Source organism: Melopsittacus undulatus, chromosome Z (genome assembly GCF_012275295.1).
Source record: "Melopsittacus undulatus isolate bMelUnd1 chromosome Z, bMelUnd1.mat.Z, whole genome shotgun sequence".
In the NCBI taxonomy this organism is placed as follows: domain Eukaryota; kingdom Metazoa; phylum Chordata; class Aves; order Psittaciformes; family Psittaculidae; genus Melopsittacus; species Melopsittacus undulatus.
The window spans coordinates 44,203,677-44,275,765 of record NC_047557.1 but is presented as its reverse complement, the minus strand read 5'-3'; the positions used below and the strand labels follow the sequence as shown (position 1 = coordinate 44,275,765).

General features: G+C 38.9%; 1 long non-coding RNA gene across 1 annotated transcript; it reads right to left on the bottom strand.

The window, feature by feature from the left end:
* Window positions 1-64,188: 64,188 nt before the first annotated feature.
* Window positions 64,189-70,729, bottom strand: LOC115947449 (uncharacterized). Its single transcript, XR_004081377.2, has 2 exons — window positions 70,469-70,729; window positions 64,189-68,813 (listed from the first exon to the last, which is right to left on the bottom strand). It is a non-coding gene; the product is annotated as an uncharacterized lncRNA (long non-coding RNA).
* Between the last annotated feature and the right edge of the window lie 1,360 nt (window positions 70,730-72,089).

The following is a 72,089-nucleotide window of genomic DNA, read 5'->3' as shown; positions in this document are numbered from 1 at the left end:
AGACTCCAAAGAGCTGCAAACACAAGCATTACAAGATGACAGCCAAACACAAAATATCAAGGCTGCAACTCCTCCTACTCCCCCACATAATTTTGAAGTGAAAATCAACAATAGAATTGAATTTACAAGTAGATATACACAAAAATAAATATGTCAGGTTTTGCAACTCATTCTTTCAACCTTTCCAGGGTCTTCTATTCCTGACATATTGTTCTAATTGACGGGTAAGATTAAACTAAATTCTTAGAGATCTATAAGGCTTTATTTGAGCATTTTTAGGGGGGAAAAATCCCCAAGCCAACAGACAAAATGGTAAGTAATTAGCAATGCTCAAAGATCTATTTTTCAGCCAAGTACCTGTCATCACATAGTTTGTGGTACAGGTTAAATATTTGTCTCCTGATTTTGCATCTTATTTACTTAAGACTGCTTTTCTCAAATAATTACCCTTTTCTGTAATTTCTGTAATATCCCTGATACTTACAAATGGGACGCAACCATGGAATGCGGTGTATCTCAGTGCAGGATGAGTTTAAGGGTTGGTTTCTGTAACGCTGGTGCTCTTCCCCATTCTCTGCCTTATCTCAGCCATGTATTCCAGGCTATCTAAATACTCACTAGAAATGTGAGTGAAGCAGATCTTGTTTCCAGTGAATGACATTTTTATTTGTACAAATTTGCAGGGGTTTTATGTTTAGCCTGCTAATGGGTAGAATTATGGAGTTCTTTTTAATGCTTGGTCATGTCAAAAGATTACACATACGGACAGAGGGAGCAGCCCTTTCTGTTTTCTGCTACCAATCTAATAGTCTTCATACCTGTATAAAATTCAGCTTGTGGCTTTTTACTATTTTTTCATTTAGGGCTACTTTTGAAATATGTACTTCACAACTTTATTGAAACTGACCAGAATTGCTGAGAGTTTTAAATAAAGCAAATCCACAGAAACACAGGAGCATATCGTCATCATTTTGCCCCAGTGTTCAGTTTAACTGTTCAATGTACTGTTATATTTCAAGGTAAGAAAGGACTATTTTGCTCACTTAGTCTCAACCTGCCTTTATGACAGGCCAAAGCACTTCTTCATTTTTTATCAAGGCCCAGAACCGCAACTTCTCCTTTCAGGTGCTAAGCAACCTGAAAAACTTGTGGGAAGCCTGTAGATTTTACTGGATATTAGTTTTCTGTAAGACATGAGGTGCTATTACCTAGATCTGATCTTGAATTTCAAAAATAAAACACCATGCAAAGATACAAAGACCTAAAAGATTTCTGTTAGGGAATAGTAATAATATGCAAAACTATCCACACTTCAATTCTGATAGAGAATGACTAGAAGTTTCTATCACTGATCTTAAAAGAGAATTGGCAGATTCCACCAACCCTCAAAGAGAAGCAAGCCACAGATAGCAACTTTACCAACGTTTAGAAGAATAGCCGTTGGATGTCTGGGAAAATAATTCCTCAGATTTTAAATGATCTACACAAAAAAATAGATTGAAGTGTTTTGGCTGGACTGTTTGACTTGACTTTCCCCTGGAGATGAGCAAGATTTCATCATATAAAATACTCAGTTTCTCACACACTTGGGAGCAAATTTATATAAAAAACTAAAGTGGAAAAAAAATTAAAAACAGTCCTTTACTGAAGTTTGTATTTAAAAAAAAAAAAACAAAAAAACAAAAAAACCACCAACCCCCCCAAACAAAACCAAACCAACAAACAAATAAAAAACAACCGTGACAACAATAACAAAAAGAAATCTTTTTTTTTCTTCATTCTGAGGCAGGTCTTTTTTTGTTTCCACCAGTTTTTGTGTTTTGGGACTAACGAGTTTACAAGAAACAGAATGCGAAGTCAAAAATGCACACCAAGCTAATCTCATACACTAGAGTTCAATGCAGGATAATATCAGAGCTGGACAAGAAGCTGCATTCTCCCTTTTTCAAAACTTAAAAAAAGAAAAATTCTCATCTCACAGCAGGACAGACAAACATGCACATTTTTGGCTTTTTACACCAGAACATTTGCTTATGGCATGAGACTTGAGCAGTGGCAAGCTTTAAGTCCTCTGATTGTTTCTTATTTTGTAATTCTTTTAGAAGAAAATAGCTCACCTGAAAATATCTGGCTAGTTCTAATGAATGTATGTTTTATCTAAAGCTTATTGTCTATTTCCGTCTATTGTTTTCTGTTGAGTCTTAATATTCTTAATGTCCTTTTATTAAGTATCCTGTTCATATTAAGGGATTCCATAGATTAGCTACAACACTTGTATCACAGTGATCCAGTCATTTTTAATTGGCTTTTAATCAAATGAAAATGTAAGTTTAGCCAGTATTAACATTGGTATTTTTAATTTGGCTTAAAGCTTTATGAGAACAGGTCTTTTCTTTAATAAGAAAAAGGTGCTATTTCACCAATCTTCTATTTTGCCCTGAAATCTAAAATCAGTTTCAATGCACTGTCTTTTCAGAGCTGTGCAAGTACTATAGAGTCATTAGACAAGTGAATTAAGGGGATATATAGAAAGGCTTTATCATTCAATTCATTAACTTCAGGAGAGTGAGGCTGTATCTTCTGTTTATATTCAAGGAAATGGATGTCAAAGATTGCCATGTGTGTGGTGTAAATAAGAAAGGCCACCAGTGGAGAACTTCAATTTTTGTGATGAGAACATAAAAGTCTGTTGCTTCTGTTCCAGAGGTGATATTTTACTTAGACGTCTGCTCTGTTTGCAAAAAGAAGGCAAAATGTCTTTTGTTGTTGATTTGCAGACTGAGAGGGTTTGGATATCAATTAATTTTAAGCCTTTTGAAAGTTCTTCTGTAAACCTTCATGTTTTAATGATAGACTGAACAGTTCTTTGAAAAAATACAATCAAGAAGAGAGACAGAGGGAATAAAGCAAATAGAGGGTGTAAGTTATCATGAGAATAATTACACTGCATCCCTGGAGCATGTTGCTGCTTGTCATTAATTTTCCTAGTCTGTAATTGTACTATGAAAATTTTGCCATTGGGAATTATATCATACTATTCTAAACTCTTAATCATAGAAGAATGCAATTTTTGTATATGTTCACTGGGGAAAAAAAAGATGATGAATCTGCCCACTTCGAGTGGCCAAAGGTGACAAGATTTTAAAATAATTACTTTAAGGGATTTTTCATGATCCATTCTTCTTGACATATTCAAGACAAATTCCTTATTCTTTGGAATAACTTTTGGATTAATAAAAGCAAAGCCAGGAATGAATATTTATATTTTTTTATAATTATGTGCCTCAAATAGCTTTGAAAATCAGGCAAAAAGCATTATATTCAGTTATTATACATTTATCCTACCTACACTACCATCCTTCAAATAATCTATGGAGAAAATAAAATTTTTCTATAGAATGTTTTAATATCTGAGCTCATATTTAATGGATAAATTGTCATGATTTACAAGAAAGTGGTAGACACTACCTTGTGTTTGTCTGGACACAGACTTTTTTCTAAAGCCCAAGAATGAGCAGTCGTCCAACACATGTAAGCAATATTAATAAGAATATTGAATTTCAACTCTTTAATATGTCAATTCCAATAAGAACTAAAGCACCAGTTCAGATTTTCTTCTGTGCTGCAAGAATACTCTCTGAAACTATACTCCACTGCCAGCATCAGGACTACAAGTAACTTTAATAGCAGTTGGGAACCAGTACATTATCCATGTCTCTGTTACTAACTATATAAATAACACTGAAATCAGTCTACCTCTTTCATTACTCAAATTTCTTGTAGCTTTGAATAACAAGTGCAAGGTGCTATGAAAATAAAGAGGTTTATTCCAGGTCAGATGGGGCTTTGTGCAACCAGGTCTAGTGGAAGTTGTCCCTGTCCATGGCAATAGGATTGAAACTAGGTGGTCTTTAAGGTCCCTTCCGACCCAAATAATCCTGATTCTATGATTCTATGATCATCATTGCAATTGAAAAGGTGCAACATAATCTAGACTCAAGATTTTTATAATTTCCCCCTTGGAGTTTGATACGCTATAGAGAGAGAATAGTGATCGATGGAATTATATGAAAAAGATCATTTGATTCCCAGATATTTTATTCTGCTTATATTTCCTAATATCAACCTAAATTGTTGATTTGAGTAAGGAAACACAAAATACAAAGAGAAGGGTCCCTTAAAAAAATACATGGTAAAACGTATGATGTTGCAAAAGAGGAATGTGCTACAATGAAAAAAATAAATGGGGGCCCAGGGACAATGGCTGCTGATGCCTTTACCACTGCTTCCATTTTCTAATTTTGTGCACATAAGCATAAAGTATAGACCAATTCATAATTTTGATGCAGCTCAATGGCAAGTTGAAATTTGTATACTTTTATGCTGTGATGAACCCATAGCATTGTAATTTTGGCAGGTATTTAGTGATATGTTCTGCTAAACTATCTGGCCTAAACAAAGACAGCTACATCAATAAATGGCCTGCTGCAGTAAATTCGCAACTATGTGTTTAAAAGAAACAATTTGTTTGATATCTTTAAAAGCAATGAATATTACTTAGCAAAAACAGAAAAGGTCAGTGTCATAGTGTTTTGTAAATGTTCGTACAAAAAAAAGATAAGAGCAGAAAAATACACTAACTTTGTTTTGTTTACAGGAGAAAATTAATTTTGTTTTCTGTTGGGATTAGTGTGCTCTCACTACTCCCTGTGCACAAGTCAGACATAAAGTCCTTCACCATTACTATTAACCAGTTTTTCTTTATGTTGCAAGCAACATTCTCAATTCAGAAAGTAAATCATATTTTGCATCAATATGCATCTGATGCTAAAGTTTTGGGAAGATCCTAGAATATACTTAGGTACTTTGTCTTTGCAAGAGGGTTCCAGGACTGAAGTGATTGGTAACCAAAATCGTTATAAATGGTTCCCCCATAACAGGAAATAAATGCCACTGACTTTGAAATTCATCATCTTGTACAGGCATTTTATAACCTTGAAAAGTCATATCTTAGCACAGTGAATACATAATTGTACACTGACACACTTCAAGTGTTTTCTTTATGTTAAAACCACTTAATTTTGTAATAAATTTCAGCAACTGAGAAGCACATCCTGCCTTTTGGATATAAAATTGCAAGATAGGCAAAACAAGAAACAAATATTACATGGATTTTATTAATTTTTTTTCTGTTCATAAAGCTACCATGCAAATTTTCCCTTAGGGAATTCTCATTTTCTGAAAAAATCAAATCATCCTGAACTTTCTCTGCAAAACAGCATGCAAAGTGAAGTGTTTGCATTGCACATGAAATAAATGATGATTACAAACAGGCTTTCTGACTTTACCTGGATTTTTACCACTGATTAAACTGGTACTGATTGTACTGTACTAGATAGCAAGGCAGGTAGATAACCCTTTGCCTTATGCAACAATAGCATGTTAACTGAGGTCTGTCTACAGCGTGTATTATTATTATATTTTTAATGGCAGTGCAGGTAGCAGAATATTCTGCTGTGAATGTCAAGTTGTTTTGCAATCTCGAAAGTCGGGATAAACTTTTTAATTTGTAATCTAAGTTTAACATTAAAGTAATTGAGAAAGAATGAGCAAAGAATGCTTTAAAGCACCAGCCATTTTGCATATTTTCCTATTTTCTCCTTTTCCACTTGACAGTGCAGTTGAAAACACTTAACTTAGTCTGAGTTTGGCTTTCAAATGTCAAATTAGTTTCATAGTAGATTGTGCAATGCATGGACAGTTCATGAGCTGATTTCGCAAAGCTTTAACATTGGCTGTTAGCTTTGTGACCCCAACCAAAGAGATTAAAGGATGTGATTCTATTTCCAGCTTTTTAAAGTGGGTTGGGGGCCTCCTTCTTTGGAGCATTTTCTGGTTACTGTCATTACTGCAATGTGAATACTGCTGAGGGTTGGGTTCAACTGGCATACAAGTTAACAGTCCACACTGTGGTTGCTTGAAACTCATTCTTTCCTTCAAGCATTATTTTTATTTAATAGCTAAAAGCCCACAAACTAACAATTTCAAAGGAAGAGGTCTTTCTAATATAGAACAGCAAATTCAGCCATAAAAAAGAATAAAACAGCCTCATGTATCCAGAACCTGAGAACAGTTCAGGATGAAAGTAACTTAGAGGCTTTGCATTGCTGTATTTTGATTTCTCCACCTAAATGAAAGAAAAAAGGCACCATGGAGAAGAATTATGAAAGAAAAAAGGCACCATGGAGAAGAATTACAGAGTTACTGTGTCTCTGCACACTTACAAAGTGGAGAGTAAGGCAATTACCTAGAAAGGCCCAGAAATGTCTAGAAATAAAGCATGACATATCCTGAACACACCTAATATAGTACAACTGTATTTTATGTTTTACTCACTAGTGAGCTGTGTCATACTCAGTCTCCTAGAGAAAATTAAATGGTTAGTACTTGGTGGGAAAAAAGCATTAGAGACTGTCTTGCAGGCTCAGCAGTGTCTACAGAGAAGACAAAGTCACCCTGCTCATTTTGAATCCATACAACAACCTGCTGTTTTACCAGCAAGTAAAGATATGTTCACTACAAACACAAAGACCAGCATGCTATTGGCTGGGAAACCACTGACTGTGTATTGAACATGTTTTGGGATGTTTTCAGAAAACTGTGAGTTCTGCCTTTCTACTCCAGCCTCAGTGAATACAGTGGCACACTCTCCCTGCTAGGCAGAAGTCATCCATCGAATAAGATCAGAGTCGTGTGTTTACGTACACGGGTTAAAATAAACGTGTCACACTGAAATTTTCCATTTAAATTGCAGTGAATATGGTTATTATGATTATTATTTCCAAAAAAAATTATCCAGAAACTGTCACATAGGGAAAGTTGATTCTGGTGTTTGTGTTTGAAAAGGCCAAAGTTTATATATGCATCCCCTAAAAAAGCCAGTTATAAATCATCATTGCCTGTCATCAGCCAGCATTCCTCACTTTTTTGAAACTTGTGAGTAAGACCACCATTTATGTAGATCTCTGTATACAAACTTGTGCTTAGGCAGGCAGAGTACTTAAGCACTTGAGTTCATAAACGGTCTATGAAATGTAATGAAGAAAAGGATAAAATTAAAAGCAGAAGTTGCAAGATAGAAGTTGCCATCTATTGTCATTGTGAATGTACACTGATCTAACATACTGATGTCTGGGATGCTCCTTTCATGTCCAATGCAGAAATAAAGTATCCTACAAATTGCAAACTGAGATTTCACAGCAAAAATGTAAGCCAGCTCCAACTGAACAGGGACACTTGCATCTAGTGACACAGAGAGAGAAGAAGAAAACCTTAATGTTATCTATATTGAAATAATTGTGAATAAAAAATGTACATCGTTACAGCTGGTCTTAAATGCAGCAGTTCTAGCTTGAGTCTGCTTGATTTCTGCAAGGCGCTGTAGTTGGAGCCTTGCCACTGGGAAATCTCCCAGCAGTTCTGGGCTACTGTTTTACTTTGCTTGGCTCAAAAGAAAGGAAAAAAAAGCTGTGTGGAAAAATCGTGGGTTGTAGCAGGAATTGTGGTGCCTCTGCAAACTCATGAAGTGCAGGACCAGGCAATTACCTAGAAAGGCTGAGAAACATCTGCCAATTAAGCATGGCAGTTACTGGACATGCCCAGTGTAGGAGCTGTGTTGTGTGTACAGGCAACCTATGTAGTAGGTGAGTGTCATCTTGAGAGAAAAGGACACTTTATTTCATGTCCACAGCGGTGGTAATAGAGCCTCTGGTCACCAGTGGTTTCCAGCTGTAACGTCACAAAGAAGTAAAAAAAAAAAGAGAAGACAGCTTCCATATTGGAAGCAGAGTTATGACTGTGTACCGTAGTCCACAAGACAGTGCCAGAGATAGCACAGACAGAATTTTAATGAGATATCATGGATGTCAGATGCAATCTAGCTCCATTGCCCATGGGTCCTGGGTTCAGTTGTAACAACTGTTTTTCTCCTCAGTAGCTGGTGCAGTGATGTATTCTGGCTTTCATCTGAGAACAATGCTGATAACACACTGATGTTTCAGTTGTTGCTCAGTAATGCTTACTCTGATCAAGGACATTTCAGTCTCTCATCCCCTGCCACTGAGGAGGGGCACAAGAAGCTGTGAGAAAGCAGAGACAGGACACCTGACCCAGACTAGCCAAAGGGATACTCTGTACCACAGCACGTCATACCCAGTATATAAACTGGGAGCAGTTATCTGGAAGGCCCAGATTGCTGCTCAGGTTTGACTGGGTATTGTTTGGTGGGTGCTGAGCAATTGTATTGTGCATCACTTGTGTTTACTGCTTTCTTTTTTTTCCCTTCCCGTTTTGGTTTTATATTCTCTCCCCTTGTTATTTCCCTTATCATTATTATTATTATTGGTGGTAGCAGTAGTGGTTTTGTGTTATACATTAGTTACCGGAGTATTCTTGTCTCAATCTGTGGGAGTTACATTCTTTCTATTCTCCTCCCCATCCCTCCGGGAGCAGGGAGGGAGGGAGTGAGCGGCTTCATGGTGCTGAGTTTCTGGCTATGCTTAAACCACACACCACATAATCTGCTTCTCAAGACTGTTAATATCTTTTCTTGATGCTGTAAGAACTCACAATGTTAAGACAATACATATAGCCTAGGCTTAGAGGCTTGCCTATCTTGCAGAGTTTCAGGTCAGCGGAATGCCTCATCCTGTTTTTCTCTGGTTAGAATGCTAGTCTCCAGCCTGATATCTGCTAATAAACAGGCATCTTCCATGAAAATGGATGTCTGTTGCGTACGAGTTAAATGATCTCTAAGGAAAATGTTCTTCTTCATCCCATTTTTCTCATAAGCACCATATGATCAACAGTGTCAAAGGCCAAGAAAATACAGCAGGTTGAACACAGAGATGTTTTTTTTTCCCCAAAAACCAGTAAAGGACTTTCTGTCAGCTCAGGTTATTGCTAGTCTGATCTGAAGCCTACCAAATGTAACCATCCTAGTCAATTGGTTCAAAGGAATCAATGAAAAAAGGAAGCTTGCCATGGAATAGAAGCCGTGAAGGTCACTGGTGTTATGTGCGAGCTTTTCCAGGCATTCAGTTCTATGGGGTAACACACATCTCGAATTATGTGTGTGACTGTGTATGGGTTTGTGTGTGTGTGGTTTAATTGTTTTCAGATCAGAAGACCTCTCATGTACCTTACTGTCACAAAGCGGAAGGATTCTTATAACGGAACTGAAAGAGCAAAAAACACCCCCACAAAATTACGGGGAGGTAAAATTTCGAAACTGAAGTTTCAAACTATTTTAATTGCTATGGTCACATTTGTCTCAGACTTTAAGGCCATGCTGTTTATACTTCTTATCCAGAGAAACATCCTTACCTCATAGTCAGGATTAATTACTTTCATACTTCACATTTATTTCACAGGAAAGTTATAAAAATTACTTAATAGTCAGCTAAATTTCAATAGCTTCAGTTTGAAAGGTATATCAAAGGCCCCATGGATAGATTTATGTATATGTGGTGCCAGAAGTTTGAGGAGCTGGCTTGTTGTAATCTGTAATTACTATTAAGTATTTTGGGTTCGACTTACATAAAGGGTGATTTTAGTGAACATTTGTAATCTGTATGGCCATATATTACAGACAGATTCATGCACTTCATATGCATGCAAAGTGCCTGCAATGCCAACATGCATCATTTGGGTTTTGAGGCAAATTTAAATCTCTATATAAACAGAGGAGTAGACGGAGAAATATAAAAGAAAGATACTTTTACCTATATCCCTCACAATGAAACTTTGCTGAAAGCAGCACATGTTCAAGAGGATGCTATCTGGTTTTAGCACAACATTTTAAAGGTATGTTTCATCCTTTATTGGTGAATGGGATGATTCCAGGAAAAGTGCAATTACAAACTGTCACTCTAGTGAAAAGTCAGACATCCCCCACAAGCACAAATCAACCTATTTCCCAAAAATATGTCATCAGAAAAAGGGAGATTTTCTTTCTCTCATTAGCATCATGTAGCATCTGCTGGCCTGATCAGCCTTCTAAAAGGGAAGTTCTCATTGAGCACCAGCCACTAAAAGAAGTCAAGAGCTGATGAACATGGTTTTACCATATGAAAACAGTGGCAGCAAAAGCTCGTACTGCTGGTAGTCCTCCAAGATGGAAGGAAGCTATCACAGAAAGGTTATGCATTTACAAGGCATTATCTCTATCAAAAGACAAGGAAAATAATTTCTTGTCAAGGAAGAGAATAACTTTTCTTTTTCCTTGCATAAATAGATTTTGCTTCTACAAAGATCTGATTAAGTTGTGTATTTTCTTGTCAATGCAGGAGTCATGGACAACGTGGAGACAATCAATGTGATCAAGCAATTGCCAAAGTTTATTCAGATACAGTGCTTCTTTTATACCCTTACACCCTTAGGTTTCTTATGTAACAGCCCTGGATACTGAGCTCTAATTGGTTAGTCTAGAGTTTACTACCATTTACAAAGCTAATGTTTATAACTTGTTATATTTGCGATTAAATACCTTACTCTAAAAATACAGTGGGAAACTACAACCTTGGCAGAGATCATTCTTTGCACGTCTTCAGTGGAAAATTACAGAGGCCTAACAAGACAATTGACCTTGCTTATGCCTGCCAAGAATCTTCTTACTTTACAATAATAAGGCTCAGGGTATTGGGATCGCTCACTACGTGGCCTTGGCTCTTTAAGAATTCCCACATTTTCTTTCATGTTTTTCTTTTTCTCTTTTGCAGAATTTTCAAAGACTGAAACATACTGCTCATGCATACCCAAACACTCAAAACTACAATAATTTTCACAGCTAAAACCTTTACTGGGAACATAGCAAACAATACTTCCCCACACCCCCTTCAAAATATTTGCATGAAAAAGCAGAGCAGAACCCACAAAGGATTCAGCACTCTCGGAAAACTTCTTAGTCAAGCAAAAATTCCACCAGACTCAATGGGATGTTGTTATGTGGTTTGCTCTGGGATAAACTAAAAGGGACAGTGTGGGGAAATCATAATCAAAGTGGATTTCCAGAGGACATCTTGCCTGATGCTGTCAAAATTCAGCAGAGCTGTGCAAGCAACAAAGCACACAACAGTTTCACCAGCCTTTGGAAAGAGTAAACGCCCTCTCACACTAAGGCTTCTACCAGTGTAAGAGACTAAGGTCTACAGCATGTTGGTAGCTGCAGTGCCTAACTTTTAAGCAACTTGCCAGCTCTTGGAACTTATGTGTCTGAGTTCCAGTGCCCAGAAAAAGAGAGAAAGATGCCTAAGCATAGGACCTGCAATGCCAGCGTACTCTGTAGGGAATGGGACTTTCTATCCTTTCTTGTAAAGATGCTCCAGTGTTAAGTAAAATAATTAAAAAAGACTTGAAGCTAGATCTTCAACGGAAAAAACTAATTTCTCTGTCTTCTTATAGCATGTAACAGCACATGTTGTTATGCCATACCAAACTGCATATTTTTTCTAAGCCAGGGACTGAAAGTGCAGGAAGCCAATGAAAGAGGATGTAAGCATACAAACTGTTCAGTTTAGTCTTGAGGTGAATGAAAATGTCACACAAGCTTGAAGAGGAAGTTATAAGAGAAAAAGCTATGTATAGTAATAGAAGACATCTATGACTTCATACAACATAAAAATTACTTTCCCCCTAAATTTTCAGAATCTGAAGTGAAAGAAGAAAGTAATGAAATTGATACAAATGGTGAAGGATAACTGAACACACTAACATACTAATTTTCCAAAGAGTCAATGAGAACACTGTTGGAAAACAGCCACCTGTTTACTGGTAGAAAGCCAGCACAGAAGCATGAAATTCTTGGCCTATTAATGCTTATTTCTGCAATGAAATCTGATTGCATACGAAAAGTAAGAATTTGACTGCACTACCTTTTGGCTTAAGGATGGGGAGGGAGTACTGTTTAGAACTTAAGAATACCATGAGTCCTCCCTTACATGTACCCAGAACCTACAACAGGGATTTGTTCCTCTTTGTGAACAAAACTCTCAGCATCTTAGGTGGTATCTGATCTAAGGTAATGCATGTCTCAGAAAGCTCAGTCTTTTAACTGATTGAATTGAGCAAGCTCAATTCGAGTTAAACGCAATAAAATATGATTTGCATAGCAATTTCAGTAATGGGTAGGAGTTGTGTACAGATAGTGAAGTGAAATTAGTTTGCAGTTGACAGCAGCTGCTGAATTCTGTCACTGGTCAGTGCTTTCAAATCTAAATGGGGTGTGTTGTAACACCTCATTTAGCTCTCCACTAGTAAGCATTTATGAGCCTTGATCATCACAGTATCTGAAAATAGAAGCAGTTACTTCTGTCTCTGGGTTTTCTTTGCTCAAGTAGTTAGTAGAAAGGCTTGATTCATTTGCTGGTACCCTATTTTTGCAATGCCTTTGTGATTTCATGCATACAGGAAACAGGTGGTGTGCTCTGCACAATATAATGCCAGAAGAACATACAATATACATCCAAGATAACAATTGACATGAATGATTTTGAAAATCTTTATATTTTTGCAGCAGGAAATCTGTTTTTTTAGGATTACTGACATAAAATGCTTCCAATTTTCTTCACTCAGATCACCAGCACAGGATCTTTTCTTTAAAGACCTCACTTTATTACTGTCAATCATCTGGTAGAACCAGGTTTGTTAGACACTCAAGACATGCAGTTGCTTCCTCTCAATTAAGACTGAAGGACCTGAAAAACACCTGAGTTTACAAAACTTTTCAGTTGAAGGATTGGCTGAGCTGAATAGGTTTGAAGAGAATCTGCTTTTCAGCGGTGATATTTAGAATATTGTTAATAACATGGTGCAAAGGCTTATCAGTAAAACAAATAATGTTTGTCACATATTTAGATCATACTGTATCTAATATTCTAATATTAATAGTATTAATATTCTAACGTATCTAATATTCTAATATACTCATATTCAGGTCACTCATATTCAGATGAAAAATTCTGTGAAAATTGTTGGGATTTGCTTGTATATCACTGATTTCTTATATAACTCACAGGGTTTTGTCCATACTTGAAGTTTTCCTGAAGTTTTCCATATTTTTTCATCATTATTTCCTGAATGCAGGAAACTGTTATGTTATGCAAAATAAACTGTCTTTCCAGTCTGCTGTTTCACCTGCCTCTTAAGTAATCACTTGCCCCCAAAGGCAGAGTCTTGGAAAAATTTAAACAGCTCCAGAAGGGGTGACTTAAAGTTTGGTAAGCAACCAGTAAATAGCATAGTTCTTCCTGGCAGCAGCCTTCACTGTCTCATGACTTATGGTGTCTATCACGGTGTGCATTTTGCCCTACAGTAAAGGGATAGGCTGTCTTTTTTCCCATAATGCTGCTTGCTTCCCAGCATTTCCCATGCCTCATATTGGTGAATTTGTTTGAATAATGTTTTCTGAATCTAATTTCCGTCCTGAAACTATCATATTTTGGTGTCACCAATGCATAGCTCCCAAGTCATTCACACTGGTATATTTCCAAGGAGGTTAAACATTTGTTGATATACTACACTTGTGCAGACTTTTAATGGTTGTCAGATGTTTTGTCTATATTAATGATACTAAATGCTCTGTAGCTGTGTTCATAAATTTAAAGAGGCTGACAAAAGTGGCTTAATATTACTTAATAATTCACTGATTTCAGCCTTCTTTTCTTAGTCTATATTGTCCAGTCTCTGCTATCAAATTCATGTTGTCTATTATATATATTGCCCACACTGTTCAACCAATTTTTAACAAGGCTGTGGGAAAAAGCATAAAATAATACTTTACCATATAAAAGAAAAACCAAATCTTTCTCTTTTTTTACTGTTTTTTAATTCTACTTCCATTCTCTCATTCTTGCCCAGCTCCTCTGACCTCTTGTTATGTACATTACATTATGTTAGGAAACCTCTCCATAAAGGTAATACCCCACATCCACAGCCAGCTCTTGAACTGTCCATTTTCATGATGATAGGAAACAGGACAGCCAGCAAAGCCCTGATCTTTTATAGTCCTGCTGTTAAAAGTACAGAATGTCTTCATGTCTCCATTGTGTGACAAACATGAAACAGTAATAGGGCTCACATCTGAAAGCAATGCTTAATTAGAAAAATATTTATACCATTATTTCATTTAATAATAAAAAACAGTATGGAAAAATCTTTAACTGTGTTGATCTTAAACTATTTGATCTTAAACTAATTGATTAAACTATTAATCTGTACAAAAATATACCTCTTGAGAGTAGGTCTAGTCCTTCTCACTAGTATATAAAATTTAACTTATTGCCTTCACACATTTTTAATAAGGATCTTGAAGATGTCACATCATCTGAGAAAAAAAAACCCTATGACACTAACATTTCTCTGGAAAAAAAGGAGTCAAAACTAATCTTCAACTAGAAATGTACTTCTTACTTGTGATTTTTTAATTTTTTTTCATAAATATCATAAATGTCATGCTCTGAGGCTTCATGTAGCACAAGTTGCCTGGAAACGTAACATAAAAATACTTTAGCATGAGGCAGTTGAATTAATCTCCACATAGAGTGGATGAAGTGTGGCATAATCAAAGAGAGTTTTGAATAGTAAATAGTAGCATTCTAAATCACTAGGAATGTGAGGGGAAAGGATAAAAGAGAGCCAAGGTATATGTGTACACAAAACTTTTATTCCAGAAATTTAATTTTTTCATAAAAGCTGTGTTTTCATAAGGGAATGTATTGAATGGCTGAAAAAGGTATGCATACAAATAATATTCTAATACCACTTCTCCTTACAACAATCAGAGGTGTCTTTACAGTACAGATAAACAATTTCTCCCACTTCTTGGCTTGAACTTTCTTTTATCAGCTTCCCTTCATTACTTTAAAGAAAATTAAAAACAAAATTAAAAAATATATATAAAAAACTAAATAAAACAAGCACACACACAAAAACAAACAAACAAAAAAAAACAAACAAAAAAACCTCAACCAACCAATCAAAAAAACCCCACATCTCTAACAAGAGCAAACAGCTCTCAAAAGAGAGCAACAAGACTTGGCCACTCCCTGTGGGAAGGTAAGCCCAGAGCTGAAAGCAACAGCAAGGCAGGGGACATGGTAGCTCTACAGGCAAGGCCCCATAGCAAGAATAGCAGAGCAAGTCTGATGCTGCTAACCTCATCAGCCATCAGTCCAGTGATTCCCAGGCAAAGAAAACATAAAGTTTAGTCTAGTGAGGGTTTGAATCAGGAAAGTAAACAGCCAAGCACTGCCATAGGTGCAGTGTGGTTCAATGACAAACTGCCTGACCTGATCTGCAGCTCACAAGTAGAGCAGTGTTGCTCTCACTTCTTCATAATTTTCACAGCAGCCTTATCCCAGGTTACATACCTGCACCGTATCAGAACTAGCCTTGAGCACAGGAAGCAAAACCCGTGGAAGTGTTAAAATAACTAAGACACTGGGCTCCAGGAAAGTTTTTGGATTCTCATCAGGTTCCTCTAGGAAAAGAAAAAATAAAAATCCTTTCACTTCATGGACTTCCTGGCTTGTATTTTTATGTGTCTTATTCTGAGAATTTATTCATCTGTATCTCCCACTTTATAACTTTATGGTAGTGTACCATAAACATACCTAGAGACAAGCAGCTACATAAAACACTGTTTTGAGATCCAGAACTGGAAAAGTGACCAAGAAGCAGTTCTGATTCAGACAGTTTTGAATTGGCTTACTTGGTGAACAGTCATTTGAAGTACATCATAGTATGTTTTCGTTTGTCAGAACCAAGAAAAAGCAACACAATGTCTGTTGTTAGAAGGGATTAGCTCCTGTGCTGGGATAGAGAGTTTACTTTTGGAGTCATCACCTGGGCATGAGAGCAGGAAACAAAGGTTTCTTTTCTTGAACTTTTGATGTTCTGTTTTTCAACTGGGGCATATTAGGTAGCAAAAAGGAAAGCAGAAAAGTCAGACAGAAAAAACCCTGCATCAGGCTGGAGAGCAATCTCTGTGTCGAGAGAAAAAGAACTTTCTATTTCTTTAGCTCATATTTCATCTGTTGGTTACAAAAGAGAGAAACCCTCAGGCACACCTTTTCTCTCAGAAGACCCAACTGAGATTTTTTGCCCTCTTGTGAAGCTGGAGTATGGGTAGATAAAGGTGGGACAAAAGCCACACAGATACCTGTCCCTTAAAGAATTATAGAAGATATCTATTTTCAACCTTGCAACTAGTCCAGTAGAAAATATATGAGCTGAACATTCTTTTCAAAATGACGAGAAAGACGTGTTGAGAGTACGTGACATATCTCAAGATCATTGTTTTGCATGCATCTAGAGAAAGACATAGTGAGGAAGAAGTCAGAAGTCCATCAAAATTTTGTCAAATGTCATTAATTAATTTTTTTTCCTTGAATAGTAGCATTATTGAATTGGTGAAAATACGTAGAAGGTGACAGTGTATGCTTTGTGCATAAAAGAAAGAAGCAGAGATTTACAAAACAAGCTAGATACAAATGTCACGGTAATGATGCATCATGCAGTTCTGCTGCCACAACAGGGGTTACCTCTGTGAGCAAGGAGTAGAAGCTAGTCTGCAGAGTACAATGCTCTGCTTTCAAATGCCATTTGTTTAAGCCTTTCTTTCTTTCTTTGTCGTGTGTGTCATGTACGGTGTTCTATTCAGATTATTTAATGCAGTCTACATGATCTGCAACTGATAGAACACATAGTAAGGCTTCTGCTTGGCTTTAATCGTAGAATCATAGAATAGGTAGGTTTGGAAAGGACCTTAAGATAGAATCATAGAATCATAGGATAGTTAGAGTTGGAAAGGACCTTAAGATCATCTAGTTCCAACCCCCCTGCCATGCCCAGGGACACCTCACACTAAACCATGTCAACCAAGGCTTTATCCAACCTGGACTTGAACACTGCCAGGGATGGAGCATTCACAACTTCCTTGGGCAACCCATTCTACTGCCTCACAACCCTTGGCAGTAAAGAATTTTGTCCTTATATCCAATCTAAACCTCTGCTGTTTAAGTTTCAACCCGTTACCCCTTCTCCTATCACTATGGTCCCTAATGAATAGTCCCGCACCAGCATCCCTATAGGGCCTCTTCAGATACTTAAACCCTGCTATGAGGTCTCCATGCAGCCTTCTCTTCTCCAGGCTGAACAGCCCCAACTTTCTCAGCCTGTCTTCATATGGGAGGTGCTCCAGTCCCCTGATCATCCTCGTGGCCCTCCTCTGGACTTGTTCTAACAGTACCATGTCGTTTTTGTGTTGAGGACACCAGAACTGCACACAATACTCCAAGTGAGATCTCATGAGAGCAGAGCAGAGGGGCAGGATCACCTCCTTCAACCTGCTGGTCACACTCCTTTTGAAGCAGCCCAGGGTACGGTTGGCTTTCTGGGCTGTGAGCGCACACTGAAGCTGGCTCATGTTCATTTCCTTATCGACCAACACCCCCAAGTCCTTCTCTGCAGGGCTGCTCTGAATCTCTTCTCTTGCTTGCCCAACCTGTAGCTGTGCCTGGGATTGCTCTGTCCCAGCTTTAGGACCTTGCACTCGGCATGGTTAAACTTCATGAGGTTGGCATCAGCCCACCTCACAAGTGTGTCAAGGTCCCTCTGAATGGCATTCATTCCCTCCAGCGTATCAACTGAACCACACAGGTTGGTGTCATCGGCAAACTTGCTGAGGGCGCACTCAATCCCATTGTCTATGTCAGTGACAAAGATGTTGAACAAGACTGGTCCCAACACTAATTAATGTAAAAGTTGGGTTCATCTGTCCCAACACTTTGATGACAAAAAGATTTTGGATACTTCATATGCATGAATAAATAACAATCAGAGTGCCTTCCTCTCCATCTCGGTTGCTACAACATAATGACCCTTCTACACCAACACTGTGCTGAGGAAAATGCAAATAGCCAGTTCAGCAAACCAGGTGCAGATGCAGGATGTGACCATTCTGTGTTAGATGTACTGCAAGAATAGTCTTTAAACCAGCGAATGGGACTGGAAACAGACCTGGGTGCAGAGAAAAAAAAATCCAAAGCTGAGCCTATAAACAGCTCCGTGGTTTTTATTTAGCTAATTTAATTACACGAAGTTAAAACAGACCAAGTGTGTGCAAACAGCAACATTCTTCTATAACTTGATGCATTTTAAATGCTGTGAGTGTTTTCTTGTGGGAGAGAGAAGAGAGGCACACTGAGCTCTCTCTGAAAGCAATTAAATACTAATAACAGAGGGTGACATCATGCTGCATGACTTCTTCAATTAGAACACCAAGTCATTTCTGGCTTAATCATTCCCATTTGTTAATTTGTTCTCTAGAAGACTTAACAGACCTGCTTCTTGCCCCTATTTGAAATAGGATTTCTGATTCTGACACCTTTTAAACAGAATTCCACTTGAATGCAGCCTTCCATTAAAACAGAATCTGGTATTTTTCCTACAGCAGAACAAGATGTCAATAGCTCAGATGAAAAACTAATACTAATTAAATAAATTAACATGAATGCTTTCATTTGCTGTTTAGCAAGAGTATGACTGAATCCTCCTCTTAATGAGATTAAATAAAACTTTTTCTGTTGACCACAGTAGAAAGCAAATGTAGCCCAGTATACACAAATTATTACACACTTTCCCAAATGCTCACCTTAGAATTTGTAAGAAAAATATGATTTTATGCCTAATCATGTTTTTAAAGTATTTGGGAGTAATAAAAAGAAATTGTAAGACTTATAATTTAAACAATGTTACTAAAGTAGGGATAATGAGGGATATTCCTATTAATTACAAGACAGTAAGTATGTGATTTATATCTTGCTTTGCATAAGTATTTTTGGTTTTATACTATTTTCACTCTAAAAAGGATATTCTTAAAATGTTTTCCACACTAGACACAATAAGGCAGTATAAAATAATCTATTTTGTAGCCTGTTTCCATTCTTCACTCTTGCTCCTGAATATTGAGATGTTGCTGTAGCCTTCTGTATTTCAGCCTTTCATGCTCTAAATATAAATGGCTGATGTTGCAGCTACCTTTTTCAAAGTAGCTACAGCAACAGTTAGTACCCTCTCCTTTAAGTTAAAAGCTGTGAATAACTTTAGAAAAATAAATTTAAATTTAAATCTTATTTCCATCCTCAAACCAGGTTTGATTCTTAGAAGTCATTTTTCATTGAAGTAATTACATTGTATCAGTTCCAGAATCCCCTCTAATATTCCACAGGCCTCTCTGATACTTATTACAGCTCTTAATCTTGTATATGGTTTTAGCTGATTTGACAGTGTTTGTCAGGATAATCACTGTCGAAACTGTAAGAACTGTAATAGGGGCTGTCAGGTGTATTGAGGTTTGCTTGAGCTGAACATGTCTTGGGCAGTGTGAAATTGAAGACAGCTCTATCCTGATCTAAGGAAAAAAAAAATTATAAAGATTGAAATCTTTTACAAAAACATAAAAATAGAGAAGAGGAAAAAAACAAAACCCAACCAAAACCAGAAGGTGTCAGGAAAAATATAGGTGGTTGAATAAAGAGCAAGCATCAGCATCAAGAGAAAAAAGAGCATGATCCACAGCACTTTTGGAGGAAAGAAAATACATCATTGTTTTGGAATTTGCAAATATCCTTTTCCCTGAAATTTATTAAGATCAGTAACTTTGATAATGTAGGTAAAGCACTAGAATTTCAAGACCTCACCTGAACTGAGGCATCTGTCTACATAAAGGATGTCTACATTTCTTTTGTCTGTGAAATACTTTAAAGTCTTCAGCTAACAAGCCATCCATATAACCCTGCAAAATATAGTCATATCCCCATTTTACAGGTGAAGAAAGATTAAGTAACTTGGCTCAGACCACAAGAAAATGACGCATCAGAGCCAAATTAGCAATTTATAGGTTTCAGTTCACTGCTCAGACCATTAAATCACATCTCTTGGTCCAGCCATGACTATTAACAAACTGTCTTCCAAATTAACAATGAAACACGATCTCATGGACCTTCTGCGTAATACCTCTTCTTGCTGAATCTTTTTTCACTGGAGTGCTCACACACTTTATTTCCTAGTGCGAGCTGAAACACTGGGATCTACTTAGGATATGACATTAATGTGGAGAAGTCCCTGTGCAACAGAAGTGATCCAGAGCTTTCTGCAGTGCAGAAAGCTGTGCATCTGGCATCTGCACCTGGTAAAAAGCTATTCAAAAGAAAACAGTAGAGCCATTTTCCAACAGCTACATATATGCCTCCACAGAGAGCTGCAGCTTCTGGCTCAGGATAAGGACAGGAACTCTGTTAGTGCTCTGTATTTTTTCAACGTGAAAAACTATAACACCAATTTAGGTGGTTCTTTATTACAAAGTAGCTTGGGCTGTAAGCTTGCCTTAAGTCAATTTTCCTTCCAGTTAACAATGGGCAAAAACCTCGAGCAATCATCTTCATTAACCTTTACTGTCTTTCATTTTACAACAGAGTATAGGAATAGAAATGAAAATGTGCTGTACTTAACGCTAACAAGTGCCCATGTTTTTTTCAGATTACTTAACCAAATAGTTCAGTGAACTTCTAAAGATTCCACTAGATATTTGTTTCTTTTCTGTATTCTTCTCTATCTCAACATTAATTTTCTGTGAAGCCATTTTACTTCCTCTTGTACAGTGTGTGAGAAATCCTCATCCTTTTGCAGTCAAAGGCAATGGTGAATATACCCTTTGCTTCAAGGTTTTATCATGTGCATATGCATGTAAGTGCACAGTACAAAAGTTTCTTGTTATTTTATAGTACTACAAATATATTGTCTTTCTACCTGAGATGCATATACCCACTGTATATTTTGCAGCAATAAATCTTCAAGTATAGAGAGAAATTGATCCCGCCGTAATTCCAGTGGAGTAACTAGGATGACAGTGAGACTGAGGTTTTTCCCAGAGCATCTGGTAAGGGAGCTGAGAACCACCCATTCATGGACCCCAATACTTTCAACTTTCAGTTGTTGTACAATTCATTTTGTGCATCCTTTTGAGCTGAAGTGGATCTTTTCACTCACTCTGTGTGTCTCCACACCTCCAGATCGGCAAGATGCATGTGGAGTTTCCATTACCACAGCTTGCAATCTGTGTGGATTCCTTTCACTACACTCTGAGAATTAAATGGTGTTTGTGTCAACAGTTAATGCTCATGTTGATTTCATCTGCATCCAAATGCGGCCAGTCTGACCTAGCTGTTTGCTGGAGGACATTTCATGTATTCTATTGCCAGCAGTAGCTTTGTGGTGACAGCCAAGACAAGAGCCAGCAGCAGGCCTCCATTTCTTCAATCCCAGGTAAAAATGTCTGAGCTTGAACTTGGTCGTGTCATGGACAAAGTGCAATCAGACAAAACAGATTTTGCTTCTCAAGTTAAAATGTGAGATGTTTGTCCTTCTGTCAGCTTCTCTGGACCTGGCTAATCTGATGCTTTTGGAGGTCACTGATCACAGCTGTGGACTACAGACAGAGCTCTAACCTGAAGCTCAGGTTTTTCTTCCTATTCAGCTGACAAAAGTCCCCTGAGTACAACAAAAGCTGTACAGTTTTGTGGGTACTTCCAAACATGTGATACCTAATAATTGATAAAAAATTTACCTTCCCATATTGGCCTTCAAACCAAATGAGCAATTAACATTATTTCTTAAAAAAAAAAAAAAAGAGGTATTTTTTTAGGTTCAAGATAGACTGCAGCCTGTAATTCATTGCAAGAAGTCAGTGAGAAAAGAAGGATCATAGAGTTACTGTAAACACATTTCTCAGATGCCTTATGCTTCAGCTAGGATTTGTACAAATGGCCTTTCAGGCTAAATGGACCCCACTAATCTACAGTGCAAAGCTGTCTTTATTGAGTTTTCTCTGTTTGTTACCATGAGCAGTAGGATGACAGCTTGATTACATTTATGATGTTTAAAGAACCAGGGCTTTTCTTCTGTTACCAGAGCAAGAGAAATCACTTGCTTTAAAAGAAAAGAGCCCGAAAGTTCATTTTTAGCTTGAGATTTAATCAATAGCTCTTCATTAACCTTTTATTTTAGAAATTAGAGGAAATCATCTCAAACTAAAGGTATACGGCTATACCATGAAGAAATGTCATATTCCATGCTAGAACACCATTCAAGGACTGCAGTTAAAACTAAAAAGAGTAAACATCACCAAGTGTAATTTCTGTTTGCAACTGCAGACTGATTGAAATGCATGGCCTTCTTGCACTACAAGAGGCAGCCTTTCTTCAGAGGACTCTGCAAATCCAAGGAGTGAGACACATACGGTGTGTGACTCAAGTAAGAAGTAATGAACTTAAAAGGAGATGCAATTCAAATAATGGTTGCTGTGTATTTTAAAACTAGAGTCTGCCTTCACTGCAGTCTCAGAGCTCCCGTTGAAGTCTGTAAAGTGCACAGTAAATAATGGAAATACTGGGCTTGATCTTCATTCAGGAGGAGCAAAACCTCTAACTAAATTCAGTGAAATGTATCTGTTCATCAGGACTTTTTCTGGAGAATGAATAAAGCATGTCATTCTGAACTGATTCTAAATGATTAATCGTACCAACAATTTTTTTTGAGTAGTCCTTTTGCTTATTAATCAGATCAGCCTTTTTCAGGAAATCACTTCCAATGGAATCAAATGAAAAATTCCCATCAGGAGAGGTAAGAATGTGTCCATTACTAGCTTACTCCAGAAACCCTGCTCGTTTTATTTATGTTTGCTGCCTCTTGCCAAAATTTCTTCCTGGCTGTGCGATGAGAAGCAAAACTTAGGGTGGTTGGAGGGGACTGTGGAGGTGATAAACTTTATGGAGATTCATAAATCTTTTCCACGCTTAATTAATCTGTCCTTTCATTTAATACCTTGTTCAGAGTTTATCAAGAGACCCTACTGTTTAGGATGGATGTGCATTTTCCTAGCATACTAAAATTATATTTATGTAAAAAAACAGTTTAATTATCATATAATTTCCAGACCTGGTAAACACTTGCTTGGTAATGATAATAACATCCTTCCTCTGATTTCCTCTCTCTATTTAACTCACAGAGTGCTCCTTCCTTCGGAACTCATAAATGACTACTCAGCAATCTGGTACCTGTTCTATTAAAGAAAATAAGTTAGTTTTTATTGCAACAATACCTCAGAACCCAGAAAGAGGACCCCGTTACAATAAAATCTCTAAAACAACATGAACTTTGAAGATGATGGTGATTAATGCTGTTTTGCATGGTCAAGAGCAGGAAGGAGAAGACACCAAACATACATCAGCTTTGCACTGTAGTCACTGGGTCACAGTTGGCTGCTTGCCTAGGTATGGTCAGATGTCAGTCCTTCATGGAGCAAATATAAATTTGTAAGTTTAATAAAAAAATCTAAAGCACTGCAAGAGAAACAAAAAAAAATGTTAATTTATTGTCTATCAACAGAATAAGCATATATTTTCCTGTGAATGTCAAGTCACTAACTATTGCAATTTTATGTATTTCTGATGCTCTTATTTTAATTTCCACTAATACTCGTTTTTCAGTCTTGTCTTATTTCCAAGCAAAAAGAAGTGGGATCAAAATAATAATTATCTCCATCTGCAGATTAATGCCTCTATTTTATGTTTCCACTCTCTTTGCAGGCTAATAGATGCCAGTTAATATTTTCAAGATTATTTTAAATGTAATGAAGTTATGAAGTGTATTTTCAGAAGTTATTTCAGATTAAGCCTATTCTTAGTCTCTGCCAGATCTAGCTGAGTGAATTAAAGATGGCATCACCTCCTTTTGTTTTGTTTTGTTCTGTTTTTGTTGTTTGGGGGGGGGTTTCTGTCATCTCTCTGCCAGAATTTACCATATCTGACAAATGTGCAAACAGTCCTTAATCTGCTTTGGGCACAGTCAGGCAGGTTAACATCAGCAGTTTATGAAAACCTGGTCAACAGGTGGTGATGAAAAATTTGTGATTATTATTAATGTTGTTGGACAGAACAATTATTCGCACAATTAATAATCAACTGGGAAATAAGAGAAAGAGAAGGTTTTATACGTTTAGATGAAAATGTAATGAACACAAACCCAGAATTATGCATTACTCTGGTCAATCTAATGTTTTCCTGTCCTGTAAAAGGTACACATTGCTTAGCAAAAGTTACAGTTCCTGTGTTACTGCTAGGACATGTAAATAATGACAGATACTACAGTAAATCAGCAAATAGAAAGTATGATAAAAGTATGTGGAACATGGGTTATCATAACCAACTTTTTGGCATAATGTAAATGTAAATAATATCCAATACAGCAAGCTTCCTGAGGGGTGGTAAACTGTCACTCATGATTGCACAATGTTTGAATAGCTACAACTAAGGCTTTATTCATAATTTAAATGTCCTTTGCATAGTAGCTGTGCCATAAATAGTGATAGTTGTCTCCTACTTTCAAAAATCCCTTTTCTTTTAAATTAAAAGGCATTGAGCTATTTAAAAAATATGTATTAATTACGAGCAATTTAGTTTTTTAGCTATTCATCAATGAATCACACTCTAAAAGCTGTGTTACTTCAGCTATTCTGGTTAGTTTCAGCTAATTCATATCACATTGTTGCTGGTCCCAGATTATGTGAGTATGCAGCAATGTTTTCAACAAGAATACTTGAAACTCGTTATTTAAATGTTCATTGCCATGAATAGATGTGAATAGGAATCTTAACTCACTTTTCTTGGGCCAGTAAAATTTAATTGCATAAACCGTAATAGAAGGTAATACAGACAAAGCGGAGATAATTTAAAACTAAAGCAGAAGTTGCATGATTTTATACTTGTCCATTCATTTCAATTCTGTAGGACTCTATGGCTATTTTTGAAACATTTACTCCTTATTCTTGAATTCAAAACTATACATAAAGACAGACCACAAAAGAGGAAACAATATTGGAATGTTTCTCGCCCATGCAGGGATGGTCTTGCACCTGATCATGAGCCAATGCTCAGAGCTGTGTTTATGTAGATTTGTAACTGGCAATGGGCAACAAGGGGAGCTTTTACAGCTACTTCAGCAGTTCAAAAACAAACAAGGCAAAAACTTGGGCAAAGCCCTATGGAATTTGCTCTGGGAAGGCTGGTCTGGATGACTTGCAGAGACCCCTTCCAACCTGGATGATTCTGTGATTCTGTGAATGTGCAAATGAAGAAGTAATAACCTCCATAATAACTATGCTAGGACAAAAAAACAATTTTACAGCAAAACAGTCATCTCCATTCCATACTGGTTTTGTCAGCAGTGAGGTTTTGTTCTTTGCAAAGTATTTATGCTGGAAAATGCGTTTTAGCCAAATTGGACTTTTTTTGTTTTTGCATGCTCCATTCTTTGTGGATTTCACAGTAATGCTTTTGAAGGGTGAAGCACATTCTTAAAAGCATCCTCAAAACTGTTTCTAATTTGAGCATGCAGCAAATAACTTGAACATGAGTGTTACAATCTCACTTAACTTTAAACTTGTGAATAGTCAACAGAGCAACTGAGAAACTGAAAGTTAAAACCGTATTTAGGTGTTAGGTTTGGATTACAGCTCTGGAAATCAAAGGGAATCAGCATTGTCGCTCCCCTTGTAAGTCTGAGGAATAGGAGTCTTTATCATAAGGTAAACGGTTTGTGTAGTCTTAGCTCCTGAAAGCTAGGCAGTCAGAGACTGGAAGCCTAAAAAGAGTACAGAGGAACTCCTACAAGGTTGTCCAAACAAGATATGGTTTCTAGCCATCAAGAAATTATGAGTTTTCCAAGCCAGAGAGAAATTTTAGACATGAAAATGAGCTAGACATCTTGAAGGATATATTAAGCAGATGAAAAATTCAAATTTGAAATTTAGATTACTAATATGATAATGTTAAAAAGACTTTTATAGTGTCTTAAACAAAAAAAAAGTAACCTGGTACCCAGAAAACTAAATGAACACTTAAACAAGGCAGGGAAAAAATATGTTACTTCTCAGTTAATTGTTGAAAGCTAAACAAATCAGCTTAAGTCTGTGATCAACCTTATCTAGGATCATACAGATCACATTCCTGTAGTGATACAGAAACTAATTCACACAGAAAGTTGAAGATATAATGTCTTGGAGAGTATGATTTATCAAAACCCCCAACTCAGCCTTACCCCAGGGACAGAGATATGCAGGACAAGCTGCCATTCTTATACAGTATGTCAAACTGTCAGTCTAAAACCAGCATGGCTACAGAGAAATCAACACTGCTGTAAACAATTCCAGCTGATCTCAAATTGCTGTCATGTCAGAAACAGTAGAATTGTGATAGAGATTTAACATTCTTCTAATCATATCAATCTCTTGAACATTTCTGATCAAGCAAGTAGTAGGTTTCAGGATCCATATGGTGAGGGAAGAAAGCTATAGGTTTTCCCAGATTCAATGGGTTATCGTAAGGTGGAAGAATTCTTGAATGGGTTGAGGAGTGAGATGGGGAATTCAGCTTTGGTGTCACTGCGTGCAAGAACAAAGTAGACATTTTGGGTCTTTGCAAGGCCCATGATTGCTCAGGGCTGCAGTAGGGTTGAATTTGGTCACTCAGCATCTCACAGCTCCAAGTATCTCTCTCTGCATCTCTTCCACCTTCAGTGCCCAATCCCTGGTGAAGGTCAGACGCCATACCCTGGGAGGAAATCTAGGGTTTCCTCTTCACTATTTACTTAGATTTCTTCTACTTATATACATACTGATATTTGCTTTATTTTAATTTAATCTTCTACTTTGACACCAATAAAGTAAAAATAGAAAGGGAAAGACAAAGGGTAATTTCACTTCCTAGAGCATCCACTTGGCAAAAGCCATCTGGTATGCATCTATGTCATTAATTGACTTCACAGCTGAAGACTTCAAAGAGGAGCTGTGTGGGAACTTCAAATTAGGTTATTCGGAATTTGTTTTTATTTTAACTCATATCAATATGCTATATTTAGAATTTTCTTACAAATATAGAATTTCAATAATTTCAGTATTGTAGTATTACTTTAAAAGCGTATCAAAATATTCCATCTTAATTTTGATATTTTTCTTCTATTTTCTTCTTTAGTTGATAAAGTCTTTTTTCAAGTTCCTATTAAAAATCAAAATATTCCTTTCAAACCTGTGAAATATTTTGCACTGGTTTATTCTGTTCTGCTTTAATGGGCTTCCTTCCGAAGCACTGCATTCCCATGTTTCAGTGCAAATTGAATGCCACCTTGTTTCACTGGAAAATTTTGGAAGATCTGCCTATAAGGAATCATATGTCTAGAAGAAGCTGATAAGCACTCTTTACGAAGAGAAAGAGAAACACTGGAGATATATATGTTTGCTGTCTCATCATTATTGGCTGCTGTCACCACAATTTCATGTGTGCATCTTGCGGACGTACCATCTGATCTGCACTCCTGCCTGCTCAATCATATCTTTCTTGAGCACAAGGGACACTATCCTGCAGCTTTCAGGAACATTTATTTGAAGCTGGGTGTACACCACCTGCAAAATTCCTCTCATTACATGATATTGTCAAAGAGGTGATTGTGTACACATAGTTTGTCAGCTGTTTCTTGCTAAAATAAACTAGTGCTGTGTGTTTCCATTTGCTTTTGTCTCACTTTGTTTCAAACAAGTCAAAGCATGCCACTGTTTCTTAACAATTTGCATTTCTGTAGTCTAATATTTTTTTAAATTTCTATTTACCAGGGAGTTTAAGTTTTTACAAGTAAAAGAAAAAATCATCTTTAGGGAAGCATAAGAAGTTTCCAAATCATAGTTTTACTGGAAGAGCATGCAAAATTGCAGTGGAAGTCACTGCTTGTTTTCAACCTTAGCGGAAGCCAATAGGTAGCTTTTGTATTACAGCTGCAAAGCGCAGAAATTTTATGTGGTGTGTTTGTTGTGATATAGTAATTTTATGCTTTCCCTTTTACAGATTTGGAATGAAAAAAATTAGAGTCCAGTTTGTTTCTGTCATAAGAATTACTTGCAGAGCTTCTAGAAGCATATTCCATGTGCCTGTGATGCATGCCAGAAACAGTAAATGAATGTCATTTATGATGGCTCTGTTGTTATCTACAGCTACAGAGAGCACAGAATAAAGCTATGCTTTTGAAAGTCTGTGATGGGTGTAATTATTTTTAAAGTTCTCTTTTAGCTAGAATGGAGGAGGGGAAGATATAGTTTGCCCCATGAGGGATTTTAAAGGAGTGGCTAAGGGGAAAACATGGGCTTGGGAGCTCCAAGGGGTTGTAGCATGTACAGTAGCTGTTGCCAACAATACAGTGCGTATATACAAATACACACTGATACACAGGCCTAGATTTTCAAAAGGGTTTAGTATCCAAGTATTTGGAACCATGCTTTTTTTACAGTGTCTGACCCCAACTGTCAGCAGTGCACACTTGGAAATCTGGCCCCATGGTGCGTAGGCGCACAGCACGCACCACTGTGTTTGTAATTAGATGCAACTTACAGATGAATAGATAGTGGGACATTTGATTGTGATTAAGCAGATTGCATTCATTTTTAGCAAAGGTTAAGGAAAAGCTGCTAGGAAAATCCAGCTGAGTCTCTGTGGATGTCTGAAACCGGTGTTCACACTGCATGTGGGTGGGCGGTCCCAAGCTGTTTATGTATGCTGGCTGGGAGACAACAACACCAGGAATGCCAGCTGCTGGAAACCAGATGAGAAGGTACAACCAGCTTAGAGGGACGGGGAGCGTGCCTCTGGAAGAAAGCATTAAGAGAAAAAGCTACGGGTCAAAGTCACATCATGTGTAACATTTGGAGACCTTTCCTCGGCAATTGTTTGACAAACTGCTTTCAGAAAGTGTGATTTGTTAAAGATCATGGTTATCAAAATAAGTACAGTGATACTTGGTACAAAAAAGGACAAATGGAAGGCAGGGGTAGGGGGAGTTTGCCATAGTTTTAAAATGTATTTGTAAAGTTTTAAATTAGAAAGGCTAGAGGAGTTGTTTCAGAGGCAAACACATTTCACAGTATTGACAATTCAGTTTTTTGTCTTATACTCCTTCCAAGAAAAAGGGGGGAGGCAGAAAGTCTCATTGAAACTAAGTATTTCTCCACAAGAAAAGCAAATGACAAGACTGTTCTCAGATTTCTCATAAAACCAGCCCTATTGAGTGTCTTTGAATATTTGTTCTCTGGCTAGTTAGGCATGAAGAAGGAAAGTGAACGAGCACTCTTTCGTTGATAGCATACCCATGCCGATGAGACTTAGATATCCTCCAGCCACAGTCCCCCATCAAAGGCAGCTCTCTGGAAGGATGACTCATAGGAGGGGACAAAGAATAAGGCCTGGGTAGGAAATTAGTCTGTAATAAATCTTTACGTATGTGGTTGGTTGGTACCCTTTCAATGTGCTTTGGAAACAAGCCCCAGTCATCTTTCTGGGAAAAGCGGAGTGCAGTAGTGACACACTGATATTTAGATTCTGACGCTGAGAAAAGTTCAATTCTCTAGAGAACAGAAGAGACAAAAGAAAATCCATCTCCCAGCTGTTGGGATTGAAGCCATAATTGAATTTGTTGTCTAACAGGGGGAATGAGGTATTGGGGGGGGGGTGTCTCTTGTTTTTGTGGGCTTTTTTCTTTTTTTTGTTTTTTGGTTCCCTTGCCTTGCCTTCCCTCCCCTTCCTTTCCCTTCCCTCCCCTTCCTTTCCCTTCCCTCCCCTTCCTTTCCCTTCCCTTCCCTTCCCTTCCCTTACCCTCCCCTCCCCTTCTTCCCCTCCCCTCCCCTTCTTCCCCTCCCTTCCCTTCCCTTCCCTTCCCTTCCATCCCCTCCCCTCTCTTCCCTTCCCTTCCCTTCCCTTCCCTTCCCTTCCCTTCCCTTCCCTTCCCTTCCCTTCCCTTCCCTTCCCTTCCCTTCCTGTCATGGTTTAAGCCCAGCCAGCAACCCAGAACCACGCACCCGCTTGCTCACTACCTGCTCTTCTTCTTCCCCCCTCTCCAGGAGGGCTGGGGAGGAGAATCAAAAAAATATAACTCCCATGAGCTGAGATAAGCACAGTCCAGTAACTAAGGTACAACACAAACCACTGCTGCTGCCACCAATAATAATAAAAAGAGAAATAACTGCTCACCACCGACCAACACCCAGACCAACCCAAGCAGTAATCTAGCCCTTCCGGGTAACTGCCCCCAATTTATATACTGGGCATGATGTACTGTGCTATGGAATACCCTTTTGGCTAGTTTGGGTCAGGTGTTCTGTCTCTGTTTCCTCCTGGCTTTCCTTCCTCCCCAGCAGAGCATGAGACTCAGAAAGTCCTTGGTCAGAGTAAACATTACTGAGCACCAACTACTTGGGTACACGAGCATCTACATGGCGTACCTTGACCTCCAGGTTCTGCACCCGGGCAGCAACATCTTGACACAGTGCAGCAGCCCAGATCGGTTCACCTCTTCATTTCCATTGCTCTGTTTCCATTGCTGCAACCACTCCCACAGGGCATTTGCCACCATCCGTGAATCAGTATAGAGGTGAAGTACCAGCCACTTTTCTCCTTCAGAAAGGAGACTCGATGCTGTTCACCTCGGCAAACTGACTCGATTCACCCTCTCCTTCAGCAGTTTCTGCAGCTGTCATGGGGGACTCCACACAGCTGCCTTCAATCTCCAATGCTTTCCCACAGTATGGCAGGACCCATCAGTAAACAAGGCATACTGCTGTTCACTTTCTGACAGTTTATTATATGGTGGGGCCTCTTCAGCATGCATCACCTCCTCCTCTAGTGACATTCCAAAATCTTTGCCATCAGATCCAGGGACATTTTTTTCCTTTTGAAAGTGCTGGATAGTGTTGAACAAGGCCCTGTAAGCATAAGCCAAGCCTCAGCACATTGCCATGATTTGTCCCTCTCTGGTATGACCAGGATGACAACACAACTCATTTAAGTATTTTACTAATTTTTATGGATTTTGCACTTGTTCGGTGGTGAAATTCCAAAGCACTGGAAGCGCCCAGTGAACTAGATACTTGTCCATACTATCCCACACACCCTGCCACTCGTGACTGTCCAGCCTCAGGGAAAATTTCTTGATCCTCCTATATAGTCATCTAACCTAGACAAGACCCAAACCCAACTCTGCTTAGCTTCTGAGATCAGATGAAATTGTCATGGGTAAAACACACTCTGTATGCATGCCAACATGGTGATTCCCATCACAATCAGCAGGCAGGTCTCAAGGCTACCTAAAGGCCATTCAAAATCTTCAGAACTTGCAAATGATGCTGTAAATGGTCGCGGGGGGGGGGGGGGGGCACTGGGAAGATAAGGGAATGTCTCCTTTACAGGTTGACCACCCAAGGAGGGGGAAAAAGATGTGTAATTGCTAAGCACTTCTATTATATACCTCCCAAAGTATAGAGTTGGTGACCACACTGGGAACGCAAGCTAGGTCAGTTTCATGAATTGAAACTCATGAAAATTCAAGGAGGAGAATCGAAAGAATGTAACTCACATGGGTTGAGATAAGAACAGTCCAGTAACTAAGGTATAACACAAACCACTACTGCTGCCACCAGTAATAATAATGATAAGGGAAATAACAAGGGAAGAATACTACCACTCACCACCCACTGACCAATACCCAGACTGACCTGAGCAGTGATCTCACCCTTCCAGGTAACTGCCCCCAGTTTATATACTGGGAATGATGTGCTGTGGTATGGAATACCTTTTTGATTAGTTTGGGTCAGGTGTCCTGTCTTTGCTTCCTCCCAGCTTCCCCTCCTCCCTGGCAGAGCATGAGATGCAGAAAGTCCTTCGTCAGAGTAAACATTACTGAGCAGCAACTAAATCCATCGGTGTTATCAGTGCTGTTCCCAGGCTGAAAGTCAAAACCATAGCACTGCCCCAGCTACTAAGGAGAAGAATGACTGCTACTGCTGAACCCAGGACACCTTCCCTTCTCTTTCCCTTCCCTTGCCGATCCCTCCCTTTCCCTTCCCATTCCTCTACAACCATTCTTGCCCCTTCCCTCCCTTTCTAACTGCAGCATTGTAACTTTTTTCAGTAGCAACTTAGCTTCCTGGAAGTTAAGGCTAGCAAGGAAAAGAGAAGTTTTAACTGAGTAGTTTTTGCTGCTCTTTGATTATCAGAATGTCCTGGGTCTGGCTGGATGAGTGTTGGCAAGTGAACTGGGATAGACAAGGCAGTGGAAGGTGCCTCTTTTTTTCTGAAATACATACTTCTTAGCTTCAACTTGAATTTTTTTTGGCTCTGTGCAGGGTGCAAAGTTCCCTCTCCTACCCCTCTGTAAGTAACAGTGGAAATAGCCATGGTCACAGAATGATAGCCATAAAGAAGGCAATCACCATGGGCATGTTTGCTATGCCTATGCAGTATTATCCTATACAGTACTTTCATTAATAAACCATGACTCCTAGTTTTAGCTAGTGGGTGTCTCACTTGTTTCCTGGAGATACCACTCTATACCCAAGCTGATTGCACTGTTAGGTAGTTTTTCCTCTTTCCTTTACTTTGGCTCATCTTTGTCTCTAAATTTATTTCACTCACTTTCCCTTAAACTTAATTTCTTTCTGGCTGCCTGCCATCTCAAAATGCTTGCAGCATCTTGATGACTCCTTGTTGTCATCTCCATTTAGATCCCAGAAGTAGTTCACAGAAAGCAACATCTGAGATCAACTAGACCCTATTGGACTTGGTACCCAGAAATCCACCATTACTCTTCTAAGAACAAGTACACATTTTTGTTTCTCACAGTACATGTATTCTACTCTTGGCATATTTATTTAACTTGTTGGATTAGAAATTTGTGTGAGGCTATGCCATTAAAAACTGACAGGTTAAATTCTGCTGTCCTGCTACCAAAACCACTGATCGGTAATAATGTTAGATCCCCCAGTGAAAGAGTATAGGTAAGTGCAATGAAATTCAGAATCTAGTGTGAAAATAAGCTGTGCTCCAGTCTCTTCAGATCAAACCTTCAGTCCTTAAGGATTTCCAGGAGACCTCGTGTGTCCTGAGACTGAGGTGGATTTTGAACTGGTGGATTCTGAACTGGTATGGATGAATTTACGTGTAACTGCAGAGTGATCCATGCAAAAGAAGTAGGAATTTCAGCCTGCTTGGGGTATTTTCACCCACACTATTCTCCATCAGGTCCTTTACTCAGAAGAGAAAATCTGGGATAGTGGCTGTTAACAGCAAGTGAATATATTTATTTAGCAGAAAATTCTTTTTTGAGCATACAACATCTTGGACAGCTCTCTCCTTCACAAGTGTAGGCTGAAAAATCACCAGCATATATAATTTTAAACCAAACATTGTGAATTTTTTAAGCTGTCCTGCTTTGATGTATTTTCCAAAGCCCCATTTTAGTATTCGATATTTCCTCTGTTGTCATCATTAGTGGTATCATTGTTTCAGGGGCACCAAAGAGTTGAGTGTTAGGTCTTCAGAAATAAATGGAACAAACACTGCTTAACTGAGGTGGTATTCAGCAGGAACCTTCAACACAGTAAAATTAAAAATGTCATGTAAAAACAGTATGGATTGGTGCATTTCTATAAATTAAGATTGAGAGTGTTGTTCCATCACGGTGCTTAGACACTAATTCTTAACTGTAAACAAGTAGGAAAGGGGCAAGAAATTGCCAGCAGCAAAAAATATTCCAGGTGGGATTTGTTTGTTAAGTTTAGACACATAAGCTCATCATACTTTAAGAAGACCTGTAAGTAGCCCAATTTGATGTTTGATAAGGAGGTTTTATGCCATAACCAAAAAAGATCAAATCCTCAGAAAAACTGAACAATAGAAGTTACGAAGAAGGTCTAAAAATTAAATCAAGAAAGAAGTCTGTGGGTATTGGAAAGGGTATTTGGTTGAAGCCCTAGAGGAAGAGGACCCCTACAGTTTGTTCTCCCTCACAAACTGACTTATAAATATCTGATTTACAATATACTAAACCCTCCCTTGGTCAGTCTGCTTCTGAAGCATGGTAAACACAAAAGGATAGGCTGTAACTGTACTTTCTGTGAGAAAAGAAAGGGAAAAAAAAGGAAAAATTTCTCTTTTAGTCTAAAATCTATCTTTCAATATTTGAACTTACTAATTAATTACAAGGGAGACATTATATATATATTTGTGTGTGTGCACGTGCATAAAGGAAAGATATTTAAGGGAAGAAGATAATGTGCTGTTTAAGTAATAATGAAAAAAGCCAGACATCATTTAATTCTCAGAGAGGATATCTTTTTTCATAGTTGATTAGTGACCAGTGTTTATGTTGGATCTGTATCAGTATACATTTTAAGTTAGGATCACATTAGTAGATTCAGTCTACAGACCAGTTTAAAGCTATTTTTCAGCCCCTTTCTCTCTGCACTTAAAAGTAATCACTGGTAAAAAATATTCTACACACAAAACAGGTCCCAGGGCTGCCTGAATTCAGGGCAAGATAGCGTAGCAAATGCATTTCTAGTGCAAGACCAAAAAAAAGGTAAAAACCTGTATCGATGTTACGGCACTAAGTGGAGCAGAATGTAAGAAGGAAAGGTCTCCTTAGAAAAGCAAATAACTATTTCCTGAAGTACTTACTAGAAGCAGGTCTGTGAAATTAAGAAGGATGTTTCACCCTTCTTAATTTCAGAAGGGAAGCACACAACCACCTTTTTGCTCATTTTAAAGAAATGCTGTAATCACAGAAGCCAAATGATATTAAAGAAGTTATAGGGAAACAGGACTCTGCAATTCTGAACACAGAAAAGCTATGTGAATTTCTACACCAAGGCAAGAGTAGCACAACCTTACCTTGCCAAAATGTCAGGTACCAGTTATTTTTTAGAGACCCACTTCGTCAAAATAGATCTGCCATCTAAGACAGTGAAACTGTGAGCGCTTTGGTTAGTCACCATAGACTAATGAGCTGCTTTTGGATAAAATAGGTACTTTAAAATTATGAAGCGGGCTAGAGTTCTGTGTGCAACAGAAAAAGGTGTTGAAAGAGAAAAGATGCTGTGAAGCTGATCATAGCTGGACTTTATTCACCTATTGTGATAGCAGTTACACTTTCAATGAAAAGTTGATGGAGACCACCAAGATGAATTAGAAAAAGCTGCGGGAAAGGTCAGGAATGCATCAGGCTTCAGACTTGACAAAAGTAATACAAATGTCGGCAGAGATTAGAGGAATTGAAATACGTAATTTTACTACTTTAATTCCTATGAAATAGCAATAAGACTTATTATAGGGGCCTGGCAGAGCCTAAACATACTTGTTTTGCCTTTACAAAGTATGTAATCATTTCAATATTTGTTTTTGTTTTCTCTTGGTAGGCAGAATTTAATCCTCCATAATTCTGGAAGCATTCTTTGCTAAGAAGCAAGTTTTCCCCTCTTGATATTCTTATTCTTTAGAAAAGTAGATAAAATTTACAAAATTAATCAATAAGCTCAAAGGAAAAATAATTCAGAGTTGGTTTATGAAAAGTTGTTGTTTTGGGTGTCCATTTTAGATTACCCAGATGGATGCTCTGACTAGAAGACAGTGTGTGTATATGTGTACGTTTTTAATAAATGCACGGTTGTCAACAGTTAACTTTTACAGTACTCAATTTTTGTTTTCTTCACTTAATAAAACAAGATACTTTCAGAAATTACAGGAAAATCTGCAATGGCCCTGATAAAAATAATAAAGAGATAAAAATAGCTCAATCATTCCTTTTCAATCTTATAAAGAAATACTTGGGTTTTTAACACTAGGAGAAGTAGCACTATCATGTAAGAAGACCAGCCCAAATCCAACTTAGAGAAAGCATCTTTCCAGCAACTTCAAAGAGTACTGAATTCTGACAAAATGTCAGCAACCTCTAGCCAAAGTCTGGCCACTTTTTCAACACAATAAACAATAAAAATAATCCAATTAGTAGCAAATAGTAAAGCCACTTATGGTCTCCTATGTCGCAGGAGCAACTCATACTCTGGAATTTGGAATCATTCCATTGCTACTGATCACTAAGGTCCCTTCCAACCCAAACCATGCTATGACTCTATGAACTGTGCATCTTACCAAGGATGCTACAAGTATCTTGGGTAAAGATACAGTCATGCAGGCAAAATGCACTGTTGAAACCAAGAGTGAAAGATAAACATCCTTCTGCCAAAGGCTGGAGATGGAAGAAGTAGAGTTGAGGGAAGACCAGGAATGTCTCTCGTGAGACCTCACTTGGAGCATTGTGTGCAGTTCTGGTGTCCTCAACACAAAAACGACATGGTACTGTTAGAACAAGTCCAGAGGAGGGCCACGAGGATGATCAGGGGACTGGAGCACCTCCCATATGAAGACAGGCTGAGAAAGTTGGGGCTGTTCAACCTGGAGAAGAGAAGGCTGTGTGGAGACCTCATAGCAGCCTTCCAGTATCTGAAGGAGGCCTATAGGGATGCTGGGGAGGGACTCTTCATTAGGGACTGTAGTGATAGGACAAGGGGTACTGAGTTAAAACTTAAACTGGGGAAGTTTAGATTGGATATAAGGAAGAAGTTCTTTACTGTAAGGGTGGTGAGGTCCTGGAATGGGTTGCCCAGGGAAGCTGTGAATGCTCCATCCCTGGCAGTGTTCAAGTCCAGGTTGGACAGAGCCTTGGTTGACATGGTTTAGTGTGAGGTGTCCCTGCCCATGGCAGGGGGGTTGGAATTAGATGATCTTAAGGTCCTTTCCAACCCTAACTATTCTATGATTCCATGACTGCTCTTAGGATGAGAGAGACGGGAAGGATGAAGTTCATTGAATGGTCTTTTAGAAACAGTGGCCACTGACCTGTGGAGTTATGTCCCATGATTCAGGCATCTCTTGCATCTACAGCAGTATGAAATTAGCTTTCCAAGACTTGGAATTAGCCTAATGACTGTTTTTCTTAACCTTAAATTCACAGAACCCCAATCCATTATGAGGTATCACTGTGGAGTGATGTTTACCTGCTCTTTCCATGAGAGAAATCTATTGAAATGCAAGTTTAAGAAAATATGGCTTGTCCTTGTAATGTCTTTTCAAGGAGACCCCAGTGCTTACAGACCTCATGGGGCGGATGTCTGTCTGCAAGGCACATCAAACATTTCTGCTATTTGGTAGATGTGCATATTTGTACCAGGAACAGTCATTCTGTTCCAGAAAACTAACAGAATTTAACCACACTCCTATCACAGTGCTAAAGCTATGCTGATTTTCGACAATAATGACCAGGATAAAGTATATTTTTTAAAGCGCAAGACTTCCATGCTCTGTAAATGGTACTGAGGCATTAAATATAAGATTTATACAGAACTAGAAAATTAGTATCATTTTTGCAATTGTTCTAAGCTCCACATCTGTTCCTTGTGCTTAATATAAGCCACATTTTTTGATGCCTGTGTACCGATCAGAAGCAACACTTCATGAATCAGGGTGTTATTTTCTTTCCCCTTCTCTTCAGATACCCTGCATAGAAACTTCCACAAATGAAAAGTTCAAAGTACTTTCAAATAATATAAAATGTACAGTCATATATGTAAGTTCCCCTCTTCTGAGTAAATGTCCGCAGCAGCACCTTTATTTGATGATGTCTACGTGACAGAGCGTGCTATGTTCATTTAGCCAAGAATTAAAATTGATGCCAAGATGTTGTTACAGTTATCCACCATTTCTGTATCTCTCAGCTGACAATACAATGTCATTCTTATGCTCGAAAGTGCTTACTACTTCCACAGCTTTCCACTTTTAAGAAACCCTACCAAAATACCTATTGCAGTCTGGTTGGTCATGATGCAAAGCACTGTCCATCTTGTTGATTCCATAAATTCCTGAGGCCCAGCAGTTTTCCTCCAGGCTCTCAGACTTGTGAGAACGACTAGCAGCAGCAAGAAGCAGTACATCTATGTACTAGCTACAAAGAAAAGACTGAAGAGCTATCTTTGGGTAATATTTGTGTAAAATGTTCTGAATTAATTGTGGAGTGTACATGAGCCACATGAGCTGGGGCAGGGTTCATGGCAGAAGAGTCTGTCTCTATGTGCTTTCACTAGGATAGTGCCTGGACCAAATCTGTTCAACCCCAAGGAGTCTGATATTTCACAATGTGTACAGAAGCCAGGCTTCACCATTTGTCCAAGAAATTAGGTGGATCTTTGTTACACACAGTGTCACAAAAACATTGTAGATTTATCCATAGTACTTCACTGGAATTCAGAGTTCAAACACATTAATCTAGTTTATAACCAAATACTGATTCATCTAGGAAACAGTAATATTAAAAAGAAAACATTAAATCTAACAATAAGCAGAAGACCATTTCAAGAAAGAAGTTTGTTTAAAAATAGATACAGCATGCCATAGAAAATGCTAGGCAGATAGCTATTTCAAAAGACCCCAAAACCTGAGTTTAAGATTATATCTGCACAACCCAATTACCTCACCCAAAGTTGATTTAATAATTAAATAGCATGTAGACAGTACACATTTTATATAAAATGAGAGAGTCTGATCCCATATATGTTGAAGTATATATGAAACATATTGAAATACAAGTAAATCTTGCAAAACTGTATTTTAGCATGAGTTTCTTTCCTAAATTTACCTACATATTGGAGTAATAAGATCCCAGTTTCTCAGTTTTTAATTACACTGGAAGTTACATGTTGGGGAAATAAAAGATGATACAATGAAACGAGAGATAAATCTCCAGTGACCAAAAATCCAAATATAAATTCAGTGAAGAAAAATTAGTGTAGTTTCTGGGATCAGAGGTAGCTTTGAATATACAGTAACTCATTTGTTAATGAATGCCGAATGGTCAGGAAAATAAGAGACCTGCTTCATTGTGGCTGCCTCACAGTTACTCTAAACCTTAGTTTGCAACAGCATGGAGAGAATAAAAACTTCTTAAGCTGGTTGTCCTCTCTGAGACAGGATAATCTTTGAGAAACATTTTACGGTGCATCTTTTGAAGAAAAGTGTATGAGTCTTTACTGAAAAAAAACATTTGGTTGACCTTGAAAATAAAGCATTCATGAGAAGTATGAGCAGAAGTTTTCATTATTCCTTAAGCCCTCCCTTCACAGAGACAAAAAAATTCCTCCCTCCATTGCAGCTCCACAATATCCAGTTGCCAGGCAACTGATCTTTTATGGTGGATCTCCATGGCAACTGATGTAAACAAAATCATAAATCCCATTACCTAGCTAAATACTAAGGCTGTGCTATAAAAAGAGAAAGAACCACTCCGAAGTTTAAAGGCATAATATAAAAGAGTGACAACGAGACTTAAAAAATTGAATTGCTGTTGATGATACTACAGTTAATATGGTTCATCTCACCAGACTTTCTCTTTCACTTTCCTACAAACCATTCCAGATCATTTTCCTCCTGATTTATTAAGTACATTTTCGGCATAGTTAAGCTGGTTAAAGAAGCCAGTACACTCAACAGGTGAACATTCAGTCACAAAACCAGTCTGCGCACAGAAGAATTATGTTAACATTTTTATAGTGAGTAAAAAAACCCTTTGGGGTAGATAAATTAAAGCTGAAGGGGACTGGTAAGCTACAGTGGCTAACCAAACAGTTCCAACACTCTTGCCTAGTGGAAAGTCAAAATAGGAAGGCACAATATCCAGTCTGGTTTTGCTCCTCATGAGCATATGAAAAAATTCAGGCTGGCCACAGAACCAGGTCAGATCTCAACACACGCTCATGGTCTCTTCAGAAGAATCTTATAGCCATGGCAAAAGACCAGGACAAGGTAAACACCTGTACACTGCAAGCAGTTTTCTTGAACTCAGCAGTAGTAGGTTTAACATCCATTTGGACACTCATGTCAACAAGTCATTTTAGCAGCACCCCTAAAACGATGGAAACCTGCACTGTATGTCGCAGTGACGCTACTGCTGACCACAGTTGCTGTCTTCTAGTGGGGCTGAAAAAGAATCATTTTTTGGAAGGCATTATTGCACACTTTTCATTACTCTGTCTCACTTTTAGGGCTTCTGCAGAGAACTTTGTCCAGCCTTCCCACACAGGTTTTACAGGTAGATGTCTAACAAAGCATGGTGCATGCCCCAACAGCTAGTCAGGTGCTGCTCCTCTCCTTACTGATATGTGACTGTCTCCTACAACATGAGGAAAAGCTCATGTCTAATTCCAGTTAAAACTGATAAAGACTAGTGGCAATATCCTTAGTAAAAACTAGCATAGCTGCTCGTAATAGGGGGTCTAACATGTACAGCTTTTATTCCTCTGTTTAAATGCTGCTTCATTGATGTTCAGCTCTGTAGGATACTGAAATTGCTAAGTAAATACACAAAACTGCATCAGCTAGCACTGATTTTACCTGTGCCACTGAAAAATTATGTAAACTTTGATTATTATTGTTTAGCTTTGCTGTCACTTTTGGACAGCATCAGAAAATACTGATACACATTCAACTTGTGTTTAATGTCCGGACACATGTATACTACTTTTAATGAAATAAATACAGTAGAAAAAAAAAAAGTAGTGATCTTCTTATAGTTAAAAATGTTAACTGACTTTTAAAGAAAGGCCAAATAGTTATTATGCCTTTAATCTCTATAATCTCAGTTATTTCTTTTACTGTAGGTATAAATACAGATTAAAAAAATAAGCTATTTTTAAACTGTGATAGGCCTGAAAACTGCAAAAGCTTAGACCATGCTTTCCATTATTCCATATATATTACTTAATATTCTCTCACTTTTGCTATGGTCTGTAAAAAATCTGTAAAAAAAACCCAAACAACCAAACATGCCTCCTCTAGTCCCATAAAGGCCATGGAGTTTGTTTCTTAGGCAGGGACAAATGTTGAATAGGTAACAGAAAGGGGAGATATTCTTCAGCTTTTCCTCACAAAATTCTAACTCAAGGATAATGCAGAATTAAATTCCTTTCAAAATAAAAAAAAAAAAAGGTCTGAAAATAGTGGCTAAAAATTAACAAACCAGAAAACTATTTTGGATATTCAATAACAACGATGATGATGATAATAATTATAATTCTAGTGATGTTTTCTGTCATGGAGACTTATAAAACTGGACCACGACTAGATCTGCCTTACAGATTTTCCATCCAAGTGTTTTGCTCAATTCACCTCACCTTCTAATCACAGCTTTAATGAATGAAATTTTTTTTGGCATTACATACAGAATCTCCCAATTTTGTAAGTCAGTCAGAAATGATAATGAAATAGAGTTGGGTTGTGTAGGGGAAGTACAGGCAAGAAAGATAAGAGCATCCGATTACTTCAGGTTTTACTTATCTTCATGTTGTTTGGATGAGAATAATAAGAAAGGTACATAGCACTGACTTGCAATTGTCCACATCACAAAATCACCACAGACTTTGCACAGTTCAACACAGTTTCTGTTTCTGTGAGGCCCAGGGCTGGAAACACATCAATGCTGTAGATCACAGATTTATCAACAGACCAGGTGCAAAAAAAATAGGCTGTCTTTTCACAGAAGAAGAAAAGGATCACACCTTTAAATAAGTGTGGCATTCTCCCAATATCTCAGGGGCAATGAGTAAGTACAAGACTCAGTGATAAATCAGGGTCCTTAAAGAGTCTGTTCATCAGATTCTCATTTAACTAGAATCTTCAGAAATTAAGTCAGCCAGTCCCCACTCACTGCCACATACAGCAGGGACTCAGCACAGGTGGCAAAGACACAGAAATGTTATCATCCCAATCACCTGCTGCAGTACCTCTGCACATCCCACCCATGCCAATGTACATGAATCAATAAAAGAGCAGAATGGAGCCTGCCTGACTTAATCTAAAAAAATGGCAGGTGAGACATTCAGAAACATATGCATAGAAGGCTCAACATTAGAAACTCAGAGGGCCTTACCATTTTCAAAATTATTGATATTTTAAAAACAGATCAAGGAGATGTTTGATACTTTTGTTGACTCACACCGCAATCAGGAATGTCTTCATGTCTTCTTTTTCAGGGCTTTACTGGAAATTCCTGCTCACTTAACTAGGAACGATGTTTTGCCCTCATAAGCAGAGTATCTGAAGGAGGTTGTTATTCTTCCTGCTGCTAGTATCCACTCTACCAAGATCACTGGATCCTACCAATAGGTGATCCTTGAGAGAAAAAAATCTAGTGACAGATCCTCCTGCCTTGCTTTATAATAGAACCATAGAATAGCTAGGATTGGAAAGGACCTCAAAATCATCTAGTTCCAACCCCCCTGACATGGGCAGGGACACCTCACTCTAAACCATGTCACCCAAGGCTTCATCCAACCTGGACTTGAACACTGCCAGGGATGGAGCATTCACAACCTCCCTGGGCAACCCATTCCAGTACCTCACCACCCTCACAGTAAAGAATTTCTTCCTACTTATATCCAATCTAAACTTCCCCAGTTTAAGTTTTACCCCTTGTCCTATCACTACAGTCCCTAATGAAGCATCCCTCCCCAGCATCCCTGTAGGCCCCCTTCAGATACTGGAAGGCTGCTATGAGGTCTCCACGCAGCCTTCTCTTCTCCAGGTTGAACAGCCCCAACTTTCTCAGCCTGTCTTCATATGGGAGGTGCTCCAGTCCCCTGATCATCCTCATGGCCCTCCTCTGGACTTGTTCCAACACTTCCATGTCCTTTTTATGTTGAGGACACCAGAACTGCACACAATGCTCCAAGTGAGGTCTCATGAGAACACTTAGAGGGGCAGGATCACCTCCTTTGACCTGCTGGTCACGCTCCTCTTGATGCAGCCCAGGATATGGTTGGCTTTCTGGGCTGCAAGCACACACTGAAGCCAGTTCATGTTCATTTTCTCATCGACCAACACCCCCAAGTCTTTCTCTGCAGGGCTGCTCTGAATCTCTTCTCTTGTTTGCCCAACCTGCAGCTGTGCCTGGGATTGCTCTGACCCAGGTGTAGGACCTTGCACTTGGCATGGTTAAACTTCATGAGGTTGGCATCAGCCCACCTCACAAGTGTGTCAAGGTCCCTCTGAATGGCATTCATTCCCTCCAGCGTATCAACTGAACCACACAGCTTGGTGTCATCGGCAAACTTGCTGAGGGCACACTCAATTCCACTGTCCGTGCCAGCAACAAAGGTGTTAAACAAGATCGGTCCCAACACCGATCCCAGGGGGACACCACTCGTTACTGGTCTCCAGCCGGACATTGAGCCATTGACCACAACTCTTTATGTGCAGCCATCCAGCCAGTTCTTTATCCAGCAAGTGGTCCACCTATCAAATTGATGACACTCCAATTTAGAGACAAGGATGTCATGTGGGACAGTGTCAAATGCTTTGCACAAGTCCAGGTAGGTGACATCAGCTGCTCCACCCCTGTCCATCAGTTCCGTAGCCCTATCATAGAAGGCCACCAAATTAGGCAGGATTTCCCCTTAGTGAAGCCATGCTGGTTGTCACCAAGCACCTGATTGTTTTTCATGTGCCTTAGCATGCCTTCCAGGAGAATCAGCTCCAAGATTTTGCCAGGCACAGAGGTGAGACTGACTGGTGTGTAGCTCCCTGAGTAACTTCAAGGTGAAACAATCCCTGGTACCAGTTCACTAAGAGCTCTTGTCTTAGAATCATAGAATCATAGAATAGTTAGTGTTGGAAAGGACCTTAAGATCATCAAGTTCCGACCCCCCTGCCATGCCCAGGGACACCTCACACTAAACCATGTCAACCAAGGCTCTGTCCAACCTGGCTTTGAGCACCAACAGGGATGGAGCATTCACAGCTTCTCTGGGCAACCCATTCCAGTGGGATGGAATATCTTCCCATTGGAAAAATGGTACTCAAATAGCAATGTAACAAAGAAGTACCCATACCTACCAGGGACATTCATTGAAACTAGTGGCTAACTCTTTTGGTGGCCGTAGCTTTTCAAAACCCAAACTAAAACAATAAACCCCTCAGCTTTCCAGCCTCACTGGAAAAGACTGAGAGGGACAGGTTAGGGTAAACTGTCTTTCTGCAGATCTGAATGACGCAAGCCTTGTGTCACTCCTGTGTTCTAGCACAGATTTCAGAGAGGCATGTGTGTACTGAACAGTCTGAGGATAATGCAGTTTGCCAGCTGCAGCTCAAACCTGGTTGTATCACTGCAAATGGTTTAAAAACCCTAGCTAACCAGCTAGTCTTTTAGCGAAGGCCCAAGATATCTCGTGAAAACACTCAGCAGGTTCAAGTATTTGCTTGAAACTAATTAATTCCTCAGGAATCTCATATGATCAAATAGAGATTGCCTGAGAAAGGACGATTTTAAAATCTGTAATAAGACTTAGCCACTTAACCAGTTCATATACTTCTGACATGTTCATTATATTATTCAAGTTTTGTGCTTAAAAGTGTTGTTACAATGATTTTTAAAACAGAACTGTTTCTTGTCCAGTTTTGTAAATTCAATCATATCAGAAATAATGAAACTATTGATATAGGTGCTGGGTTTTGACAGATTTAAGTAATGACAGCAAGACCTCTGTAAGCTCCATTTCCAGGTGCAGTCAGACTGTCACTTATGTATGACCATTTAACATATTGGTATCTCAGCAAAGAGTTGAGAGAATATTTCCTTTATGAATGTTAGATCCCATCTCTAATGTCTTAGTGGCAATTTGCTACTGTTTGGGTTTTTTTAGTTTTTTGCCTTGTCTCAAAGAATCTTTTCACCACAAAGGTAAAGGTGCTTTTGACCTCCCTCTTCTATAAGATAAACCAAGGCAGTAAGGTAAGTGGAACAGACCAGTGCTCACAAAACACACTGGCCAATGTTGCTACTCCCAGAAATCAAACAAGTGTCTCTGAAATCCACAGCATGCAGCTAAACTCTCAAATACAACTGGATTTTGCTGAATATTTGATACTGCAACCTAAAGATGATCTTCTCATAGATCACATTTCTGAACCTACCACCTGAATAAAATGTGCACATATATCACATTCTACATGGATCCCAGACCTATTCAGGCAAAATATATTACTTATTTGTTCCAGCACATTGAGTGAAGTGGATGAAATAAATATCCGTCAACCAAGTTTTAACAGCAGTGAATGGAAACAACCATATACCAATAAAAGAATATTTTTTATAGTTATCATTCCACTCCAGTATCTCAAAGAGGGTGTGAAAAGCTTACAGTTTCACTGGGAAATTGTATCTGTTCAATAGAGGCACTGATTTATGGTATTTCTATGGGGCTGAACTGTATTCTTATGGTTAAATCAGCATTCCTGCAGCTGTGGAGCTTCTGGCTGTGAATGTAACTAATGTAACAGAAATACCAGCCTAATAAAATCTTCCTACTTTTCTTTCCCCATTGCACAAGCAGTAGTGCCTTTTCCCCTCCATTCCACCATATCTTTCTACTACTCTATATTCTGTCTGTGCCTGGCATGAACATGTTGTTTGATGAGCCTTTCTTGTTCAAGTGTCCTAATTAAGCAGCATTAACACAATCAACTAAAAGCAATTACACCTAACTAGTATTTACGCTAGACTCTCCTGCTTCTTCTCAAATTTGTTGGAGAAATACTGGATCTTAAGGTTTTGTCTGCTTTTCCACCTGAAGCATCTCATCTAGTAAGATATGACCTTTTCCTATATACTTCTATGAACAAAGAATCTCTCTGTGTTAAGAATAAACAAAGCATATTGGCTAGACTTATCTTTAGCGTATACAGTTTATATCAACATTCTTGAATGTTTATAAGTTTAAGAGAGAAGACCTAAACAACTGACTAGTTTCAGTAAATTACACCCCTTTATTTGCTTTTAGATGCTTTTTAGGGGCAAAATCTTTGCTTCTCTGTCCCTCCTGCACAACTGCATAGCTCCTTGGTGGTATGAGCAATGTTTGGATATGGCAGAATACCAATTGTGTGTGAGGCCAAGAGCTTAGCAGGATTCAAGAAAGGATTAAACATTTGTATGGATAATGAGAACATCCAAAGTTACATTAAACAGTGTAAAAAAATAAAGGAATAAATCTTTGTTCTTGAATTCTGAAAGCAACCACTATCCAGTTAGGAGCTATGTAGAGACTTTAACCAGTAAGTAGGTTACAGCAGAGTTATGTGACTAGCCTGCTGTGATAGTAGTACAATTCCTATATTCCTTTATTTTTGTGTAATCAGGCCTGCTTTAGTTCCACTAACACTGGACAACCGTTTCTCACTTAAAAGAAAATGGATGCAATTATATCTTGAAGAACTGTTGTAGTTCAGAACTACTAAAACAGTATGGTACTCTGCAGAAAAAGTGGCAAAAATGAAAAAAGTAAGTGTATTCAAAATACAGTAAATAGTCCCATTTTTTTTTTACAAAGAAAAATCAGTTCTTCAGACTTTTTTGTTTATTGGTGCTAAATTCTAAAAGCCTCTTGTTCCCTTCTGTAAACACTGGAGATCAGAAACACGATAAACAATAGAACGAACGACAGAGTTGTTAGGAGAAACTTAGCCTGGAAAAGAATTACACTGTTACATTACAGTATCATAAATAATAATGGTTGGGGTTTTTTTTAAAAAGGACAATTTAACTTCAAAGACTTCCTGTGATTTCTAACAGTTGAAACAAAATCAGATTACAAAATCTTTTTTCATTTTCTTGTATCTCCTCTCTCAAGAAGAGAGAAACCAGAACAAATGAAAACACAAGTCTCATACATCTCCAGGAAATGCTTGCATAACGCTTATTTATCTTTTAACTAACATTTGCTAACCATGGATTAGTGGAACAGCCTCTTGTAATTATGGTTACTGTTCCATTTGTGGCTATCTTCATGAGGCCAGTGAATCTTTAAATTACTGGCTGACCACCCGGGAGCACAAGTATTGAATCAGCCACATCTCCATAGGCACCACATTTGGATGATTATCCCAAAAGATGACATGCTAACACACATACACAACAAAGAAGGTTTATGCTCACAGCTTCAGAGTCACTTTCAGTCCCTGTAGTGGTTTTGAGTTCAATAAAACCAGGGTGGCCCCTGACATAATGTGTTTCATTTTAATATGGGGGAAATGGCTGGTGAAGACAGTCTTTGTTAAATGCCAGTCATTCTGACAGCTATCACATCATCCTTCAGTTGTAACCTCAGACACTGGACTGCCACAGAAGTTAGCAAACTTGCCCAAGGACAAAAAGATTTTATTTGCTTAAGGGCTGTATATATTTGAAGTAGACATGCCTTTATGTATCCATACATGTGTAGATACACACATACGCAGACAGATAAACACATGCATATACACATATATATCAACTAGAAAGAGAAACAAAACTATTTTATTCCTAAGAATTGAGATAGTTAAAGAGATTTTACTATGTGTTTGTTATTGTCTGCAGTATTGCCTCAGGGCTTACCATTAAAATCACCACTTCCAAGATAAAAGACTTCATGAAATTTATTGTGTAGATCATTCATCTTTGAAACTTAAATCTGTAGCCCCTTAGGATCAGATCACAGATCTGTTTCTCAAAAGCCTGGATCCAAAGAAATCCAGCCAGTACAATGAGGGACTCTGTGCTGAACCAGCTTTTCCTTTCTCTTAGCTCCACATTAATTTGTGCTGGCATCACAGATGCACCCAGATATAATCCGAAGGATTTACAGAGAATGTCATTCCATCTCAGGACAAGGTTCATGATAGTCAGTTTACAAATCCACAGCTCTTGCCTAAAAGTCTTTCTGCAAGCCGCACAACAGCACTGGTGACCTTGCCCTAGCCCAAGACATAGCTGTAGGCAGAGAGGCAGCATTGCACAAAACCAGCTTTCTTCTTCCAGAAAATTTGCTCTTACAAATCCATAGCTTAATAAATTATTTTTTTAGAATAGAATTTCAGAAAGAGGCCCAACACTCTTTAAAAATCCCACCCTAAGTAAACAGGAACAAGAAATCTGGCTTTTACTTAGTTGTCATTCAGTCCTTCTATAATGCACAAATAATGTGTGTGAAATATATACATACTTACAGACATGTCTTGATGGCATCTAGGAATTCAAAGAGGATTTGGTTTCCCTTTGTGCAGGGCATTATGTAAACAATGATTTAAAAGGTGGTTCTTCCCCTAGAGGCCTTACAACATGATCTTAATGCTGTGCTGATGGATAACTTGCCATCTGTGCAAACTCAGTTACCAAACCATTGCCTAATTATATATAGGCAATGCACATCTGAACGAAAAAGGTTGCAGCGTAGAGAATTCCAGGTAGACAATGCAAATGAGCTGAGATTTTGCAATTAGAATGTGTATTTTGAATTACTTCTGGGATAACCAAAATTCAGCTGCAAAGCTTTGCACAGTGTCATCTTTGCTGTGTGTGAAGATTTGGCTCTTTGTTTATACGATGTTTCTTCTATTGGTGGTGGTAAGGAGGATCTTTATTGGTTTTCCATGCAAAAATAATCATCATACATACTTGAAATGCAGATTGGCTGTACATCACGTAGAACAGGCACATCAACACTGTGCACTAATTCACAGCTGAGGTTCTTCTGGTTTGGAGGAGCAGGGCCTGAGGAGCACTAGAGGATCACATCTGCCCTGCCATAAGGATGTTGTCCAGCAAAGTAGTAGGTGCCCTAGAACATCACAAAGAGTAGCAGAGCTTGCCATGTTTATTCAGCAGATTACAGCCTTCTTGTTACCCTCTGGCTCTCCTAATGGGAGGCAAGACGTAGCAGGAGGTAAGGAGGATTTGGTTATCTGCAGGTATTGATTCCTTTGGGTTTCTCCCTTTGAGCAGTCTGTGAAAGCATTCCTGTGAAATGTCACCTCCTGCTCCCTCACCTCATGCCAAGAATGCGCAAAAGCACAATATTGTCATTTCTTCTGCATTTTTTAAACTTTCTCTGAGCAGCTCTCTGCTACCGTTATTATTGCATACCACCTGCCTGCTTCTCTGAACCAGTGGATCTGGGTTCAGAGTACAGTCATTTACACCAAATTATCTTTTAGTTTCTACATGACCTTTCCATAAAACAGATTTTCCTTGTTGACAGTTAGCAAACAAGATATTGAGGCTCACACCTTCATGTTGTTTTTTCCTTGGCCTGTGTAGTCACACATTTATCTAGCAAACATGTTACTCCTGAGACTGTTTCATTCTGGCAACAAAATGCTGCCTATGGAAAATAGCTCATTCTATTGTTTCCCTATCAAAAAGAATCTGGAGGGGGGACAAAAGAAAGTGGAACAGTTACAAGATGAAACAGGCTGTAGCAACATATAAAGGTAGCTTGCTTTGCATACCAAAACTGTTGGAAAGCATTACCAAGACATACAAAATCTGCCATTTACACCAAAAAAATTGCTTCTAACAGGACAGATGAACTAAGAAGGGCCAAGACCAAGATTACAGCTCGGGACAGAGGGAAGTCAGTCATATCAAAAACTCTTTACTACAATTTTAGATTATACCTCTACAATATTTTTTGCTGCGATGTATTAAGAATGGATAAGAAATCAAAATAGCAATTGTCCTGTATTTATTAAAATGTATTTTAGTGCATTGGTGATTTGTCATGATCAAAAATAGCTTTCATCAAAATTCTAACTTCTCTTCATTTGTGAGAGCAGACAAGTGTGTTGGTACCACATTCACTCACAATACAGATACAGTTTGGACTATAGCCAAAGGCCTAATAAAAAAAAATACACATTACAATTTTCCTGTGTCTTCACAGTAGATGTTTCTTCAGATGACTGATAACCTCGACTAACATGTCCATCTGCCACAAAAGTAAGTGGAAGGAGCTGCACCCTATGCAGTTTTCATGTTGGACTAGGAATTGACTGTTAACTATGAAAAATCCTATATTATTTGGAATTTACAGTGTCCACCATCATTGCAAGGAGCCTTGAAAGCTTTTGCAGGTTGGACTTCTAAGATTCAGTGAGGTCATGACATAGGTACACAGGAGGGCAGCTGTTTGTAGAAGTGGGTTTTGTTCTTTGCTAGTCCCCATTTTGTGACTGAGAGAAGGAGGGGTTGAGAGTCAGCGACTGGCAACTGCTCTGAAGTTGAAGCTTAAGCTAAAATTAATCTTAGAACCACAAACTGTTTCATAACGTGTTTCATAATAACAGCACTTTATTGCTTTGTGATGGTAAGTCCTTCTCCATTTCTTCACTCTGAAAAACCTCTATTGTACTGGCTTCTTCCTGTTTTGTTGAAGGGAACAGCTTGTATGAATCAGAGGTGAAACACTCTCCAGAGTTATGAATATCCAGCTATCCCTCTCTGTCTTGACTGTCCAGAAAGGCCAAAGTTGTATCTTCAAATATCTTTCAACTCTTCCACTCTTTTCCTTCTGTGTAAAGGACCCATGGCTGAAACCAGGATATTAGCCAAGTTAGTGTACAATGGAGAGACAGGCCTCCTAATGGCATGAGAACCACATAGCTGTCTGTTTGTGTCCCATATTCAGTAAAAAGCTACTTCTGCTTGTAATTTTCTCATATTATTTTTTAACAAAACTAAGTTCCCTGTTGAAGGCACACGTCAGGCAGGGAAGGGGGAAGAATATCAAATTGAAACTCCCCATACCAAACTTTGAAAATCATCTGAAGATATCACAAAGTCTTATGACACAGAAACATCAAAGATCCCAACTTAACACCTCAAGAAACAAATGGATAAGTAAGCCAGTAACGAAATTGGTGTTACTTATGAGTTGTCAGTCTTCTAAGAGCATATTCAGTCTGGTTTTAGACTTTGAGGTTCTTAAGCACTCCATTTCTTAAGTGCTTGCCTGGCTTAAAAAAAAAGACCTTAAACTCTTCAATTCTTTCTTTGGTAGTGCAGAACTTCCTGACAGCCCTCCTTGGCTCTTCTTGTAACCAGCGTTTTCACAACAGTGTTTCTGTTTTCTTTCTTGTAACAGTGGTTTTAGACTGAAAGAGTTAATAAGCAAACTATTTTACCTTAGCATAAATATGGGATTTAGAACACATATATGAAAATGTAAATCATTACTAACTCCGCTTTTCCTCCACACCAAAACAAAACAACTAATGTTCAAGGGTGGGTATGACAAGCTCATCTACAGAGCTTTCACAGTCAGTTACAGTATAATACCAAGTGTACAGCATTTATTACACGCAATGCTGGACACTGTAGGGTTTCATTGTGAATCTGCAAGCAAATTACTGTTCAGCATTTGGATGGCGTACACAGCCAACTAAGATTACCACAGAAAACATGGGACATGAGAAGAATATTGTTTTCTGACCATGAAAAGACCACACACACTGTCCATGTGGAATGCACACTGGACCATCTTCAAAAACATAAAGTTGCATTCTCTGTTACACTCACAGGCTGGTTTAATTAAATATAGGCATTAAGCTCTAAATGCGTTGGCAGTTTCACACTGAAATGATGCTGTTCTGCAAGTAACTTCCTCACTGTAGTTTATTTTTTAAAAATATTACCATATTTTTTCATTCTGCTTAAGTCTGTAGAGGCCTGCAAAGGAAGAGATTTCTGTGAATCAGAATCTTGAAAAATGCAATGTGAAGAACAGTTAATTAATTTAATTAATATTTATAAATTAAGTCATTAAAAACTTAGGTGTTCACAAGGTTTAGGCTTCAAAAGATAGTTATGGGTCATATTATAAATTCAAATAGTTATAGTTTAACATTTTAATAATGAATTTTTCTGAGAGCAGTATTTACTGTTTAATACTATTTTTATATATATACTCATATTTATACATATACTCACATAAATGCCATCTATATTTTGTTCAGTTTGCAGTGCCAAAGCTAGACTGTGGCTGAATAACTTAACTTAGGTTAAAATGTTTGTAACCAAAAATGTAGTTAAATAAAACTCACTATATGGGCTTTGTTCATTTTAGGAACATAAGCCTGAGCTATTCCCTTAACACAGGCCTTTTTCAGTTTTGAAATTTCAAGATCTGTTTAAACATCTCAAATGGTACATATAACATTGATTTTCTTCTCCAGAAGCATCCTTCCATGGATAAAAGCAATCACTGCCAAAAAGGTGTTTTTCTAATGTCAAATTACATATTCACCGAGCAAATTGCTAGGAAGTCATGACCTATACAGCTTGATGAGTTGTAGATCTGCAGGCTTACAAATTATATTACTCTGTTTTGCACAAGCAGAAAGAAAGGGAATATGAAGGTAGTCTTTGCCATTTTGCCCCATTAAAAGCAGGAGACACAAGCCTGACTGAAAGGTGTGTGCAGACTAAAATGGACATAGCAGCTAGCTGGTTTGTACGCTAAGAGAATGCCTGCCTGAGGTAACCCAATGTCTCTCTATTGAAGCTGCAGTTATGTATGCACACCCTCTTTGGCTAAGTTCACAACTTTGTCTAGACATTGTTCTTCCATTAGGAGCCATGAAATTATGTGTCTCTTAATGAATTCAGGAATCAGTAAACTTAGGGCTGAAAAGATACTGATTCTTATTGGGCAAGAAAATATCAGATGTGAGTTGGGGTAAAGGCTTTCAAGCCCCAGCGGCAGTTTAAAATCTCCACCGCAGATAGCTCCTGTTCAACTGCAGAAGCTTTCTTCTATTGTTTCTTCTATCTCCCCTGCCATCTGTAGCCAAGCAGTTTATCTGTGGGATGAGGTAGCGACAGGAGAGCTCTTCCCCAGTTGTGTGTTCTTCTGATAGCAAATTGCATTACAACTTCTCTTTTGATCTTTTTATTTGAGGACTTAACCTCTGAATTTGGGTCAGGGCTGATCCACATCTAGCAACACTTGATTTCTGGAAGCAGCATTTCTGGGTGTTTTACCTTGCTTTCTCTGTAATGAGGTGCTTGGAAGCATTTTATAAGACATATGTCTTGGTAGAGGAGTGACACAGTTGATTATACGTTATTTGTATTGCTCTGAATTTACTAGCTCTACTACTGCTTTAAGACTCAAGAGTAAAATTCTCCTAAACTCACTCCTTTGAACTTGCTACTTTGAGACAGAACTTTTGAATTCCACATGGTTACTAAATCACATCTGAGGTTAGCATGCCTCTGCTTGGGATATCTCTCCAAGACTTCCCACTAGCATTACTGTCTTCAAGGTGTCATCCTGTGGCCTGGGGAAGGTTTGCTTTCCCCCACCCTGTTAACGAATCCCAGAGATCTTGAAGCTGTTGTGAAAGACACCGATGTGCTTAATAATCTATTTCCAGGCTACCCGTGTATGATAAACACACTGAGAGGTGCAGTTTGTGTGTAAGTGACTCTGTAACTAAGGTACTGGTGCTGGCTTGAATGAAACATTCACCTTGCCTGGTAACTGTGGATACTCATCACTGTGTAAATAAACGCTCTTTAGGAGGCACAGCACTGTTTACTCCTGCTTTGAGGAAAAGGAGTATTTAAATAGATGACATAGATGGAGCCAAGTATTTAGAGGAATGGAATTACTATTCTGGTCTTTATAACTTCAGTTACACCTCTCCTGCAGCTCCATGATCATTGTTTGCCTAGGCCCTGCGGCATGATGTCTTTTGTTTTTTGTGATGTACAGGGAAAGGGCTGTCAAGCGAGCTGCCATTTTCCCAAATTGACAGCAATATATTTATTCTGTTTTGAGACTGCATCCATGCACATCTCAAGTCAGAGTTCAGTACTGAAAGCATATGTTGTTTTAATCTGCTTTATGTCTAGTATCAGTAATAGCAGCAGCAATATAACTCATTTATTTTGCCCGAATGAAAGAAGCCAAAAGCCACTCTTTTAATGATTTTTCCATTCCTGCTGTTTATATTTTTATAGTGCCTATTAATTGGAGACTATTAGTAAAACAATACCCTGTATGCTGTTTAGGAGACATGTTTAAAAAGAACTCATTAGCTAGCAAGTTGTTACAGAGAAATACGTTGGTGTTTTAAATAAATAAATAAAAAAAGAGCATGCACTCTAGCCCAGTCTTCAGCGGCTGGCACTGAAAGGAGTTCCCCCATTTTCTGAAAGCCCTTCCATAGGGGAGAGTGAGCTTACTTCCTAAGGAAATTACTCTAGAGGTGTCTGTAAGAGAAAACCAGGCACCGCTTTGCAACTCTACAACTGCAATGAGAGCAGTCATGAATGAACGCTGAGCCAAAAGAGTGATGCATGTTTACATTATGCTTACCATATTATGCCTGCAAATGCATAAAAATGTAGCTGCCATGAACAACTGCCATGTATAGTACTTAGTATTCAGGAAAGCATTTGGTTCTGGGTACAGAATGCTGTGTTGACTTTTTGCTTTAAAAAATCCTCTCAGACACAGTTGCAGGCTTGGAGAGGTGCTTTGGCACATAATGCAGCAGATGAACAGTGTCTGTCAGTGTGTTTCATTTAAAAAAAAACCACTGGTCCTTACACTGTTCTAGGACTTTAACAGAAGCAAAGCTTGCTTTGTGCTAGGCAGTCACTACATACTGCCCCAGTGACACAGGGGGAGGTGATAAATTGCATGCAAGTTTCCTTTGGCATCTGGAGAGGTTCTTCCCCTCCCTCCCACCTGGCACAGATTACACTGGTACTACTCTGTATGGTGAACGACTCAATGAATGAGCCAAGCTGCAAATTACCCTTAAAAGAAAAAAGAAACAACAAAAAACCCCAGTATTTTTAACCTGGATGTATTCCCTGATTACTTAATCTTGTGGCTTTGTGAGTACATGCACTGACACCACTGAAAGAACAGAAAAATGAGCAGGTGGAAGCTACTTACATGACCCTGCCATCAGAAAACCAGCACGGGTAAGCCATGCCCTTAGTGTAAAGAAGTCAACCAATTTATGGGTATTCAGCCTGTGATTCCTTTGGGATCAGTTAATTATACTTTCTTTTCATATTGTGAATTCTCTTATTCCTCCTAACCATTAAGTTTCCCAGAGCAATACATTTAGAGGAGTTACAAGAAATTTAAATGGATTTAGATGGTGACTGATGGAACAAACACCTTTATTATTTCTTTCAAGGCTAGCAAATCAGTCTGATAAGGTAAAAGCTTGTGCTACCAAGCCTGTAATACACTGGAATGATACAGATGAGTTTTGAAGGTAATTTTTTAAAATTATTTTTATTGGTTTGCATAGCTTAAAAAAAAAAATAGTGTCTTCACTAAGTCCATCTTGGAGAAAAAATGTTTTCACAAGCATTTCTTGCTTCCTCTTCTGCATATTCACTTTGTGATTAGTGAATTAGTGTCTTAACATTCATCACACAGTAAGTGCACTGGCTTCTTAAATAGGACCAGAACTACATGTTGATGAAGTTCTTTCAAACTCCTTGACAAGAAAATTAGTGTTATAAAGAGTGCTGAAATGGAGTGATTCAAGTAGTGCTACATTCACAACCTAATTCCTTGAGCCTGCCCATTTCCTCTGGACTTACTAACTTCTAAACCCCTTCCATACCTCATGTAGGCCGAAACAGAACAAATTAGCCCAGGCCTGAAGCAAGCTGGCATTCAGGCAAACCTGTAAATCGTGGCACAGGTAGTACACTTACTGTGAAGTTCTGTGGTCAGCAAAATAGGAGTCTGCAGGCAAACAGGAGATTGGTAAATTCTGTACCTAATTTCTGTGACCATTATGCAACGTGTGCAGCCAAGTATAACAACATCCTGTGCTACTGCACAGGCACAAAGCACTCCATCCCTGATGGCAGCAATGGTGGAGGGAAGGGGGAAGCAAACAAATAGCAGTTTCTGACTGCACCAGAACCCAACCAAATTCCTAACCTAACTCTGAGTTAACCTGCATGTACCAGGTTAACTCTGGGTTCTCAAATACTTTAAACCCACATTTGCATCTTGTAGCTAATTATAGGCTGTCTGTGAAGACATCAGGTGGTCTTGAAATACCAATATTTTACACCTAGGTGATGTGTATGACCAGCAGGTCTCACCAATTAACCTCATTTGTGAAGAAATTCAGACAGAAACCATCATAAACATTTTGCTCACAGTTTTCCTCATGTTTTTGAACAATCAGTCCTGAGGACTTTCACTGACTGTACTCACAGTAACTCTTGCATTTGTTAGTTTAATGTATTTTGCACTCTGTGCAGACAGATCAGTCAGTGAGTGTGTTGCTCCTCCAGTAAGAACCAAGGGAAGGTATGTGGTAGCAAGCTCCCCATTCCCTTGATTACCCTCAGTGTATTTACGCGCCAGAGTAACGACTGGATGACAAGCTTCTGTTCTTCATCAGAAATTTTACAGATCCCTCATTAGAGAGGTTTTAGGAGCAGATAACCTCTGCTTTTTAAAGTCCCGCTTTGGGTGGACAGGCACAAAGAAAACAGTATAAAGTTGGTAGTTGTAAATTTAGAGACAGAAAAGAGTCAGCAGAGGATTAGACAGCCTCGGGAAATTCAGCTGGCAGGCTGCATCAGTTACAAATGGCAAGAGAGGGAAGGGAGTATAAAATGCATTCTTTATATCTCTATTCTGTGAAGTTCTCTGAAAGTCAGCTTCATTAGAAACTTTATGTCTAGTGATCAAATCTGGGTATTTTTACATCCCATAGCATAACATTAAGTGTCAGATCTTGAGGATTTAGCCCAGTGTTCACTTCCAGGCTGCACTGGGACAGTATTTTTAGGGGTACAGGATGCCAGCTCTGAAGATCAAGTACATGGAGGTAAAGAATGCTAGGGCGATTTTTGGATAAGAGTGGGTTAAATCACTGTAATCTGGTCAAAGAGTTGAGGGATTTACTACTGAGGGTTTGCTTAAAAACTAAGTCAGTCCCAAGAGAGATTTTCAGTGATGAATGTGTGAGTTTTAACAGACAGACAGCTTGGAAGAAACCTAAATATCACCCTGGCTTAGCCTTCTATTTTGTTTTGGTTTTAATCATACTCTTCCATATTTACTGAACAACAACAAATCATCTTGCTCCTAAAGTCTGCCCACAGTACTTTCCAACTCCTAACTGCATTTTTTCAATTCACTTTATGTGGAGATGGAAAAAAATAATAGGCTATGATTCAGGCAAGATGGGAGTATTTGAGTCCAGTTCATTATTTGGATGAGGAGCCATCAACATAGCCTTAGCTGTTGGGAAGATACACAGAGTCTTCTGCAACAAAGCAGCGTGTGAAGCACAGAGATATGCAGAAACAGAAATTATCATCCTTTGGCAAGATCTGCCCCTGAGAGTTGTTTGTGTGCTTACCTAAAGTGTAGTTCTCTGCATTAAACTGTTCTTAGACCTGTAGCTGCTGTACAATACACAAGCCAGACCTATTTCCTGTGACTTGCTACCTAAATAGGTGGTGGTGTTTGAGGTAGTAAGCATTGAGAAACAGGAGATGAAGAGCAAACATCCAAAGGCCTTTGACACATCAGTTCAAAACACCTGTGAATACCCTATTGGCAGCAGCAATCACACCATAAAATGCTTCGGCATTTTCATCACCTGTAACTTCTTCTTTCATCTCGTTGTTATTGGCTAGTGTGCCATGCATACCTCCAGTAGTCTGCAATTCTGGTAGCTGGAGAAGGTGGCAGTAGGCTAGCAACAGTATTTTAGGCTGTACAGATTGGCTGCAAAAGGACATAAAAATATTCTCAGTCATGTTGTTGAATAACACAGTCAGGCTGTCACAGCTAAGGGGAAGTGAATGCAAGAAGGATAAATAAATTTCTGCACAAACAATGGATCTACTAATTAGTCTTCCTTGGCAGAGACCAAACTGCTCAAAACTAATGCTGTACCTACAAAGCATTCTTCAGTCCTGTGCCTTACAGCAGACAATTGCACAATTTTAACTCTTTTGTCTGAGGAAATTGGAAGCACGGAATTATATAGTCTGACTGTTCAACTATTTTAACTGGATTTGATGTAAATTTCACATAATCCTGCAAATGACTGAAATATGTCCAGGAAACTAAGACTCGTTAGTGCTTTTTTGAATAGTCCAACTCATTTTTTTTTTCTATATTCAAAGGCACTGCTTCTTTTGTTATCCTATGTGACATGATCAGAAGGGGGACATGGAGAAGCTTTGCTTCTCAGCACTAGAGAGAGACTGAGACTCTGAAAAAGCATAGGTAAGATAACACAGTCTTTACACAGGCTACACTACCCATTCGATGGATGGTAAATAAATAGATTGTATCTAATTTCATTTTTTTAAAGGTTAATAGAAGTAGTTATGTTGTAGTAGTAGTAGTAGTATGCTTGCTCTGATCAAGGACTCAGAAGCATCTGAAAAGTTTCTTGTTGATTTATGGTGTTATGTTGCTTGCCTGTTTTTCTGTTCTAGCAAATATAATGACAACTATTGTTTTCTATGCTTTTTTGATGGGATGATTCTCCTTACCTTTCAATGCTCTTCCAAAGCCATGATGTTGCAGTGACATGCCACTCAAGAGTGAAACCACTCTACCTATATGCTCTGCTAGCTCCTAGGGCCAGAGTGGAGCAGTGTTGATCTTCACATGCTTTTCCTGCTTCCCCTGGGTCGTGACAGACATATGCTGATAAAAGCAAACAGAATAGGTTGTCTGCATTAGTTTTAGGGTGATCTTTGAAGTGCAGTAGCTGATATTAATGAATAATTCAGAAATATCAGAAAAGGAATTATTTGATCTTAAACTAAACTACAGGTGAAGTAATATTAGTGAATACTGAAGTTCCAACAATTATTTTACTTGAGAATGAGTCCTTAGGAAGATAAAAAGGATCATTTATGCAGTCTTGATGTTTAAAACAGTATAATTTTATACAGCTCTTACGCCATCTCTGGACACAATCCACATTATTAGTTGGTCTACACTGCAAAACAGCATTTTAAGGATAACAGGAATGGCTTGATCGTTTATTATAGATGATGAAGGCCACATTTCTTTCTCCTCTGACTTTCTCCTCTGCCTTTCAAATATTTAGATTCTCATCTGCAGCCCTTCGCCACCAAGCAGGCTCCCAGACTGGGCTGCTGTCGAGGGTCAATCGCAGTGCCTCTCCCTTGCTCTGGGTCATTTGTTGTGGCAACTCTGGTGCCTATACAGCGGCCTAGTGAAATAGATTAAGAAACTGACCTAACTGAAAGGTAACCTTAACGAAAAAAGGAAAGACTGGTTATCAGCCCTCAAGAACTTTGCTTTGGCTGCCCCACTATCACCAGCTCTCAGCCCTGATCTGGTTTAAATGTAGTCATATCACAAGAACACCTCCCTAGTTACTTTGCTTTCAGCCATGCACACCAATCAGTCAATGGCCTTGGACTGACTTGCATACTATGGGACTACAACAGCTGCAGCAGTCAGTCACACAAATATTTATTGTTTTCTGAGATTTCTTGCTCATCTCCTTTTGAGCATAACCACTAGCACTTGTATTTTTCCTTCAGTATACTAGTGACTTACTTTTTTTTGCTTTTTGAGAGGCAAAATCTAGAGAGATGAAGATACAGACTTCATTACTTCCTCTTAGCTGTTTTATCTTATGATGGAGATTATTTTCTAGAATACAGTGGTGTTAGTATACAAAGCTCTTGCAGCCAGATTGCAGAAAAGCCAGTATTTGTTCAATTTTAGTATTCAGATATGATACAGAATTGTAAGATGTTCATAACATTGTTCGTACATACAAAGAAATACCATTTTGAAACTATATTAAAAGAATCTTAAAGGCACATTATTAAGCACTGTAAGACCAGGAAATGTCAAAATTTCGTGCAAATTTTTAACCTTCATTCTTAACCTTGAATTATGTACAAACTATTATTTAAATATAGTCTTGTTTTTCAAGTTAGAAAGCAAAATATTTCCCAACATTTTCAGATTTTTAATAAATTAAATGTATTATAGCATCATGAATAGTGTCTGAATAATATTTTGTATGTATCACTGTCATTACTGTAATTTTAAAGGGGTGCAGTATGACAAATACTGTTTTACGTAGTTCTGTATTACAGTCACTATTGATAAAAGCTGGTTTAGGGTTTTGCTCTTACATATGCTATCTAAAGCTTTGCAACTGATAGTGCTTAAGTGGAATACCAGAATAGTTGGTGGCTTTTCATGTGTGTCAAGGTCTAAATAATTTTTTGTAAGCTATAAAAGATCGACTGGGAGGCCACGTTTTTACTTAAAAAATAAATCAGAGTTAAATACTCTGATTTCTCCATGATCATGCATCTTTTAAAAGTCTCCCTTTATGTTAAAAATTTTAGCTGGAAGTGCCTTCCCAGAGATTTAGAAGTCCTAACCACCCAGTGCTGTACTGGATGGTGTCCACATTAGCTCAAATGATCAGGCAGAAAGAATAGCAGAGTTCAAATCTTTGATATGCACACTTTAGCCTGTGTAGGTATAAATATAAGTACCAAGCCTAAGTACATACTAATCTGACCTCTACACAGCAGTGTGCAAGCTACAAACATTCTTGAAAGTACATTTAACTAAAATAATTAAAATACATTTAAGAGCCTTACCATTTAAAGAAAGGCCTTTCCATGATGGATCTTAGTATAGACTTTTACTGAGAAGAGTTGAAGAGTAAACACCTCAGTACTCGCTACATTGTACATCATGGCTCCTTTTTCCATACCATTGACTGCAATTGAAAAGTAAGTATTCCTAATCCTGAACCTCTTCAACACAGACTAAAAATAAAATACCTTTTCCTTTTCAAATATAAGCTTTTTTAGGAAAAGTCTTACAACAATTTAAAAAATGTTCCATAACTCCTACATTCATTGTAAAGAGCTCGCCTTTCTGTAGTGCTTTGTGTTTACTGGCTGTTATTTTAAATGCAGACTTTACATTACAAAGCTGGAGCTTAGTTTCATGAAGCGCAAAGCAGAGGCAACTATTGAAAACCACTTAACCAGTGTTAGACTAATATAACCATTGGTCAGCACTATTTGCCTCTTAAGTTAGGACCTAATTCCTAATGTGATCCCTAAGCAGCCTCTGGTTTATTTTGGTGGGTTTTGCCTTTGGAATCTACTGCCTTCTTCACCACAGAAAACAATTGATGTCTTTCTCCCTCTCCCTCAGTTGTGTCACACCCAAAACTGTAAGCAGAGCTGGAGGGATCAGTTCAGAACAAATACAAGCTCAAAGCAGGCATTGCTGGCAGTTTGCAAGAGTGTAACGGCTTTATTCCATTGTTTCCTCCTTTTTATTTTTTTCTTTTTTGGCCTAGTGCTGCATGTTCTGATTCCTGCAGGGACTGGAAGTGGAAGTAGGGAAATGCCATAAGAAAAGCTGTTTATGGAGGACTGTTCTGCAGCTCAGAAGCACTAGAAATCTCAGGAGGACCCTTGCATACATGAGGTTTTCTGCCTAGTTCTACAAACCAAAGAGTGCAGTCAAAGTTTCAGGTCAACATTCACGTAACAGTTGATAATTATTGTTGTTTGTTTATGCTGTAGCAAAAACAAAGTGGTACCACAAAGTTAGGTAGAGTGTAAAAGAGACTTTCTGTTTCAACATTCAGATTAGCAATGGACTTTATTAAAAGTGTAATATGTCATTTGTACTGCAATAGCTTAAAAAAAAGAGGCAGGATCATAACCCTCTTCAAGTACATACAAGAAAAAAGCTTGATTAGACATAGAGTAGGAAAACTATGACCAAATAGCTTCACCTTATTGTCAAGCAAGAACACTGTATTCTAAGATATCTTAATTAATCCTGAAAATGTGTATACTAAAAGAGAGCAAGGTCCCTTTGCTCTCCTGTGAGATTACGTGCAGCTGAAGTAAACCAGAAATAGCTGGAATGCCATAAATTCAGACCCTTTCATTTGAATTCACTTTCAAGTGTTATCAAACCCCTAAAAGATAGTCCCTATCCTACATTTCAATTTAATACCTAAACACAAAGATGCTTGTTCAAACCAGTCTCCTGAAACACATGAAAACTAAACATTTTTCACTTAACCACCCTTTACCCATCAGATTACTACAACAGCTCTCAAGGTCTTAAATATCCTTCCCCCAATATAGATCTAGATAATGTCCTTTGACGACTTAGGAGACACACTGAACTCAACCTAAGTATTAAATCCCATACATCATCACTGGCTTTTTTGGAATTGAGTTTTTAAGATAATTTAGTCCTTTATATGATTTGAAAACTTCAATTTATGAAAGGTATTTATAGCTAATATAATCTTTTATGAGAGGTGGTCAACATTTTACTGAAGACACTCTGCTTCAGCAAAATCTCTCCTGCTTTCCAGAAATTTCTTGGTGCAAGGAAAATGAGATTTTCAACAGCTCAGGTTTCAAATGGAAATTCAGCAAAAACTGGAAGAACAAAACTGAGGAACTGGTTTGAAGCATAAGAGAAGGCTTTAACTGAAGGCTCAGTTATACTTGTAGATATTTTTGTCACTCCTCTTCCTTCCCCTATTTGGTTTTTGTTTTGGATTGGTTTTGTTTATTTGTTTTCTTTTCCAACATCAAACTGGAAGAGGCATGTAGGGCATAGGTATGAGAAGAAGAAATGTAAAAAGAAATCACGTGTAGGTTTGGGTGGCCTGGAAACTACTGTACCTATTTCAAAAGGTGCATGCTTCAGCAAAAAAAAAAAAAAAGTGGTTTCAAAGCTCCTGTCCTGTCTCCCACCTGTGTCTGCCAACTCATACCAAGACCTTGCTGCTCTTAGCATTCAAACCCAAAACTACAGCACCCAGAGCAGCCCTTAATTTTTAAATTTCAGTTTTCACTGTGGGATAAAGGAGCAGCCTGTTCTCAGCATGTCCAAGCTTTTGTGTATGAGAAGATGATGGCATCCTGCCCTTAATCTGCTTATTGTTTGAGGAAGAAGGGATGGAAAAACTTCAGTTGCACAGCGAGGGTAACAAGTTATGATCACTAAATTTTTCTTCATATGAGTGGGTCTACATATTGTACCCACATTTATCAGCTATTGTGAAAGAAAGAGATGGAGTATTATATATTTCTGTTTTCTTTTTTGCTTCATATCTTACTAACATCAGAAAACACAAGTTCTGAACAGATTCCTTTTGGTCTCATAGAGACATCTGGGTGATTCAACCAGCCAAGACAGTTTTTATCTACTGTAACAGCTAAATATGAAGTATTAGGAATTTTAGATTTGAATGCATTTTTAGGTCGTGTATTTCCTGCTTTTCTTTTCATATAAGAAAAGCATTTTCCAAAAAGACATTTATTACATAGCAAGAGTTAACAATTACTCCCTAGTGATACATATATAACTTACATGACAGTTTTGCAGGCTTTGTAGGTCAACAGTATATTCTTTAATGAAAGAAGCAAAAATCAGAGTTACTGTTGTGACGCAGGCGCTGAAATCTTGGTAACAGTCACAGAGCAATGTGAAACCCCTGTAAATCATGACTCACTCACAAGGCAACCAAGGCAAAGGATTTCCCCAAACTACTCTTATTTTGCTAAGAGTGTCATCTTGTGGAATTCTTGGAACACTCTTTGGCCCTGATTGGCAGCTGAAGAGGAGGATTAGTTTTCCTCCTGGTGGAGTAATCCATTATAGCTGAGGGTGATTGCTTTTTAAAAAGCAATGTGTCAACAAAACCAAAGAAAATGTGGTTCCCTGACATCTACTGCTAATGAGACACCATTCTTTTGTTTGCTCTCCAGAGGTATTTCCTAATGACAAAGCTGGGGGAGTGGAGGTTTTTACACCCTACAGCAGCTGTGTAGACTTTGATATGAAGCTGCTGTAATCTCAAATCAAAAGCCACTTAACACCCATAGGACTGTACAGGTTTCATTACACCTTACAGGTCTGATTCCCCAATTTGATATTATCACAGTTATCCTCATCTACAAAGCTCCATAGTGCTGATAGTGACAACCTCAACCAAAGCATGGGTTTTCCACTTGGTGTCACACTACAAGAGGCTTTTTGTCAGATTCAGTAATTTTGTCAGCCTTTCTCTGGCGCTTGACAGTATTCTAGGCCACTGTACTGCCAAAGCAGCAATAATAAAAAATTCCAGTTCTGAGAATGGAATTCATTTCCTGTAACCAAAGCTGTATTCTGTGGTGTAGGCCAAAAGGCATGTTCATTTCTCTTTAATTATCTAAAGCAATTAATGTTCTAAAGCATTCTTTTGAAGTAATACACCAAGAAAGTATGGGTTAGAAGCTTTAATGACATTATGTAGGTCAGCAGACAAGGACAGTTTTCAAAGTGCAGTTCAGTACAGTTCATTACATAGTGACTTAAAATTTAATCTTGTGTCATTCAGTCCAGACAGCTTTTGCATAGAATATTCAAACTAAATATAAAAGGCTAGAATAGCAGGTATCTGCAGATCTGGAACTATTGCTCTCCTTTATTTGGTATGTTTCATGACTCTTCACTCTGGACAGATACCTTCTATTGGTAGCATACAGGAACCTGGCTTGAAAAAACTATTCTTTATAAAGAACAGGAGAAAAAAAAAGGTGATCTTTCTGTTCTGTTGTGTACAGATTCTGAATTGTGACTCTTACGCAATCCATGAACAGGTCAAAATGAGCAGCTTTGCTAGTTTTGAAAACAGCAATGAACTCTTTAGCTAGCTCATAATTCTAGGGCTCACTCAGATGGAAGAGTTCTGTTGAATAAATCAACAGCACTACTTCATTCAAGAGCAATTAATTCTCAGAGAAGTCAATGCAGCTGGAAATAAGCCCATGGTTCTAACAGGCTGCGGTTTTCAAAGCTCATCCATCCAGATATCATGTAGCCTCAGTTTGCAGTCAAATTACTGCACAAAAATATACTGTCACAGGTATTTTAGAAGCATGAATTCTACCAGGATATAAACACTCAGCATTGCTATGTGAGGTCACAGGTTTTAAAGTGGATTCTTGTTTGGATTATTCTACATTGAGGGGCTTCTAGCCTTCTCCAAAGTGGAGGAAATTAATCAGTTCCCAAAATCAAGGACACCATGTGTAAATAGAAAATAAAAGTCATAGGTCAGCAAGGAACTGGAAGATCCACTATCTCTACTGCTAGTGCAAGCTGAAATGGCAGAAGCTCCAGCCACCCATCTAGAGGAAAAAAAAATAACTTTTCTTCAAAACAGAGCTCAATGGCAGTAGTAGCAATAATGACAAGATACAGAAACATGAGTAAACATTCAATACAGATTCATAAACATTTATGTGTGTGTCTTTGAGTAGTGAATACTAGCCTATTTGTCTAAACAATTTGGTACAGATGAATACAGAATGCTCAATAGCATGTCACTGAACTTCACTAATACAGATGTTTTCTTAACTTTTCATTAAGCAAAGATTTAGTAGCAGAGCATTACAATGTACTTTTATATTAGTGTAATAGCACAGTGAGTGCTAAGACTCCATTTACTCATTTACTAGTGCATTAAATAATATCATTAATAAACTGCCAAAATAAATGTAGAAAGTGTATTGTGATGCATGATTCTTGGGGGAAGCAGGAGAGAGTTGTTCTGTGCATTCCTTCCCTACTTTACAAAATAAAAGGCAAAATTTTTTCATTGTTATTCAAGAGGAAATACTCTACAACAGTGTCTTGGGTTGCAATTTATAATGCAGTATTTTTACCCAGACTCATTAAATATTGTAGAGAAGACTAACTGGCTGCTCGTCCACCAATGGAACATGAAAGTACTTGACAAAAGGAAAAGGCAAAGAAACCATGCAAAACACAATCATAATCTTCGTGAGGCAAGTAGCTGGCATCTATATAGGGAGAAAAACACTATGGCTAATATGCCAAGAGCAGTCTTTCAGTTCTTATGCTTCAGAGCCTAAACACACCAGCAAAGGACAAAGCAGATATCTGTCCTGCCATCTACAGATGGACAACTAAAAACCTGACAAGGAGAGGAAAGTCCGGCTTTCTTCTGAACAGTTTGGCATTCAGATGCACTGAACTTCCCTGTACTGAGCTGCCAGTTTGTTAAAATGAGAAGATGCGTAGGTAGAGATAATATCTTTCATTAGTCCATCTTGTACAGCTTGAGGGAAAATAATAACTTTTGGGTGCAGAAACCTTTCTGTTATTAAAAACTCCCTTCAAAAGATACACCTGGGAACTGAAATGTAACTGCAGCAGACACTAGAAACCCTGGATTCATTAGCAGTTTCAGGGCATACTTCCCCTGTTCTGTTTTCTCTTCCAGCTACCTCCAAAACCCTCTGTGTGTTCCCTAGGCAATAAATTACCTGTCTCTCAACTATCTCAGGAGATAACACCTCTTAACACCTCTCTACTCCAGAGGCCCAAATAACTTTCCTCTCATTTCTAGTTAAACTCCGCATAATTAAATTCATAGGCACTGCTCTTAACTTGCAGGTAACTTTAAAGTTCGATATTTCTCTTTCAGAGCTGCAGGAAGACTTGTGTACCCATGAGTATGCCTGGATTCCCAACTATACCATTTGTTCCAATTTTAAATGTCAACGTGACTTACAAAACTGCCCTTGGGTGTATTCTTTGCACATGTGACCCCAATATCCCAACACTACCATCACTCTATTTTGAAAGTGGAGCATAGTACATTTAGTAGCAGATTATGGCATAGGAAATCCCCTTGCTTATGGTGGCTACCAGTGTCCTTGGAATCACTATATGGAGAAAAGCTGGTTACTTAGCTCTTCTATAACACTTCTTCAAGCAGCAGACAGGCAGAAAAGACCTGTCAGCAAAACCTTATTAGAGTTCAATGACTTAGCAAGGCCATTCCTGCTCATGTTCCCAAGGGATTTTTCACCAAATCCCAAGTCCATATTGGAAGAGGGGTGTCTCTCTCTCCCATGGAGAGGTATGGATGTGGGAAACGCTGCAGTAGAAACAAGATGTTTACAACCTGCCATACTCTTCCGCACATCCTCCTCAACATACATCTCAAGTCCTCACCGTGGTTTCAGTTAGTACAAGGTATGACTCCTTTCTTAGACCAAGATAAATTCTTTACAACCACTCAGATACATGATGCTGCTTCTGTTGCTTTGCTGCACCACATGAAATCTTAGGTCTGATGGAGATGGTTTGCATCATCTTTAGGCTGATTAAACCTAGACAATTATCAAAAGGCCACATACATTGGCTGACACATATGAAATTCACAGGTCCAGCTTGAGGCTGATGGAGAAGAGACCATGCAGAAGATCTGCTTCTGTTTTGCCTTCTGTCACTTGCATTCTTTCTAGGACTCCACTGTATTTACTGCATGAGCACACCAGAAACCACGTGTGCTAGGTTAATTATTTCAGTAAACTTGAGAAACCTCTTAGGCCAGCTATGACCATTAGGGTAGAGATGGCTTAAGAAGTTTCTTGGGCTTATTGAGCTAATACCAAGCCTGGATACCATTTATTTGCTTTCTGCAAACATTTGCCTTCAGTTCTACATTTCTGTTAGTATGGTGGGAATCCTTGATATGACACTGGGTCTTGTAGCCTTAATGTGGCATTCAAACTAAATCATCAGTCTTAGTCAATGAATATATACTATTGAAGACTTGTGGAAGATGGGCTAATTCTTAGCTTATTAAGACTACACCTCAGGTAAGACTACTCTTACTCAAAAACTTTATAAGCAATATCTTTAATATAAGTCAGTGAATTCTGAATTTACTTGTAAGATTAGCAAGTGTATTTTTTTTCTCACAAGGAAATGGGGGTAAGGTAAAACATTTCATGTTTGACAATGGCCATACTTTTGCTGGAAAGCTTACTGCATTGCACTATGATACCAAAGTAAAGTGGGTAAGAAAATAATGAGATTTGATAACAACTGAATATGATTTAAAAAGGTGGAACAGAACTCTTTTCTAGTGACATATAGATGAGCTTGAAGTGAAGACTTCAGGGAAGGATTACACAGAAAACGATCTGAGAACTACAGCGGAGTCTATCTGGAGCGCTAGTAAAAAAAATGCAACAATTGAAAATAAGGCAAACTCCATGCTCGGGTCTGTAGAGGGAAGTAGTGTGTGTTAGTCTTGATTCCACACCATTTGTACCAGCTGTGGAGAATCATGGGAAGACTGATAACAACCGTTAGAAATTTAGAAAATATGCCACTGGAGAAAGGTTGAAAGAATAGTCTTGAGACTGAAAACTGAGGAAAGACATGGATAATCTAATTTTCTGAGGTTTATGTAATGAGAAAGGAAATAAACTTTATGTTTGCTGTTAAAAGGACAAGAAATTATATGACTAAGTTATAGAAAAGGAAATTTGGGTTAGACATTGGGAAAAAAACCCTTTCCAGTAGCCAGAGCCAGTTTGGGCAGAAAGATTGTGGAGAGGGATTTTAAAACGCAGACTGGGCAACCATCTTCCAGGAATATCATATGAATCAATCCTGTGTTCAGAAGGAGGACTAAGCAAATGACCTAGCTAGCCCTAAGACTTCTGACAGTGTTTTTTGAGGAACCTTTGCCCTTTGAACATCTGTTTTCTTAGGGTTTCTTGTACCACCAGCTTTTGCAAGATACTCATTATACCAATAGCAAGGACCACCAGACTTACATACACAGCTGTGCTTCCTCTCTACAACAATTGAAAGCAAACCAGTCAATGTCTTTCATGAGGTTACCCTGACCATGGAGTCAGTTTTCTTAATCTTAGCTAGTCTTAACAGCATCTCCAAAAGAGGTGTGATGTATGGTCACTGACATTGTGGCCTTGTCACATGCTCAGAATGGTGTTCTTCACAGCACCACCTGTAGTTGCAACCAAGATAGCTTGAGCTGAAGAGCTTCAACACTGACCTGAAAAGGAAAGTACAGAATTGGGTTGAATATGGTCTTTACTAGTACAGGAAAAAAAGGAAATGAAATGGGATAAAATCCTGCAGCATGGTGCTTCTGAAAGAGGGGATGCCTGGTTTTTAGCAGCAAGGTCAGCTTTGGCTTAGTTTTGCCATTTTCCCTTTCATAGAATCATAGAATAGTTAGGATTGGAAAGGACCTCAAGATCATCTAGTTCCAACCCCCCTGACATGGGCAGGGACTCCTCACACTAAACCATATCACCCAAGGCTTCATCCAACCTGGCCTTGAACACTGCCAGGGATGGAGCATTCACAGCCTCCCTGGGCAACCCATTCCAGTACCTCACCACCCTCACAGTAAAGAATTTCTTCCTACTTATATCCAATCTAAACTTCCCCAGTTTAAGTTTCAACCCATTACCCCTTGTCCTGTCACTACAGTCCCTAATGAAGAGTCCCTCCCCAGCATCCCTGCAGGCCCCCTTCAGATACTGGAAGGCTGCTATGAGGTCTCCACGCAGCCTTCTCTTCTCCAGGTTGAACAGCCCCAACTTTCTCAGCCTGTCTTCATATGGGAGGTGCTCCAGTCCCCTGATCATCGTCTGGACTTGTTCTAATAGTTCCATGCCCTTTTTATGTTGAGGACACCAGAACTGCACACAGTGCTCCAAGTGAGGTCTCACGAGAGCAGAGTAGAGGGGCAGGATCACCTCCTTCGACCTGCTGGTCACGCTCCTCTTGATGCAGCCCAGGATACGGTTGGCTTTCTGGCCTGTGAGTGCACACTGCTGGCTCATGTTCATTTTCTCATTGACTAACACCCCCAAGTCCTTCTCTGCAGGACTACCATGAATTTCCTTTTTGCCCAACCTGTAGCAACTTCATTCGCCAGCTCCTTCAGGACCCGCGGATGGATTTCATCAGGTCCCATGGACTTGTGCACATTCAGGTTCTTAAGATGGTCTTGAACCAGATCCTCATGTACAGTGGGCCCAAGGTCTAGGTTTTCACAGTCCCTGCGTCTGCCTTCCAAGACTCGGGTGCTGTGGTCAGAGCCTTTGCCAGTGAAGACCGAGGCAAAGAAGTCATTCAGAACATCAGCCTTCTCCAAGTCCTGTGTTGCCAGTTCTCCTGAAAGTTTCCGTAGGGGGACTACATTGTCCTTAGTCTGTTTTTTAGCTGCTACATACCTATAAAATCCCTTCCTATTATCATTAACATCCCTTGCCAAGTTTAGCTCCAATTGGGCCTTAGCTTTCCTAACTTGGTCCCTAACTACCCTGACAACATCCCTGTACTCATCCCAGGCCACCTGTCCTTGCTTCCCCCTTTTAGAAGCCTCTTTTTTCCTGTGAATTTTTCTCAGCAGTTCCTTATCCATCCAAGGAGGTCTCCTGGCCCTCCTGCTGCACTTCCTTCTAGTTGGGATGCAACACTCCTGAGCTGGTAGCAGGTGATCCTTGAATATTAACCAGGAGTCTTGGGCCCCCTGCCCTCTAGGGCTATATCCCATGGAACCTTGCTAAGCAGGTTCCTGAAGAGGCCAAAGTCTGCTCTCTTGAAGTCCAGGGCAGTGAGTTTACTGCACGCTCTTCTCACTGTCCTGAGGACCTCGAATTCGACCATCTCGAGACCACTGCATCCAAGACTTACCTGGAGAGCCACATTTCCAACGAGCCCCTCCCTGTTGGTGAGCGCGAGGTCAAGCAGGGCACCTCTCCTGTTTGGCTCCTTTATTGCTTGCAGAAGGAAGTTGTCTTCCACACAATCGAGAAACCTCCTGGATTGCTTGTGCCGGGCTGTACCATCGCTCCAACACATGTCGGGGTGGTTGAAGTCCCCCATGAGAACAAGGGCCTGTGAGTGTGAGGCTTTTCCTATTTGTCTGTAGAGTTCTTCATCCACAGGTTCCTCTTGATCAGGCAGTCTGTAACATATCCCCACAGTAATGTGTCCCGTCACCGATTTCCCCTTAACCCTGACCCACAAACATTCTGTTAACTGATCACCTGTCCCCAGACAGAGCTCCATACTCTCCAGCCTATCCCTAACATAAAGGGCAACTGTCCATCCCCTCCTACTGGGCCTGTCTTTTCTAAAAAGCCTATAACCTTCCATTCCAACACTCCAGTCAAAGGAGCCATCCCACCATGTTTCTGTGATGCCTATTATATCATAGCCCTTAGATGTGCCCACATCTCTCTAATTCCTCTTGTTTATTCCCCATGCTACGGGCATTTGTATAGAGGCATCTGATCCGAGCTCCAAATGAAGCCAGCTCAGTGGCTGGAGCGGCTAGAATATTACTGCATTGCTCAGAGTATTTATTATAGGTGCCGGCAACTGACTGGGTGTGTTGGGATGGAATGATGCTCACCTCCCCCAACACAACTAGTTTAAAGCATCCTTGAGAAGTCTGGCAAGCCTCCCAGCAAAGCCACTCTTCCCTTTCTTTATCAGAGCAGCTCCACCAGCCCCCAGGAGGCCTGGCCTACAAATGTTGGCCCCATGTCCAAGACACCCAAGCCCTTGACTATGACACCACCCTTTTAACCATTCATTAACTTGTCCAATCCTTCTTGCCTTTGGAAGGTCCTCCCCTGTGTCTTGGAGAATTGTCAAAAAGACTATCTGAGCTCCAGAACCCCTGACCACCTCTCCCAGAGCTCTGTAGTCCTTCTTTATACTCCTCAGGCTACTACTATCTATATCCCTAGCACCCACATGTATCACTAGAAGTGGGGAATAGTCCATGGGACTTGCTAGAGCAGGCAGCCTCTCTGCAACATCCCTGATCTGTGCCCCAGGTAGGCAACACGCCTCCCTTGTGACCGGGTCAGGCCGACAGATGAGCGCTTCTGTCCCTTTCAAGGCAGAGTCCCCTACTACTACAACCCGCCGCTTTTTCCTGGTGGCACCAGTAGAGATCTTCTGTACCAGTGCACCAGCCGACTCTCTCTGATGCAAATACATTTCTTCATCAGCCCCCTGCAGGACAGCAAAGTGGTTCTGGGTGGGTACAGCAGATTTAGAAGGAAGCCCCTTGCTTTTAATTGCTCTCTTCCTCCTTTGGTTGTTTTTTTTTGTTATTAATTCCCAGCTTCCCTGATCAACAGCCTCCTTCTCTCCTCCATGAGTTAGAGGGGAATCTTGAGGCCCCTGTGCTGTTTGGTCCTGGAGCAAGCAGTCCTGCTTCCTCTCAGCTTCCCTGACATCTTGCAGCTTACTGACAGCATCCCGTAGCTCAGCCACCTGCTGGAGGAGGACCTCCATC